Source organism: Heterocephalus glaber, unplaced genomic scaffold (assembly GCF_053883595.1).
Source record: "Heterocephalus glaber isolate CG9 unplaced genomic scaffold, H.glaber_assembly_v1.0 deba00001600, whole genome shotgun sequence".
Classification (NCBI taxonomy): Eukaryota; Metazoa; Chordata; class Mammalia; order Rodentia; family Bathyergidae; genus Heterocephalus; species Heterocephalus glaber.
The window spans coordinates 21,685,394-21,742,409 of NW_028258372.1; the positions used below are offsets into that span (position 1 = coordinate 21,685,394).

Sequence of the window (57,016 nt, forward strand, 5' to 3'; positions counted from 1 at the left end):
GGGACTCATCCCAGGGATCCAGGGATGGTTCGACATATGCAAATCAATAAATGTAATACACTATATCAATAGAGCCAAGGACAAAAACCATATGATCATCTCAATAGATGCAGAAAAAGCATTCGACAAAATCCAACACGCATTTATGAAAAAACCCTACAAAAAATTGGAATAGACGTTCTCTACCTCAATCTGATAAAAGCCATCTATGAAAAACCAACAGCTAATATCATACTAAATGGTCAAACACTGAAATCCTTCACACTAAAATTAGGAACAAGACAAGGATGTCCACCATCACGACTCCTGTTCAATATAGTCTTGGAAACATTAGCCACAGCAATTAGACCACAGAAAGAAATAAAAGGAATAAAGATATGAAACGAAGAAGTCAAATTGTCATTATGACATGATACTCTATATAGAAGACCCCAAGAACTCCACCAAGAGCCTTCTAGACTTAATAACCAAATTCAGTAAAGTACCAGGATACAAGGTCAATACACAAAAATCAATAGCTTTCCTCTACATGAACAACAGAATCACTGAGACAGAAATAGGGCAAAAAATTCCTCTCACAAGAGCATCCAAGAAACTGAAATACCTAGGAATCAACCTAAGAAAAGAAATCAAAGACCTCTTCTCTGAAAACCATAGCACTCTGAAAAGAGAGATTGAAGACGATATGGGAAAATAGAAAGACATCCCTTGCTCCTGGGTGGGAAGGATCAACATAGTGAAAATGGCCATACTTCCAAAACTGCTATATAGATTCAATGCAATCCCAATTTAAATGCCAGCAATATACTTCGTGGACCTTGAGAAAACAATCCAAAAATTCATTTGGAACGAGAGACCTAGAATATCAAAAGCAATTCTAGGCAACACAAACTTGGCAGGGGGTATCACAACCCCCAACTTAAAACTATACTACAAAGCTACTGTGATAAAAATAGCTTGTTATTGGCAAAGAATCAGACCCGAGGACAAGTGGAACAGATTAGAAGATGCAGAAACAACTCCAGACACACTCAGCTACCTCTTCTTCAACAAAGGAGCCAAACACCCTCACTGGAGGAAAGATAGCCTCTTTAATAAATGGTGCTGGAAAAATTGGGTTTCAATTTGCCAAAAATTAAAACTAGACCTATATCTTTCACCATGCACTAAATTAAATTTGAAATGGATTAAAGATGTAAATATTTAAACAGAAACACTGAACCAGTTGGAACAGAGGTTAGGTAGAACTCTTGAAGACATTGGTGTAAGAAAAGCTTATATGAACAAAACCTCAGTTGCCCGTGAACTAGCACAAACCATCAACACATGTGATCTTTTATTAAAAAGCTTCTGCACAGGAAGAGAAACCATCAACAGTGTGAAGAGACAATCCATAATGAGGGAAAAAATTTTCACCTGATGTTCCTCAGACAAAGGTCTACTATCTCGAATCTATAAAGAACTTTAAAAAATCAGACCTCCCACATTTAAAGACCCAATCCAAAAATGGGCGCTTGAAATGAACAGACATTCCTCAGACAAAGAAGTAGAAATAGCAAATAAACATGTGAAAAAGTGTTCAATATCACTGGTCCTTCCAGAGATGCAAATGAAAACAACGCTGAGATTCCACCTCACCCCAGAAAGAATGGCTGCTATCATGAAATCAACCAATAGCAAATGCTGGCGGGGCTGTGGGGTAAGAGGAACCCTGCTCCACTGCTGATGGGAGTGTAGACTGGTGCAACCGCTGTGGAAATGAGTATGGAGATACCTCAAAGAACTAGGATTGGAAGTCCCATTTGACCCAGCTCTTGCCCTGCTGGGTATCTTCCCCAAAGAATTAAAAGAATCTTAACCACATGCACTGGATATTTAGTTCAGTGGTTCTGCCACCTGCCTCACAAGCACAAAGTCCCAAGTTCGATCCCCTGTTAAAAAAAAAAAATCAACAAATGAAGTTTCATCAAATTAAAGAATCATACCACAATGATACATGTGCACCCTTGTTCATAGCAGCACAGTTTGTTATAGCTAAAACTTGGAAGAAGCCCAATTGCCCATCAACTGGAGACTGGATAAAGAAAATGTGGTTTTTAAAAATAAATTGGAGTACTACTCAGCCATATAAAATGAGAAATTAGAGATATTTATAGCTAAATGGATGCACATTGGGAGATACTCTTTAAATGAAATAGACAGGACACACATGTGTAAACACCGAATAGTTTCTCTAGTGTGAGAAACTTAAAGTGTAAATAAGGACTAAAAGGTGTAATACATAATGTGAAATAGGAAGAAAAGGGGCAAAGGGGAAGGGGTAGGGGAAAGGAAAGAAGAGAATGGAATTAATGTGAGAAAATGAAAATAGGAAACAATGTCTTTGTAAATAGGGAGGGATGGAGGGGTTGAAGGGAGGGCAGGGGAATGGGGAAATAATAAGAACCAAGAGAGTATGTAAAGGTGCAAATTTCCAATGATGAATGTCATTATATTGTATACCTAAAATGTTCCAATAAAGTTAATTATTTAAAAAAGGAAAAAAAAAAGACATAGGAGCAAATAAATGTAAAAATAGAAGAACCTCCATATTTAACTTTAAGCCAAAATAGCAGATTGGTTGATTAGTATTCATATTGAAATGATGAACAGTGGATTGTTTTCCATAGACCTGCACTCATTATCAAATAAAATGTCATTCTTGTCTTTGCTACCTTAATGTCAAATATCTGAAAATGATATTGTAAGTGTTCTTATTATATGTGAATGTTTCCATCATGAACAAAATTGCAATATCTTGACAATTTAAGTAAATTTCTTGCCTTTTCATTAAAAAAAGAATTTCTACTGTAATGTTCAAATGGAGAGGGTGGATGGCCCTGGGTCTGGTTGCTTTTCATAGACCTACAATGGTCATGGTAACTGATGCCCTGCATTTGGATCTCAGTGTGCTGGGTTCATTTGGTGCCCAACCTTTTATAGGGCTGGTACTTCCATCCTACAGGGGCTATACGCTAACAGCTCACAGCTTCTTCCTTCTTTGGGAATTTAACCTTACAATTGATAAGAGTGACCTCTGCTTGGAAGTTATACCCCAGTCACTCCTTGCCCCCAACACATACACACACACACACACACACACACACATGCGCGCGTGCACACACACACCCCTTGTATCACATGTACACACTGTAGAAAATCTATGATATCATTTGTGCTCTGGGGTTCTTTGCAGATCCTTGGCCCATTCTTTCACTTTATTTTCCTGCTGCTCTTCCTTCCTTCCAAGTTCTTCCTGAATAAATCAATAGATCATGTGTCTTCAAAACTCTGTCTCAGAAAAGAAACCCCAAAAAAACCTCTGTCTCAGGTTCTGCTTCCAAAGCACCGACCTAAATTGCCCTGGCTCCTGAAGTTCAAAGTTCTTGGATTTTGAAGGTGCCTAGCCTGCACGAAGACCAGCACTAAGACAAAAGTTTGAGAAAATGTCTCTGACATACCTGGGACAGTCCCTTCTAGGTATAGGGTTGATTACATCCAAAGGAGCTTGTTTATTTGCACAAATAGGGTGGTAATTTTGTGCATGATTTTAAAGACTTAGTGTTATCAGAGTTTTTGGCTGAAGGCCCCAACTTCAGGGGTCCCAGCAGACCAAGACCAGCCACCCATTCCCTAATGCAAATCAAAAAGAGCAGTGGTGACAGACAGGACAGGAGCTTTAATCAACATGGCTGGGGGCGGGGGGGCAAAGGCAGGAGATGGGGGGTTTGCATAATCGGAGGTTGGCATAGCTGGCAGCTTAGGTAGCCATGGTCTAGATGTGGTCTTGTTGATCAGTATCTCAGGGATGGTTCTATGAGCTTCTTAAAGAGCCATCATCACCAAAGGGGACAATTTAGTTCTCATGGTGGATGATGGCTCCTGATTAGGAGGGCAGACTCTGTTCCTTTCTTAGGATAATTGCTCTTGCTTGGGGGTGGGGGCATCATGTGGTGGTCTTTGAGGCTCTGCTTTTCCTGAAATCGGAGGTGACTGCAGGTTTAGGACAATGACTGGAGTCTTCTAGGTATTGCTCCAGGGAGTCTGGAACTGGACATTGTAAAAGCTAGCAATTGGATGTGTCCTTGAAAATTTCTTTAGTTACTCTTATCTTGGTGTCCTCAGTCTTGAAAGGGAATGAGATAAGTGAGAGAAATTCGGGGCTAATAAACTGTTCTCCAGACACTCATTCCTAAAGTGATTAACATGCCTATGTTTGGAGCTAAGCAGGGATCCGGCTCAAAGTTTTAAGGTAATAAAGGAAACTAAGAAATGAAGGGAGCGATGTCAAGCTTCATTCTGCTTTGAGTTAATCATTGTGCATCTGCAGGCCCAGCTTCTGCTTCCCTGTTACAATAGGTTGTGGGAAGGGACAAGAGGTGAAAACTAAGAATTACAAACTGAGAATTGCAAACTCTTTGAGGGTATGGACTGTGTCCACCTTGTTCACTGCCATGTACTGGCCATGTGTGACTGGCAGCGAGCTGAGTAAGAGAATAGAGGGAAACAATGGGAGGCGAGGTCTCTGTGAGTCACATAAGCTCCTCTAAACCCTTCCAAGCTCTCCTGGAATAGCCTTGCTTCCGGAATGGTCCCAGGAGTCTGACCCCACAGGGCTTCTTCCTCCAGAATAGTGGCACTTCCAGTTTGGGCTTCCTCCTCCTACACCCAGAAGAGATTCCAGCAGCCTTCTCCTAAACCAGAGCACATCCTGCCTTTTAGGGCCTGGTGGACCCTTAGGTTAGACTTATTTTTATTAATATATTGCTTAAATTTGTACAGTTTAAAACCAGGTACTAATTCATTTGACTTCAGTGCTTATATATAACAAATTTATGACTAAAATATCAAAAAGTCACAAAAGCAGTAAAATTAAAGGTAATAACATTAATAAAATGTGACATCATATTGTTTTACTAAAATGAAATCTCTACTCACAAAATATGGTACTGATAGCGAGCCTAGTCTTAAAAGCCAGCTCATCCATATTCTCATGTCTGATACAGACATCCTTTCTTCCTTCTCAGTTTTTCTCTATTTGAACTACTTCTAAACCTTCTTTTGTATGAAATGCACCCTGCTGTGTTTTAGCTTTCAACTGATGTAAACACATTTATATGTTAAGTCCATCTCTCTTCTTGCTCCATTAGCCTGATAAATAAAGTAGCTATACTTAGCATTAATGTGATCATAAAACAAACATGGAAGCTGGAATCCTGTGGTCCCTGGGCCATAAATTGCACATTCAGATAATTTAGAATATACGAGCTTTAAGAATATAATATATACATACATATGAAATAATTACCAAATTATAATTTTAAGGTGGCAAATTAAAACATTCTTGTAGAAAACTCACAGACCTTTGAAGACTACTGCTTTTAGCAATCCTTCCACTGGAAGGCCAACTTCATACAGCTATATTTCTCCTTTTACCATGCCCATGAGTTCCATTCTCATTCAACTTGGTTTGTGACCAGAATCATGGAAAGAGTCAAGTTCGTGAACTGAGGTACCACTGTACTATTTGGTGCCTATCTTAACTACCTTTTAACTTCACAAGCACTTTGAAAAGAGTGTTATTAACGTGATCAGTATTGTGATTTGAATTTTTAAAATGAGAAATCTGGAGCTCACAGAGGTGAGGAGATTTGCCTACTGTCACAGTCCTATTTTAGGCAGGGTTTGAACTCCGGTTTGTCTGTTCTCAGATCCTATATCCTTGCTGTCTCCCTGGGGTACTGAAAGGTGCACAGCACGAGGTAGGTTCTTCATAGGTATTTCTGAATGAGTACAAGAACAATGAACTGTTTCCAGGACACCAGTCAGTCTCCACTCACAGCCTGTCAGAACTGGTCTCCCTCCTAGATAGTAAAGCCCAGGAAAGTAAAAACTAAGAGTTATCTCACCTTCAGATCCTGCCGCCTTCCTGGAATACGGTAGGTGCCCAAATGGATATTAATCTGAATTGACTTGAACTCTTTCTCTGGGTGCCCTAGGAACATTTTTTTAAGACTAAGTTAGAGTGAGCAAAAAGACCTTGAGGAAGAGAGTGTGTCTTGAGGACAGGAGCCACCAGCTAGCCTGGGTAACTGCATAGGAAGCTTTGGGTCCCTGTCCGGAAGCCCAGGGCACACACCCTGCTAGGTAATGCAGGCAAAAGCATGTGATCCGACAGCAGCAAAACCATGGAGCAGAGTGGCAAACCAAGTTCAGGGTCACTGAAGCAAGTAGTGTAAATGACAAAATGTAAGAGACAGAGACCTTTTAAGAGAAAGTCAGGATACCCAGAAGCGACAGCAATGAGATCTGAGTCTAGTTGGAAATGACAGAAGCCTTCTCCTCCCCCTCACAGGAGGTCCTTGCTAAGTGGTTTATAAAATGCACTTTGGAATTATTGAAGGAGCAGCTCAGTAGATTGGGGAAGGTTGGGAAGTTTTTCATGAGCTTCTGTAATATAATTGAGGTTCCCACATTCTTGGGGCAAGGCTGCTCCTCAAGTCACACAAAGCCCAGCGGCTCCACAGTTTATCTGTGTTGACTTTTCCCCCTTTTCACTGCCTTTAATAGTTGTTCTTCCAGAATTAACAGGCTCATGCTTTTTCTCTCCTTCCACCCTAAAATTTCTTTCCTCTCAGACTGTTTATAGCTTCCTTTCCAGACAGGGAAAGTCCTGCCTCTTACTGGGTGCCGGGGACACTGACCAGCATAACTGGGTGACAGAGGGCACCCATGCCTACATGGTCTCTAAAAGTCTGCTAAATGGCCAGGTGTAACAGAGAGTCCTGCCTCTTCCCAAAGCCCCCTCTGGACTGGCTCCCTCCCTCTCCATGGACAGTGCCTATTTTGTAACATTGAGTCATTTCCTCTCAGGGACTTTCTCATTAAAACCTTCCTGATTACTTTAGCTCTGGTCCTGTCTGAGTTCCTGCGTCCATCCTGTCCCATTCCCACTGAACTCTAGGTACTTAATGGCTCAGTACCTTCCAACACTTTCGTTCCCACAGAAGTTTTCCTTTTCACTCTCAACTCCTGGCTGGAGCCTCTACATTCTGTACACGTTTTTTACAAAGCCCCAGATTTTTAAAAATTTGAGGGAAATGAGGATGCTACTTCTCTGCAGCTAAGCATTGCTTAAAGGGCAAACTATAAAGAGAAGTTCTAGAAACAGGCACCAGAGAAAAAGCCCTCTGACCAATAGCTTGTCTCAAGCAGCTGGGGACAGTAATCCCAGAAATAGGGGGCACTCACCTTTGATCCATGCTCTGGCCTGCTCAACCCTGAGTGTGTGGGGGTCTCTTTGAAGCCTGCTATGGTCTCCTCAAAGCCCTATGTGCACATCTGAGACTTGCTGGCTCCAGAAACAGAGTCATCATTAGCACCAAGGCAGACCTCCAAGGGTATAAAGAAGCCAGAAGACACTGGGCTTTCTTGGCTTAGTAATGGAGTAAAGAGAAGAGAACACAGAAAGAGAAGAAATGACCACAGTTAGCACTGTACCTAACTTTTCGATTGGGCATCATTTTTTAGGAGGAAGTTCTCAGTTCCAGGCACACAGAGAACTGTGTAGGTACAAACCTCGAATATTCTAGCCCCTTCCCTGTTAGATTCTTGATCAAATAATAATGTAGGCTGTCCTGAGAAAAGTACCCTTTTAACCCTGTATATATTTGGTAAATGTTCACTGAAGCAAGTCAAACTGAAGTTCAACAGTATTCTGGTCATGCAGATGAACTGCAAACTCATCTGCCAACTCAAAACTTTGCATTGTCAATTTACGTCATCACACTGCTTGTCGTTATGAAAACCTCTCCCCTGGGTGACAAGGGTCTCTGACCACCCTTCAAATCCCATCCTCTTGGCAGACCCCTGCCCCAGTGAAGTGTGTGGCCCACATCATCCAAACACTGCTAATGTGGCTTTGCAGTAATCACCAAACAGCACCTTGTCTCTGGAAAGTTGTTTCAAAGCATATTTACAATTGCTAATCACCACTGAACCCGGTGCATTCCACAGAAAGAGTGATTTGCAGGGTTTGATTATTTCCCCTCTGATCCAGAGGATGACAATCCTCCACAAGGGCTATGCTGCCTCCTGTGCTTTCCATTTAGTCTGTCCTCTGTGAATTCCTGGAGCTTGGGCCATAAAGAATCCCCTTCCTCTGAGATTTTCAATCTCTCCATTCCCATCATCCTTTCTCAATTAGTCCACAGATTCCTTAAATGTTTCCAGTTTCCAACAAATTTCCTCTGCCAGCTTCTCTTTATGTCCTCCAGGGAGTGCCACATGCACTTTATTCCAAGTAAGGGGGCAGTGTTCAGGGGTGCTCTTTATGCAGACTACAACAGTAATGACAGTTCCTTCCGTGTGCAAAGAAGGGCACCACAGCTGCTTCACTTACCTACCGCCTGTGGCTCTCAGCCCCTTCCATTACCTCCTCACCCAGCCACGAACAAGTCTATGTGCACTTCCCAGGGTGGTGCCATGCTGATTGGCTCTCTGTAGGGCCTGGTGCACCCGACTCTCCCCTCCTTCCGGAAACACCATCCTCTGGCTTTTCTGCTTCTTCTGTTTCCTCACGGATCCTCAAGCTTTGACCAACTTTGCTTCCATATCTCTCTGAAGTCTAGATGCTTCTAAAATGTGTTTCCTCAGTTTTCTTTTCTTCATGTGGCCTTTCCTGGGAAATCTCATTTGCACTCATGGGTTCAGTTACAACTGACAGATGATTTTCTTTTTCTCCTTACTAAGACCAAAAATATCTTAAAATTACAAAGTAGCACATAAATGAGCAAAAATAAGGAAAAACCCCACAACTCTCACCATCCAGAGATTACCACTATTAATATCCTATTGTATATACTTCTAGAAATGTTTGCATCTATATACACAGACATGTTATTTTACGCTACAAACACAATACTTTTAAAAAAATTGTTACACACTGTTTAGAAGCTTTCCATATCAATGCATGTAAATATATTTTAGTTAATAATCAATCTATATCTAATAGCATAAGTCATCCTCAAAAGATTTGTCCAATTAGAAACCACTTTGGGCCTATACATCACATGGGTATTTCTTAAGCACTTCTACCAAGCAGATAGGACATTATGCATGTGAAGTATATTTGCCTTAAATGGATTTGGTCATTTAGCCTATACAACATCTTGTTGTCTAGATTTAACTAGTTGCTTCCCTTTGGTGTCATTTTGCTTGTTTTCCTAAATCCTATTATTTCTCTTAAGCTGGAAGTAAAATGCAAAGGCATAATGGCTTCAATTTGAGCTTTGTTGGCCAGATTATACAATAGAAAATTTGGACTTCATACTGTATTTGGGCAGAAGACGGATATTTTCTGGTTGATCCACCTTGGGGATCCCGCCTGACCAAGAAGACAGCAGTAGGAGTTATTTGGGCAGTATACAAATGTTTAGCTCCCTGTCAGTAGTATGCTAATGCTTTTAAACATCGGTTTAAAGCTGTGCTTCAATTCATAATTCCATGATAGATTTGGAGTGATTATCAGTTGGGGTTCCTGTTTTAAGACTGTTTTGATGAAGGAGTTTTTGTTCCAGTGTGGACAAGTTTGAAGGAACCAGCCAGGGATGGTGAGGCTCCCGGGATCACATGGCCATTCCCACACCTGAAGAGGTAAAGGTGCTAGGAAGGAGCAGTCCTGCTAGCACACAGGGTAGGGTGGGGGGCACCCGAGAGACTTGGTCTCATACTTCCTTCCAGAAGTACATTTGCAGGACAGGGGAGGTAAAATGTCAGATATTGGAGATGACTGTGCTTTTTTAATATCTGGCTGTGCTACTGGCATTTGAAGACAGTGAGAACAAACAAGGGAAGCCAGGTGGCATCACTGTCAGAGAAAACTAGGCTCTGGTTGCAAAGCACACAATGTGGGCAGTGTGATGGTGTTTGCAATGGACAACTGCATTTGTTAACATGTTTGGGCCAAAGCTGTTTCATCTCCTTGTACGAGGTAATGCGAAATGCTGTTCATCTCAAGCAAATATATCATCACCCCTGAACTATTATTTGCTTTGACACCTTGCATTTAAAGGTGCAAAAGCACCGAGGAGGAGAAATTAATGATCACTCATGCTTTACCTTCCTGGGGGTGTGCCTCCTCCTGGTGCTAAAGACTATGAAATTTCTGCACAAGAAAGTACCTGGTGCCCTTAACTCCGATCATTTTCTTGAGCATGGAAAGAAAACACTTCTGCTTTTCACTCACTACAGGGTAAATGAAATAGAAATGATAACACATATTATGTAATTCAAAGCCTCAAAGCCCGAAGACATGCTGCTCCCCTCTGTGTCTGTGGAATGATTCATTGCTAAGTTTTCCTCATGCCAACAAGCAATTTGGGAGTGTCCCTCGATTACATGGGATGCCAATAGTGTGGGACAAAGAAGGCAAAGATTACACTGAAGGTTGCCCTATCACTTACTAACTGGGTGGTCTCCATAAAGTGGTGTTTGCATCCATACAGTGATCATCATCATTCCACTGGTCACAAAAGAACTAGCATTGATGGGGCATAGCAGATAAAAAATGAGATTTTGGATCAGAAAGACCAATGTTCAATATCCAGGGTGTGTTTATTTTTTTCTTTTTCTTTTTCTTTTTCTTTCTTTCTTTCTTTCTTTCTTTCTTTCTTTCTTTCTTTCTTTCCTTCTTTCTTTCTTTCTTTTTTCTTCTTTTTTTTTCCCAGTATGGGGGAATGAACTCAGGACCTTGTGCTTGGAAGGCAGGTACCACTGAGCTAAATCCCTGGCCCTCAGGGTGTGTTCCTTAGGGCAAAGTCACCTGGCCTCCTAGCTTCAGTTTTTTCTCCTATAAAACAAAGAAAGTAATACAGCTTATCTCTTAGATTATTTTAAAGATTAAATGGTAAAAAACACTTAACACAGTGCTGGCAATAAAAATACTCACTCAATACTTTATCTTCTATTATGATGAGCTATCCTGTGGTAGGCAGGATTCTCAAAAAAAAAAAAAAGGCCCAATATTTCTAACTCCTTGGTGCCTAGGCTCTGCATGGTTCCCTGGGGTGTGACTAGAATCTGGGAATAGGATGAGCTATCATGCTGGTGATGTTATGCAGCAAAGGAAGATTATCCTGACTAGGCCTGACTACTGGGTGAGCCTTTGAAAGCAAGAGCTTTCTCTGGTTGGTGTAGTGGAGAGGAGGCAGAGAGGAGCTCCTGCCAGCACGGAGGAAGCAGACGTTCATGCTGGGCACAGGTATGGGGATCATGTGACAAGGAACATTAGTGGCTTCGAGGAGATGAGTGTGATGCCCACCTGGCAACTAGCAAGGTAATGAGGAACTCACTTCACTACCACGAGGAACTGAATTCTGCCAGCATCCTAAATGAGCTTGAAGAGCACCCCAGGTCTAGATGAGAACCTCAGCATGGCAAATGCCTTGGCTATGGCCTCAGGAGACCCAAACAGAGGGCCCGGCTAAACTGTGCATGAAAACTGTATGGTCATAATTTGTCTTGTTTTAATGCACTGTTTGTGCTAATCTGTTCACAGCAGTAGAACACTAACACACTATCTAGAGTTAATCAGCACTATTTCTGTTGCTCGTGCTGTGTCTGATTCTGCTCCTAATTGCTACTGTCTAATGCAATTCTTGATTGCATAAATCATGATGGTGTGAGAATGACAGGCGCATATTCTTGCCATAACCCCCTAGAATCTAAGTGTTCCCTCTCACTGTCTTCTGCTAATGGACTAGAAATGGTCCTGGAGTGCTTTATAGACCTTGCGGCTTTAGAAGGGAATAAAAATATCTTTCCCAGAAGACAACATGTTATGAAAAAGCTCCTTTCTGAATGTGGCTTCCCGTTTGACACTGCAAATCTTTCAACTACAAATGGCTTATCTGAACCTAAGGGCAGATTTAGTCAAATAATTACTGGAGGATTTCAGGTTTTCATTGAGTTTACAGTGTGTTGGGAACAGCAGACATTAAACAAATAATTATACAAGCATAGAAGCATAAACTGCATTGTGTATTTTTAAAAGAAAAAGGTACAGACTATCCAAGAATTTGAGTGTGAGGATTCAGGGAAGGGTTTCCTGAAGAAATAATCTTTGTGACAGGACTAGGAAAATAAGTAGGATTTGACTGCTCCTCTGAGGAAGAGGGAACAGCTTGTGAAAAGGCCCTGAGGCAGGAAGGGTCATGGTTATTTTCAGAAACCTGAAATCTAGTGAAGGAACAAACAGAATGAGGAGAAGCACATGTGTGAGTTGAAGATGGAAGGTGGGGGCCTGTTGTTCCCATCACCTTTGCTCTGTGCAGAATTCACATCCTCTCACAGACTTATTCAACACTCCATTCTGTGCATCTTATGCACCAGGCACCATCTCAAGCCTGGGGATATAGTAGTGAATAAAACAAACAAAAATCCCTGCTCTCAAGGAGCTCACAGCAAGTTAGATAATTAACAAGGAAAATAAGAAAAATATAAAATATTTGACAGCAATAACTGTTGAGAAGAAAGTTAAAAGCCAAGAGGGGAAATAGAAAGTATGAAAAAAAGGGTTACTGCTGGGGGGAGTGTAGGCTGGTGCAACCACTGTGGAAATCAGTATGGAGATACCTCAGAGAACTAGGACTGGAAGTCCCATTTGACCCCGCTATTCCACTGCTGGGGATCTTCCCCAAAGAATTAAAAGAATCATACCACAGTGATATATGTGCGCCCATGTTCATAGCAGCACAGTTTGTAATAGCTAAACTTGGAAACAGCCCAAATGCCCATCAACTGGGGACTGGATAAAGAAAATGTGGTTGTTTTATAAAATGGAGTACTACTCAGCCATAAAAAATGAGAAATTAGAGACATTTATGGCTAAGTGGATGCACATTGAGGCGATACTCTTAAGTGAAATAAATAGGACACACATGTATAAATACCTAATAGTTTCTCTGGTGTGAGAAACTGAAAGTGTAAATAAGGACTAAATGTATAATAGGTAATGTGAAATAGGAAGAAAGGGGGAAAAGGGAAAGAAAGTGGGAGGGGCAGGGGAAAGGAAAGAAGGGAATGGGATTAATATGAGAAAATGGAAAAATAGGAACAAAATCTTTGTAAATAGGGAGAAATGGAGGGTTGAAGGGAGGGCTGGGCAAGGGTGAAAAATAAGAACCAAGAGAGACTATGTAAAGGTGCAAATTTCCAATGATAGATGTCATTATATTGTATACCTAAAATGTACCAATGATTAGAATGAATAATCGAAAATGCAAAATAAGAAAAAAAGGTCCAAAGGGTAGTAGTAGTGGGAGGGGCAGGGGAAAGGAAAGAAGGGAAAGGAAAAATGCTGAGAAATGGAAAAAATGGAACTAAAGTCTTTGTATATAGGGAAGGGTGGAGGGGGTGAAGGGAGGGCTAGGAACGGGGAAAAAAAAGAACCAAGATGCATCATGTAAAGGTACAATTCCCAAAGAGGAATGTAAATGTGTTGTATACCTACAATGTACCAATAAAAGAATTTAAGAAAAAAAAAAAGGGTTGCACTATATGTTATATTCAGATCAGATCTCACTGGGAAGGTGAAATTTGAAAAAAGACTTGCAGTAGGTCGAGGATCAAGGCACAAAACTATTGGATGGAGGGTGGGTTGGGAGGAATATTCCTGTCGTAGGGGACAAGAGAAAAGACAAGACCAACAGGAGCTCCTTCCCGCCTTCTCTCCCTACACCAACTGGAGAAAGCTCTCTGCTTTTAAAGGCTCACTTGAGGGCCAGGAATTTAGCTCAGTGGTTCTGTTGCCTGCCTCACAAGTGCAAGGTCCTGAGTTTGATCCTCAGTATCAAAATGCCCCCAAAACTCACTTGAGTAGGTCAGGGCCACTCAGATGTAAGGATGAGACTAGTGTTTTCCAGGATGCTGAAAAATAATGGGCAAGGGGGAGTGTAACAGTTATCTACTTCACAACAATACTGAATAACAAGCAACATCAAAACCTCAGAGGTATTCAATATTAAATATTCAATTTTATTCACGAGGATAAAGATCACCTGAGTGGTCCTGCTGATGTGAGCTTGTCTAGGTGGGACTTATTCATGGCTCTGCAGGCAGCTGCAAGCCAGAACTGTTTTGCTGATCTTGGCTAGGTTCTCCTGTATCTTGGACTTTGGATAAGTCCTCTGGGTTGATTCAGCTTTACTTGTCTCCTTGTCTCATATCCTCTTGTAGCTGTATATTCTCTCATTGCTTTCATGACATTTCAAGGAGGGAGGGAGAGATGAAGAAAGAGAGGAAGGGAGGAAGGGAAAGAAGGAGAAGTGAGGAGGAGGAGGAGAGAAGAGGAGTAGGAGCAGAAGGAAGAGGAAGAAAAAGGAGGAGAAAGAGAAGGAAAAGAAGGAGAGGAGAAAGAAAAGAGAAGAGGAGAAAGGAGAAGAGAGAAAGGAGAGAAGAAAGAGAAGATCTCTTGAGGCCTAGGTTTAGAATAAAACAACATTGCTTCTGCCACATTCTATTGGCCAAGCAATTTTAAGACCAGACTAGTTTGGTTTCAAGGAAAAAGGAAACGACTTCCATTTCTTCACGGGAAGAGCTCCAAAAAAACATTGCAGTGTGTGAATGGAGTGAAAAGTGGAAAATGAAGAGCAGTTTTTGCCATTAGTATACCACACTGAGTTGGTAGGAAGTAAGGTCAGAAAGATAATGACTGATGATCTAGCTGGTCTAGGGCCTTGTAGGACAGTGAAGGTTCTTGGGCTTTTACTCTGAGATGAGAAGCCATTGGAACGTTTCCAGGCAAAGAGGAAGGCAATCAGACTTCTTTTGATGGGAGCCTTTGGCTATCAAGTTGTAAACAGAAGGAAAAGGGACAGGAGACCAGTGAGGAGGCTACTGCACAAATCCAGGCATGAAGTGACAAAGGGTTGGCAAGCAAAGCAGTAATGGAAGTTCTGAGAAGCATCCAGATTCTGGACATATTTGCAAGGTGGTATGGCCAGAATTTGCATACAGTGCAAATGTGGAATGTGAGCGTAAAATAAGAGAAATCATGACTCCCAAGTGTTTGTCCAGATTAACTAGAAAAACTAGGTCACACGAAGGTGTTAGATAGGCCAGGCCAGGGTTTCAAGGTCACCAAGGGACCATATGTGAGGCTAGCTAAGAGCTCTACTGGATGTTCCTGCACCTACGCTGCTGACTCCTAGTGCAGCCACGAAGAACAGAAGAGACCTTTCCTCCTACATTGTCCATGCAGCCCCTTCTCTACTGAGAAGCTCAACATGGTGCATACTCTATAGGGAGAAATCTTTAGTGGAATTCTGTCCATTATTGCAGAACGTGTACTGAGGGTGTATTTGGATCTGGGAGGTAATAGTTTACTAATGGACACAACTCCCAGGAGTAACTTGGTAAAAATGACTAATTCCTAAAATAATCAAATCCATAAAGAAAGAAAATAGAATAGGGACTGAGGGCTAGAGGAAAGAAAAGCTACTGTTTAATGAATACGAAGTTTTAATTTTGAAAAACGAAGATATTTGGGAGATGCATTGAGGTGATGGTTGCACAATAATCAGAATATTTTTACTGCCACTAAATTGTGCACTCAAAAAGGGGTAGAATGATACACTTTATTTTGGACATATTTTGCCACAATAAAAAATGATGATTAATTCGTAATCACCCTGTTAATCTCTCACTTCTCCCTGTCTATTCACTTCTTTTTGACATTTCTGTTTCTCTGTCCACACACTAAAAATATAGCACTAATGTTTTCTGGATCTGCCTCTCCTTTACTCAAGAATGCCAAGCAGACTGAGTTTGGGCTCTCATAATTCCATCTCCCAGATTCTCCTGAAAGTTCTGCCATAGCTTTGGTCATTGTTATGGTTTGGATCTAAAATGTCCCTTAAAAAGCCTCGTGTGTTCAGAGGTGGGGCTTTCAGAAAGTGTTTGGATCAAGATGAAATGATAATTTGATGGAATTAATGCAAGATGATGGAACCCAGGAAGCGAGGACTAGTTGAAAAGAGTCAGCAATGGGAACATGATCTTGGGGCCTGTATCTTGTCCCCGGCCCCTTTCTTTCTGGCTCTCTCACCACTTTTTGCTCCTGGCTGCCACAAAGTGGGCATTTTTTTCTCCTTCCTCCAAGATGTTTCTGCCACAGGCCTAACACCAATGGAGCCAGCTGACCATGGACGGCAAACTCTGAATCTTTCCTGAGTCAAAGTAAACCTTTTCTCCTTTAAGTTGTTTTTCTCAGGAATATTGTCACAGCAGTAGAAAGCTCACACACTCACTTCCTGAGGAGTGCCTATACTTTGACCCACCACTCTCTTTGGCCATTTGAGCTAGTATCATCTGATACAGACTTGTTTTCAAAAGTGTTTTTGTGGAGCTTGGGGAGTAGGATAGAAGGGGAAGGAAATTATACTGACAAAACGGGGGAAATATCTTACAATCATTTAATGACCACTCCTCCCTCCAATCTTCTAAGTAAGAAAGCTGAGCCAAAGAAATAAAAAAATGTATATTAAAAGTGAGACCAATAGTAAAATGATGCCAGATCAGTTAAATACGTATTTTCTTCTTTCCACCTGTGCTAGTAGTCTGAATTAATAAGAGAGGCATATGGCAGAGTAATCAGAATTGTTTATCAAGCCAGTTAACCATAGATTTATCTCTTAAGTGGCCACAAAGTAGCAGAAATCTCTGTACATACAATGCAGCATAGTATTTGTTTAAGAGACTAAATTGTGGTTGTTACAGTGATTATCTTCACAGGAACAACTTCTCAACCTGAGATATATTTTTATCAGGTGCTTCAGAGAAGCACTGGTCTTTTCCTTGACAGGCAATGTGCATTTTGGCACCAGATTATTGGATGGAAAAATACAGACATTTTCCAAGCCCTAAACACTAAGTGTGCAATCTATTAGTTTGGATTTCTTTCTTAACTCTCTTCATACCAATATGTGGTAGTTTTTCTAAGGAGAAGTTGGTTCAAATTTGTCTTTGGACTCAGAATCCAGGAAGCCTGGGTTTTATCCCTAGCTTGGTCACAGATGTACTGAAAATGGTCAAGTCACTTCCGTCTTTGTCTGGATTTCTCCATCTGGCAAATGTAGATTCTGACACTCACCATCAGACAATGTTTGCAAAATGTTTGATGGTCCTTGCAGTATGTAATTGCAAACTGTTGGATCATATTTTTTCTGTCCTAAAAATTCTTCTTTTTCTCTAGAAAGTGTTTTTAAATTAAAACACCACTTTTAAAATGTGGGCACATGGCAATAAAAATTCAGCTGGTACTCGGGAGTAATTTTTTAAAAATAAAGTTCTTTTTCCAAGGCATTCCTGGGAGGTAACAGCTTAAAGTTTTTCTATTTTGAATCCTTTTTCAGGCCAACCCTAACAATAATAATTTTTTTTGAACATGGTAATTTATTTTATGCAGTTTAAATCCATTGTTTAAAAATTTTCAAAAGGCACTTTTAAAATCATTTAAAAGTACATTTTTCTGACTTAATGGTGATCACTTAAAATAAGAAAGTCACCAAACATTTTAAAATCATTCATGACACTATTACTTTAAATAATTCTTAAATTTCAAAACACATTCACTATACAGTACAACACACTGCTTAGCAGTAAGATTAGTTTCCCTCTGATAACATACTTCATGCAGATTATTCACTGTAGGGCCCTGCAAAGTCATTCAAACTTAAATACAAACTGAAAGCTAGAGAAGGAAGTTTAAACACAGCACACTTCAACTCTAAAGCTGCTTTTAGGGCTGGTTTCTGTATGGAGAACTTGTAGAAGTCCTTACTTCAATTTGTTAATTTCTATTTCAACTCTGATATATAAACATGAATCATTTTTAACCAAGAGATTATATTTAGCATACAATGCACCACAGGCTGTCTCCCAGATTTCTTAAGCAGGTTTCTGTCAGACCTATTATAAAGAGGCAGGGAAATGAAGCAAATGATCCAAATAACTTTACTTCCTTTAGTAATTACAGATGTAGAATTAGTTTAAAATTGTGTATTTTTAAGTAGGACAAGTACCCTGAGAACCAGCAGGCATTATTCTTAAACTTTTTATCTCACAGGAAAACCTAAAGTTAGTAGGCATAAAATGATCAGCAAGTAATACAAATTCTCATCACTAATACAACCAAATTAACATTATGAAGGCAGCATAAAGAGTAGCTAGAAAGTGGAGGTTAGTTATTAAGGAAACAAAGAAGGGCAATAAATACAAAGAAGCAAAAATAGTGAAAGACAGAATGATCTACTAAATTGAAAATTTAAGTGAATAAAAGTCCAGAATGACCTGATCAATCAAATGAGGGAGTCTTTCAAGTACAATAGTGCCTCAAAAACAGGTGATACAGTTTGATGGGCTCAAGGAAATGAAAAGCCAATGTTCAAGAAACAATTACGAAAATAACTAGCTAGCAACTTTAATGCATAGGTCCAATTACTACATTCAAAAACATTAAAAATTGGTCAGTGATTTACTTTCTAATCTTAGTACGATGACCGAAAGTCCTCTGAAATTTAAGGTATTTGAAAATAACCAAATCTTGGAACAAAAATTTTTCTATGAACTTCCAACCAGAAAATACAAGCCTGGTATTATTAAAGACATCAAAAGCCTTATATGGGTACCATACTGAAATAATTTATCTAAAAGATAGTGAATAAATCACTGTTATGAAATGTGATTGCATGTGTTCTGCTGAATACTTGGGAGAATGTTTCTGTTTCATTAGATCATATAGGATAGTCAAACATTTTATATTAAAAAATAGCATTTTGCTATCTAAAATTTATTACTAATACATCTGTGGCCATCTGATGACATTCATTTATGTATGCTTTCAATGAATATGCCCTTACTAGTAATGGAGAATTAAAGATTTTACAAGTTTATTATCGGTTCCCTGATTATTAGTCAGTCTGGAGAAGTTAAAGAATTTTGCCAAAATCAATGACCCACTGAACCTTTAAATTTTCTTTATTTTACCTTTAATATAGTGTGATCCTGGGCTGAATTGATTTAAAACATACTTTGTCTAAGTTTTTGAAAAATGTCTTATTTGTGGGGGCATCCTGAGTGTGTTCCAAAGACTATTTGCACCATAATCATGTAAGCAGTTGGGCAATGGTTCTCACAGTAGGAGGAATTAAGACTCACCTGTACGCCTTGTTTATTCATGGGTGGTGGACCCAGCCTGGTTTCTGCTTTAGTTCTTTGGAGCGAGGGTGTTTCCAACAAGTTCCCAGCTGAGACTGATACTGCTTGTTGGGACCACTGTTTGACAACTACTGTGTGGTATCTGCTAAGAATGTATAGTCCTGGGCCCAAGCTACAATCAGAATTCCTGGGGCTGAGGTCTTGATCTCTATTTAAAAACCCTCCCAGGAAAGAGTATAAGAACCACAATTTAAGTATCAGTATGACAATTTGGCTGGTTAATTTGATTATTACTAGCCAATGTACTACATGTCACCTATCGTATACGTGAAAATGAGAATAATGCCTAATGACCCCGAGGCTGGCTGACAAAACACATAGGGTTTGAATATGAATCCTAGCTCTGTTACTTACTAGCTTTGTGACAGTGCAAAAGTTACTTTAATTCCCTGAGCCTCAGTTTCCTTATTTATGATATGGGAAAAGTGAAGATTAACACTCCTGTATACAGAATAAGCACAGTACCTGATATACAGTAGACACTAAATATTATTTATTGTTTAAGAAACATACAAAAATCTTTTGCTATCTGATTTGATCATTCTACTCATTTAAATATTTATGCTTCACAACAGAATAATAAAAACTCCCTATGCTGGCCTAGACAATGTTTTAAGAGTCTTATATATATTCATTTATTAATCCTCATAAAAATCCTATGAGGTAGTTAAGATTATTACCCCTACTTTATAGATGAGGAAATTGAGGCACAGAGAGACTAACTGCTCAAGGTTACAAAAATTTAAAACCCGGGCAGTCTGATTCTAAAGTCCAGGATTCAACACAGCATTCATTTCCTATGAGTCAATTTTAAAAGTTTTTTTTTAATGTTTATGATAAACTATTTACACTTCTAATAAAGAATAGTATCTATGGACCACAGATAAACTCATATATCCACACAATAGTAAAGAAGTGTTCAAAGAACAGAATGAATGCCTTGCAATTTTGGTAGATATCATTAAAATAATAGGTAAAAGTTGGTGTGTGTTTTCAGTATGTGAAAAAGTAATCCACAATTAGTCACTGAAATTACATTCTCTCAAATATACCATACAAAGAGGTCATGTTTTGGTACAATAAATATAAATTATTTAGCCAAGCAACAGAATCGATGGAATGACAACTAGATAAAATTAGCACAATCAAAATCATATGTAACATTAAAAATAATCTTACAGAAAGTCTGTAAAATATTGTTATACACCCAGTATTGCTAAAGACCAAAAAAGTTTAAGATTTTCTTTCTTTGCAAAAACTCTTCAGAGTGACTAAGTTAGAATGAGACATTTACAAACATGTTTTGATGGTAGTCTTCAATGGGTACTCTGCTGTCAGAATTATCCACTGGTGAGACATTATTCCAAAATAAGAAGTCAACATCAAACTTCAGGTTGTTGTTCATATATTATTTGGTCTTTTAACATATTTTAGTTTAAACATTCTATTTTCTAATGCATTTAATTAACTCTGGCCAAAACTCAATTCAAAATATCTTGCCAGTATAACAGCCACCTCAAACCTAAATATGAATTTTAAAACAGTTTTAACCAAGTTATAAAAGGCACAAGCAAGTTCTCATTTCTCAAAAGGATAAGAATGAAAATTTAATTATATAGCTGGAAAAAAATAACCAACTAAAAATATCTGTAAAGAAAAGCATGCCAAAATAGCATTAAATTTACTATTAAATTTACTATATCGTTAACAATGGGTAAATTTTGGAACAAAATATTTTAAAATGCTTGTTTACAGAACATTAATGCTTTAATAAATATGAATAGTGGAAAATGGTATTCAAGAGTGGTTAAACATTAAGAAGAGACAACAGAGGGCCAGGGATTTAGTTCAGAGGTGCCTTGCCTGCCTTGCAAGCACAAGGTCCTGAGTTAAATCCCCAGCACCAAAAAAAAAAAAAAAAAAGACAACAGATTCAGTAAAAGATTAATTAGAACCAAATATATTGAGGCCCATGATAATTTTAAAATGCAGTTTTATTAATGCACTTTACGGTAAGTGCCATTCCTATTCTACCTTCTTTAAGAAATACTAATTATTAATAATCACAGCAAACTTTTCATTAGACAACTGTGTGGAGGAGTGGTTCATTTATATCATACTGCAAATAAATTTATAAACAATACTGAGCAACAGTACTTCCTTCTAAAATTTTAAGGCAGATCTGTTTAGCATTGTGTGTAACTAATGTGGTTCACAGCAGTTTTAGTAAATTTAACCGTTTTAGTTTCTCAGTGACAATGATACACATGGTGGAGAACAGGTGACAAAATCTCTTTTCTAGTTCTTCTACTTGCCACCACTTTAGAAAACACAACTTCTTATATAGATTTATATATTACCGTATCAAAAAACATTTAACAGCTTATTTAAAGCTTTAGTTTGCAGACATTCATTTGAAAGAGTTCTATACCTCACTGGGATTTCAAGGTTCTGTGTCAGAAATGCAGAAGTCTTTCTTTAGTGCAATGTCAGACTTTTTACCTTGGCTCATTTGTGCTCCTTTCAAGGGTTCCCTAATTTTACTCTTGGATCTTCATTTTTGTTTACTTGACTTACTTCCTTTAGTATGTTCTCAGGTAAGGCAGGTTGATATCTATACAAATAACCATATGCACGAAGATGATAAACGAGGTATTCTAATTCATACATGGTTGTAGAATGAATCAACATAGTGAAAAGAAACTGTAAGATCAGAACAGCAACCAGGGCCCTGTACAGGAGGATAATAGTTATAATTCCAGTACCAAAAGGTTCTGGATAGATAACTTTTGATTAAGTGGTGTTCTGGTACAAAGGGATGAAAAGTTTCTTTTTCTGTGGTATCGCTGGAATCCCCAGCTTCTACATTCATAACTTCCATGCATTTTCCCAGTGCTAGGTCTTCAATGGAAGAACTATGTGTACATTTTTCTGTTTTAAATGCATCAATAAATCTCTTCAAGGCTTCTTTGCTTAGTACATATCCTGCTCCTCCACTCATGTAACCCTGCTTTACAAAGGGCTTAAATCTTCTCCCAAAATAAATGGGTTTTTCAGGGCTATATTTTGAAAGAAGCCATCTCAAATTGTCTAGTATGACATATGTATCGTCATCTGCTTTCATAAACCAATCCGCATCTTCTAAATAATGGTCATGAACACACTGAAAAGCTTTAATTGTTTTCCAGTACAGTTGATCTCTACCTTCTTTGGTTTTTAATCCCACACTAGGGAAGTCTTTATTTTCTTCTAAACTCATAAATAACACTTTATTACAACGTTGGGCCCATGTAGCTTTGACACGTTTGGCCTTTTTCTCTAGATTTTGAGGGCTCGTCGTAACCCAACAAAGAATTTTAACTTTCTGGTACAGGTTTTCAGCGATGTCTGTGTTCTCATCTTTATGTTGGCTAGAATCTGCATTGAAGTTCATTTGTCCTTCTGGATGATTCTGTCCATTATCATCTGAATGTCTCGCATGAGGATCATTATGAAGAATATTAGGCTGGGTGTCACCTTGTTCTCCCAACAAAATACTAAACAGCTGAGAACATAAAAAAAAATCCTATTGCTGATCCACAGAGGAAGGTTAAAAAATTCAGCCAAGATTTAGAGGCCATTTCCTGAAAGTGTATTTCTTGATCTATCATTTCATGATCGGAAACTTATCTTGGGGACACAATCATAAAGTCTTCCAAAATGTTCTTGACAACAACACGTTTGGAAATCCCAGCGCACTATCTCCAGGCCAAGGAGGGGAGAAGCAACATAGAACTTCTTTCCTCTTCCACGCAGAAGTGCCCCAACACACACCCGGCTTGTCCATCCAGCAACAGGGAAACTGACATCAGCTGTGCTCCCTCTCGCCCCTCCCGGGGGCAGAGAGGGGCCGACGCGTGGCTGGCGACCTTTGCTCCTCTGGGCAGCCACAGAAGTAGCTCGTGGCCGCTAGCCCAGACCGCCGAGGCCGCTCAGACATCCTCCGACAGCGGCGGCGGCCGAGGCGGGCCCAGAGCCAACAATAATAATTTTTTTATTTCTCTTTTTTTAATGTATCAACTTCAAAGTACAGTAAAACCTTGGATTGCAAGTAACTTGTTCTGTGAGTGTTCTGCAAGATGACCAAACATTTCTAATAAATTTTAATTCAATAAATAAGTGATATCTTGTAATAAAAGTATATGATAACAAACATCACATGATCACAACTGAGCCAATGATCTCCCCCCGCCCCACAACAGGGTTATAGGTGATTGTTTCCCAACAGCAAGAGGTTATGGAGATCTCGTCTGCAGAGGAGGAAGAAAAAGAGGCAGAGGAATCCCTCACTTCCCATGAGATGAGAGAGATGTGTAAAATGTGGGAAACAGTGCAAAATTGTGTAGAAAACACCTCCCAAATAAGGCTGTAGCAGTATGAGCGATGAGTCTGTTTAACAACAACGAACATTATATTTCTGTGAAATCATCAAAAGGGGGCAAAAGCAAGCATCATTGGATAAGGTTGCTTGTTAAAGCTGCATGAAAAGAAAAAGATTCTATTGAGCCAACAGCAATGATTCCGTTAGTGATAGTGAAAGTTGTCCTACACAATAACGCTTCTCTCTCTTGTACCCCTCACACCAGTCACAAAGGTTAGTACAGGTTAATTTGTTTATTTTTCTCTATATTTTGTATTTTCTTTATTATTTTGAGTTATATTACATTATTGTAGTCATTTTTATGTGACTATTTTTGGCTTGTGGAATGAATCATCTGAGTTTCCATTGTTTCTTATGGGGAATTCACTTTGATACACTAGTGTTTTGGATTATAAGTATGCATCCTGAATGAATTATGCTCACAAACCAAGGTTTACTGTATATCTATAGTGCCCCTTTTTCAAAACTGAGACTTGGCTCATTTATGCTTAACCTTTAACAATGACTGGCATAGATTTTAAAAATTGAGATAATTCTGTAACTTTATATAACACATTGAGCCTTCCATTTATTGATTCATCAATTTAGGTAGCATGTCTTGCCTTCCTTCTAAGATAATATGGGATCTAACAGTCCCAACTTCCTGCCCTCCCTCCCTCCCCTCATGGTCACCCCCATATCACAATTTCAATTTATCAGAGAATTAATTTAACATTGTCAAAATTTGTAAAATTTATACTTTCCTATATACTATGTCTTTCTGTCTTTTAAGTCTAAAAATAGACAGAATTTATAATATTTTTGGTTGAAAGAATATTACTTATTATATGATTAATTTCATTCAATTCAAATAAAAATAGAAATTATATTGTGAGTACCAGGCACTATGCTAAGTGCAGGGATAAATAATGAACCCAACACAAAATATCCCTGCCTTCATAGAACTTACATCTCAGTGTATATGAGGTTACAATGAAAAGAAAGTCATCAGGGAGAAACCTCACCAGAAACAAAATCTATAAGCACCTTGATCCTTAACTTCTAGCCTCCATACTACAAGAAATAAATTTCCTTCACAAGCTCAAGGTCCTGAGTTTGATCCCCGGTACCAAAAAAAAAAAAAAAGTTATAAATTTCTTCTTTATAAGCCACCTACTTTATGGCATTCTGTACTAGCACTAAACAGACTGAAGATAGCATAAGGATATTAAAAGGCAAACCACAGAATGAGACAAAATATTTGCAAATCAAATATAGCAAGGGATTTGTATCAGGAATATCAAAAGAACCCTTACAACTTAATAATGAAAAGAAAATCATTGTAGTTTAAAACAGGGCAAGACATTCATACAGACATTTCTCTAAAGAAAGAAGAAAAACGCTAACAAGCATATGAAAAGATACTCAACATCATTAGTCAATAGGAAAATGCATATCAAAACCACAATGAGATGTCACTTCATATACTATTACGGTAGAATAAAAAAGACAGACAATAACAAGAGTTGGTGAGGTTGTATAGATATTGGACCCCTCATACATTGCTGGTGGAAATATAAATGGTGCAGCCACTTCGGACAATAATCCAGTGGTTCCTCAGAATGTTAATCCGGAAATTTTACACATAGGTATATACCCAAGATAAATCGAAGCATATATTTGCACAAAAACTTCCATATAAATGTGCATAGAAGCTTCCAGCATAATACTCAAAAGGTGGAAGGATTGCAAAGCCCCATTAACTGATGAATGGATAAATACAATGTCATATAATCATGCAATAGAATATTATCAACAATACAAGGGAACGACACTAATGCATGCTACAATATGGATGAACCTCGAAAATATCCTAAATGAAAGAAGCCGATCACAAAAGAACAATATTGTATGATTTCACTTATATAAAATGTTCAGAATAAGCAAATCTATAGACAGCGAGTAAATTAGTGCTTGCCTCGGGCCTGGGGGGGGGCGGGGTAGGCTTAGAAGGTGATAGGTAAGAAGCACAAAATTTCCATTTGGTAATGAAAATCTAAAAATGCAGCAATGGTTGCACAAATCTTAAATATACTAAAAGGCACTGAGTTATATGATTTAAAAACATAATATTGAATCAGGAGGCATCGGTGAGTATGTTTAAGAATACAGACTTTAATATTAGGCTAGCCTGAGTACAATTCCTGGCTTTACTACTTGCTGGTTACATGATTTTACTAAGGCACAAATTCTGCCTCCACCTCAGTGCCCACATCTGGAAAATATAAATAAAGATATCATCACACACACACACACACACACACACACACACACACACATCCATCAAAGAGGCTGACGAGCTGAGTGTTTTGGGAGCCAGCACAGTGGAGGCCAGTTGAAAGCTGCCCCTCCTTCTCTGTTGTGGCCTGCACAGTGACTGAGTGTCTGGAGAAGGAGTTGTGTAGCTCTGTCCTGGCTCCATCTCGCCACGTTTGCCTCAGGAGACAGAAGGTCTCAGATACAATGAGAGACACTTGATTGTCATGTTCTTTTGGCCCTTTCCTTCCCTCTGAGTTTCTCAACCCTGATCTCATATCCATAAAGTCCTTCCTCAAATCTGAAGAATGGATAGAAGATTAAAAAGACAGCCACAAATTAACTTTTAAAAAAACTCATTATTTTGATGTTCTACTCAAGGTTGCAGGTACATCACAGACAAGGACTGGACATTTATCAAGTACAGACTCTAGGCTAGGACAAATTACTTCAGTGGATGTGGAAATTACAAGTGGTTCTTAGAGGCTAGTAGGATTTGGCAAAGACTGAGTGGATTAATCATTATGGCATAATATAAAGTTCAGATGAAATGAAGCCAGCTAGAGATTTTAGCTGCAGAGAGCAATGTAAACACTTCAAGAACAACCAGATAAAGAAATGTAGGCTAAAGAGAGCAGCCATTTCCAAAGCTATTACAAACTCAAGGATCAGTTTCTAAGAGAATATTCTACCTCAAGTCAAGATATCTAAGGTTAAAGCCCTAAGATTATAGCCTGTTGTATCTACTAATCCATGGTTACCAATGAACTACCATGCACCCAAGGAAAGAGTATTCCCAACTCTTTTCTGTACCTACTTTACTCTGATCTAATATCAATTATGAGAAAACAAAAAAGCTATGCCTAATATTTGGACAGGGAAAAAATTTGCCCTTCTGTGGCAGTATAAGACTGGAATTGTATACAATATGTGCTCGCTTTGGCAGCACATATACTAGAATTGTATAGAATATGATGACATTCATCATTGGGAATTTGCACCTTTACATGACATATATTGGTTCTTATTTTTTTCTCCAATCCTCTGCCCTCCAACTCTTCCACCCCTCCCTATTTTCAAAGACTTTGTTTCCATTTTTTCCTTTTCTCGTATTTATTCCTTTCCCTTCTTTCCTTTCCCCTATGCCTCCCACTTTCCCTTCTCCTTTCGACCCTTTTTTCCTATTTCACATTATCTATTATACATTTTGATCCTTATTTACATTTTAAGTTTCTTACATCAGAGAAACTATTCAATATTTACATGTGTGTCCTATTTATTTCATTTAAGAGTAGTTCTTAAGCAAAATGGTCATGACATACAGTTATGAAGTTTCCAAGCTAAAAAGAAGACAAGAATATTGAGTACAATGATCATAACAAATATTTACTATGAATTTACTATATTCAGAAATTCAGAAAGTATTACAAATACTTTATACACTTCAGCTCATTGAATTCAAAGTGTAACCCTATTATTAATATTCCTCTTATTCAGAAGGGAATACGTAGGTCAGAAATCAATCTCTCATTTGTCAGTTTCAGTACCAAGGAAGTGAAGGATATAGCATGCAAGAATTGAGGTTTATTTTATTTCCCCCAGACTTCCTTTATAAATTCTTCACCTTCTTCCTCTTCGCTGCCTTTCAAGTTCTCAATTCCCTTAATTTATAAAGAAACCTATTTTCAGGAAAAGAGCCTATGTTGGTCACATATCTCTTACTTGTCAAGGTCACTAACAACCAAGGGATGTTGATGTTAAACCCAGTGTTCAATTATCCATCTTCCTCTTGCCTGTCGTACCAGCTGTTCTGACATAACAGATCACTTTATTCCTTGACTGCTGATACATTGTTCTCTGTTCCATTTCCTTACACCTCAGTGGCTGTTAGGGAACAACAACTATGGATTTCCCTTCCATAAGTACACTCACTCTCTTGGCAATTCCTTCTAGTGAAATAGCTTTAAATATGATTTCTAGTTTATATTTCCCATCAGAACTTTATTCCAGAACTCCAGACACATATATGTTCATTTGCCTACTTGATCTCTCCTCTTGGACATCTATCTTCATTTGTTTGGAATGCTTTAACAAAATATATAGGCCTGGGTAATTTATAGATAACAGAAATTCATTGCTCACAATTGTAGAGGCAGGGAAGTCTGAGATTAAGGAGCCAATGAATTTGGTATCTGTTGAAAGCCTGCTTCCTATAGATGGGAACTTCTCTGTCCTCACAGGGAAACATGAGCAAGCTCCCTCAGGCCTCTGTCATAAGAGCACTCATAGTCTGGATATGATTAGAATGTGTCCCCTACGGGTTCATGTGTTAGAAGCTTGGTCTCCATGGTGGTGATGTTGAGAGACAATGTGGAATCAGTAAAAGCTGGGGTCTAGTCTGTGGCAATTAAGTCACTAAAGGTGCTATGTTGGAAGAAATTAAGGTAATTCTTGTAAAACAAAGTTGTTATAAAGGAGCAAGACCTTTCCCTCTCTCTGGTTTCCTGCCTCATTATTTAATCTCTCTCACTTGCACGTGCTCCCACCACGATGCCATCTGCCATGATGTGATGGATTCTTGGGTCCCTCACTAGAGCTGATGCTGCACTGTTTGGACATCTGCTTTTGAGATGAGGAAATAGAAGGAGAGCAGATTAGGATCACAGGGCTGAGTAAACAAACCAAGTAGATTAAGTAATGAAACCTAGTAAATTGAAGGCCAGTACTTAATGAGCTAAGGATAAACCTTGGGAAATTATAATACAAAAGACAAATGACAAGTTCCCCAGTAAACTGAAAAAAAAAGCTTAAAAAGGCTGGAAGCAAAGAAATACTACAGAGTACTTTCCAGACCTCAAAAGCCAAGCAACCCAAACAGCAACAAATGCCTTCTCTCACATTTCCCTGCACTGTTTTCACACCAACGACTATGCATAAGTCCTTGGATTTAAATATCTATGATTTCCATCCTTTGGAGATCCTCCTGACAGTGGAAGCTTTCCTTTTTGTTCTTTCTAATAAACCACAGCCAGGCATTCCCCACTGCTTGCTGTGTCCCGTTGTCCTGTTGCCTCAATCTTCAACACCCTCAGGACAAGAACCCAACAAAAAGGAGGGAGCTAGTTACACTTTCAAAACTGTGAACTAAGTAAACTTTTCTTTATAAAATATCTAGCCTCATGTCTTTTATAGCAACTGAAAATGAAATGATACATTGTCTAACTACCTCCTAAAGGCCTTATATTCTTGATACAACTGCATTGGTGATTAGGTTTCAACACATACATTTTTCAGGAATACAATTCTTCAGACTACAGCAATATCTAAGAGACATCTCAAACTTACTATAACCAAAACCAAAGCTATGATTTCTCCTATCAAATCAGTTTCTCTTACAGTCTTCCCATGTCAGTAAATGGCACTTCCACTCTTCCAGTTGTTTAGGTCAAGAGTCTTGAGGTCATCCTTGATTCTTCCTCCCTTTATCCTGTATCCATAAGAATAAATCCTGTGTCATTAGTATAAACATATATCCTGATTCATTGCCTTCTCATCATCTCTACAACTATCGTTCTGATCTGTTCCAAGTACCTGCAATCATGCATTGATCATAGTAACAGCATCTTAACTGCTTTGTTCCTCCATCCCTGCTCAACATTAGCAAACAGAGTGATCCTTTTAAATCAAAGTCAAAATCCTCCAGTGGGTTCCAATGTCTCTTGATCACTAGCTAAGTTTCTTCAATAGTCAAGCTCCAAGTACTTTGCAGATTTCCTAATATCTAACTATCCTTCTTCTTATTTATTTATTTATTTTTGGTGCTGGGGATTAAACTCGGGACCTTGTGCTTTTGAGGCAGGTGGCAGAACCACTGAGCTAAATTCCCAGCCCTATCCTTCTTTTTTTTAAACAAAGAATGCAATTTATTAAGAACTTAATAGCAGAAGAGACAGAAAGCTGTCGTGGCTAGCAGCAACAAAGGATTCCTAGACTCTGGGACAAGAGGAAAGGACTTACATACTATACTAGATGAAGGTAAGTATGTGGGTTTTGTCAAAGACTATTCACATATCAGAAGTCTTCTCACTATCTCACATCTCACTCCTACAGTTTCTCTTCATTTTCCCTTGTTCTCCTGTTGTTCTCTAGCTTATGAGTCATGTTCCTTCATTAGAGTCTTTGCACATGGAATCACTCAGTCTGGAATGTGTTTTCCCAGGTAGATGCATGGCTGACATCCTCTTTTACTTTAGGACAGTAGTCAAAAATCACTTTTCGAGAGAGGCCACCTAATAAAAATAGCAATTAATCACTTTCACATTCTTAATCCCATTGATCTTCATTTATTGTGAGCTTTAGAAATTACAACCACTCCCCCAGTTCTGAGGAGCAGAGCTGCCCCAGAGGAGAGCAGGTGAACCTTCCCGGCCACCATACCACCACCCCCAGAGCCAAGGAGGTGAGCCTCAAGGCTGCCAATAGCACACATCATCACTCCCCACCACCACCACTGTCAAAAGGAGATGACATGTAATCAAGCCTCAAAACCATACTTCCAGATCACCTACAGCAACCCCAAAGGGAAAAAGATGGGACACTCTAATACTCAACCACCTGGACTCCCTGAACTGGAAACAAAACAGGATCTGGAAAAAATGAAATCAGTAATAATTTCTCAGATAATAGCAGAGACTGTACCCATAGTGCAAGACATGATTAAGAAATCTAGAGAGGACACAGGTTTAAAAAAAAAAGGAGCTGAGGAAAATGATGGAATCCCAACATAGGAAACAAATGGAATCCATAAAACAGATGCAAACAGATTTCCAGGAGATCAAAAACTCCATTGAAAGTTTATGCAGCAGAATGAGACAATGTGAGGACAGAATTTCAGACATAGAAGATAAGATTGCAATTAGTGACCAGGAAAAGAAAAATTTCTTAAAAATTGTAAGGGACCATGAGAAATCAATCCAGCAGCTGCTAGATGATGTAAAGAAGAATAACATAAGACTGACTGGCATCAATGAACGAACAGGAGAGAGTGCAGATGACATAAAAAAAACTATTCACAGAAATGATAGCAGAAAACTTCCCAAGCAGGGGAAAAGAAGTTGACATACAGATAAGTAAGGCATATAGGACTCCAACTAGCCTTGATCAAAAGAAAATCTACAAATAGGCATATAATAGTAAAGATTCCAGAAACCCAAGAGAAGAACAAAATTCTACAAGCAGTTAGAAAAAAGAAACAAATCAAGTACAAAGGAAAGACCATCAGAATCACAGTAGACTTCTCAATACAAACCATCGAGGCAAGAAGGGTTTGGAGTGATATATTTCAAGCCCTAAAGGAAAACAGTCTCCAACCCAGATTGATGTACCTTGAAATATTATCTTTCAAAATTGATGGAGAAATAAGATATTTCCATGACAAAGAGCACCTTAGGAACTTCATGAATACCAAACCAGCACTCCAAAAACTTTTAGGCAATATCCTAGGAAAAGACAATGAGGATCACAACCCCAGGAAGCCCCGCAAAATGAAACCACCGGGCACAACAAGAAATTAAAAGCAAAGGGGGAGAATCCAACAAAAAGAAAAAGTCATGACAATGATAAGTCAATACATATCAGTTATAACCATCAATGTTAATGGTCATAATTCACAAATCAAAAGAAATAGATTGGCAGAATGGGTCAAGAAGGAAGATCCAACAATATGCTGCATACAAAAACACACTTAATTCAAAAAGAAACTCATAGACTGAAAGTTAAAGGGTGGAAAACAATACTCGATGCGACAGGAACCCAAAAAAAAGCAGGGGTAGCTATCCTCTTTGCAGATCAAGTGGGTTTCAAACCAACACTGATGAAGAGAGACAAAGAAGGACACTATATCCTTGTAAAGGGAACAATCCAAGAGAAAGAGATGACAATCATAAATATATATGCACCAAAGACTAGTGCACCCAACTATATAAAACAAATACTAATGGACATGAAAAATCAAATAAACACTAATACAATAGTAGTGGGGGACCTCAATTCCCCACTGCCACTAACAGATAGATCAAATAGACAAAAAGTAAGCAACAAAGTACTAGAACACAATCAAACTCTTGAACAAATGAACTTAACAGATGTTTACAGAGTGTTCCACACCACAAAATCAGAATACACATTCTTTTCAGCTGCACATGGGTTGTTCTCCAAAATAGACCACATACTCGCTCATAGAACATGTTTAAGTAAGTGCAAAGGAATTGAAGTTATCCCCTGTATATTATCAGACCATAGTGTGATGAAATTGGAGTTCAATAGCAAAAGAAACTGCAAGAATTTCATAAACACATGGAAATTGAACAACACACTTCTGAATAACCAATGGGTCACAGAGGAAATTAAAGAAGAAATCAGACATTTCCTACAATTAAATGACAATGACAATACAAGATATCAAATCTATGGGACACAATGAAAGCAGTCTTGTGAGGGAAATTCACAACAGTGAATATTCATATTAGAAAAACAGAGCAAACCCAATTAAACAACCTGATGCTGAACCTCAAGCTTCTAGAAAAATAAGAGCAGGAGAAACCCAAAGCTCATACAAGGGAGGAAATTATAAAGATCAGAGCAGAAATCAATGCAATGGAGACTTAAGAGAATGATACAAAACTATCAATGAAGCTAAGAGTTGGTTCTTCGAAAGAATCAACAAAATTGACAAACCCTTAGCTAACCTTATCAGAAAAAGGAAAGAAAAGGCCCAAATCCATGCAACTGTGAATGAAAAGGTTGAAATTACAATGCACTCAGCAGAAATCAACAGGATCATCAATATCTACTTTGAGAACCAAATTCCACTAAGGTGGAAAACACAGAAGAAATGGACAGATTCCTAGACACATATGAATTACCAAAATTGAACAAAGATGACCTAAAAATTCTAAACAATCCAATATCAATGAAATTGAAAATATGTTTAAAAACTTACCAACTACAAAAAGCCTGAGTCCTGATGACTTCACTGCTGAATTCTACAAGACATTTAGAGAGGAACTACTGACACTACTGTTTAAACTCTTCAGTGAAATTCAAAGGCAAGCAATACTCCTGAATTCATTCCTGGAAGCAAGCATCATCACCTTGATCCCCAAAGCAGAGAAAGACCCAACTGAAAAAGAGAACTATAGGCCAATCTCACTAATGAACATAGGTGCAAAATTCCTTAATAAGATACTGGCAAATAGAATGCAGAAGATCATCAAGAAGATCTTACACCCTGACCAAGTGGGATTCATCCCAGGGATCCAGGGATGGTTCAACATATGCAAATCAATGAATGTTATACAGTATATCAATAGAGCCAAGGACAAAAACCGCATGATCATCTCAATAGATGCAGAAAAAGCATTTGACAAAATCCAACATGCATTTATGATAAAAACCCTACAAAAAATTGGAATAGACATTCTCTACCTCAATCTGATAAAAGCCATCTATGAAAAACCAACAGCCAATATCATACTAAATGGTCAAACACTGAAATCCTTCACACTAAAATCAGGAACAAGACAAGGATGTCCACTATCACCACTACTGTTCAACGTAGTCTTGGAAACATTAGCCACAGCAGTTAGACAAGAGAAAGAAATAAAAGGAATAAAGATAGGAAATGAAGAAGTCAGACTGTCATTATTTGCAGATGACATGATACTCTATATAGAAGACACCAAGATCTCCACCAAAAGTCTTCCAGACTTAATAACCAAATTCAGTAAAGTAGCTGGATACAAGGCCAACACACAAAACTCAATAGCTTTCCTCTACATGAACAACAGACTCACTGAGACAGAAATAGGGCAAAGAATTACCTTCACAATAGCATCCAAAAAACTGTAATATCTAGGAATCAACCTAACAAAAGAAATCAAAGACCTCTTCTCTGAAAACTATAGCATTCTGAAAAGAGAGATTGAAGACAATATGGAAAAATGGAAAGACATCCCTTGCTCCTGGGTAGGAAGAATCAACATAGTGAAAATGGGCACACTTCCAAAACTGATATATAGATTCAATGCAATCCCAATTGAAATCCCAGCAGCACACTTCACAGACCTTGAGAAAATAATCCAACAATTCATTTGGAACAAGAAGAGACCTACAATAGCAAAAGCAATCCTAGGGAACAGACACATGGCAGAGAGATATCACAACCTCCAACTTCAATCTATACTACAAAGCTACTGTGATAAAAACAGCATGGTACTGACAAAGAAACAGACCTGAGAACCCCATGGAACAGATTAGAAGATGCAGAAACAACTCCAGACACACTCAGCCACCTCATCTTTCACAAAGGAGTCGAACACCCTCATTGAAGGAATGATAGCCTCTTTAATAAATGGTGATGGAAAAATTGGGTTTCAACTTGCCAAAGATTAAAACTAGAACTATATCTCTCACCATGCATGAAACTAAAATCAAAATGGATTAAAGATCTAAATATTAAACAGGAACGCTGAACCAGCTGGAACAGAGGTTAGGTAGAACCCTTGAAGACATTGGTGTCAGAAAAGATTTTATGAACAAAACCTCAGTTGCCCATGAACTAGCACAAACAATCAACAAGTGGGATCTCTTCTTATTAAAAAGCTTCTGCACAGCAAGAGAAACCACCAACAGTGTGAAGTGACAACCCACAATGTGGGAAAAATTTTCACCTGTTGTTCCTCAGACAAAGGTCTACTGTGTAGAACCTATAAAGAACTTAAAAAATCAGACCTCCCAAATTTAAAGACCCAATCCAAACAAGGGCTTCTGAAATGAACAGACATTTCTCAGACAAAGAAGTAGAAATAGCAAATAAACATATGAAAAAATGTTCAACATCACTGGTCATTCGAGAGATGCAAATGAAAACAATGCTGAGATTCCACTTCACTCCAGAAAGAATGGCTGCTATCATGAAATCAGCCAATAACAAATGCTGGCAGGGCTGTGGGGAAAGAGGAACCCTGCTCCACTGCTGGTGGGAGTGTAGACTGGTGCAACCACTGTGGAAATCAAATACTTCAAAGAACTAGGACTGGAGTCCCATTTGACCCAGCTATTGCCCTGCTGGGTATCTTCCCCAAAGAATTAAAAGAATCATACCACAGTGATATATGTGCACCCATGTTCATAGCAGCACAGTTTGGAATAACTAAAAGTTAGAAGCAGCCCAATTGCCCATCAAATGGAGACTGGATAAAGAAAATGTGGGTTTAAAAAAAAATAAAATGGAGTAGTACTCAGCCATAAAAAATGAGAAATTAGAGACATTTATAGCTAAATGCACATTGAGGCGATACTCTTTAAGTGAAATGAATAGGACAAACGTGTAAATACTGAATGGTTCTCTAGTATGAGAAACCGAAGATGAAAACAAGGGGTAAAAGGTACAATATATAATGTGAAATAGAAAGAAAAGGGGCAAAGGTTAAGGGGAAGTGGAAGGGGTAGGGGAAAGTAAAGAAGAGAATGGAATTAATATGAGAAAATGAAAAAATGGAAAGAAAATCTTTGTAAGTAGGGAGGGATGGAGGAGTTGAAGGGAGGGCAGGGGAATGGGGAAAAAATAATAACCAAGAGAGATTATCTAAAGGTGCAAATTTCCAATGATGAATGTCATTATATTGTATACCTAAAATGTACCAATAAAATTAAATTAATTTTTAAAAAAGAACCAAGAGAGATTATGTAAAGGTGCAAATTTCCAATGATGAATGTCATTATTTTGTATACCTGAAATGTAGCAATAAAATTAATTTAAGAAAAAATAAATAATATTTAATAATAAAAAAGAACTTTTTAAAATGGGGCTATAAGGAGAAAGTGTTTCTTAGCCACATCTGATTTTTGATGATGAGAGATCATGAGAGAACTAAATTGAACAAGAGTCATTCTTATATTAAGATTCATATATTGATTCCAGGGTATGTGTGAACCTTGATAGCTATGAAAAATTGCATGAATATGCATAAAGTATCAGAAAAATATTATATTTGCAAAATATTCATTTTTTTAACTTATAATTGGTGATAGTATCAGCATTGCTTTGTGTGACTGTTACATATGTCATAGAAGATAAAGCAAATGAATAATTGTGGGATGTTCTAACTGTATGATATTTTCCCCTGAGAATCTATGTCTTTGAGAATTAGGATGCTTAGTGTCAAAGAAAAGAGGTTAAAAGATTACATATAAGAAACTGAACAAAATTTTCACATTTCTTTTATTTGTTGGCTCCTCCTGCCTTAGCCTCCCAGAATATCAGGATTACAGCCATGCACACCATACCCATACCCAGCATTGTGTCACCATTCCCAGTTTATTGCCTGCTTTTTTGATTCCAGCCATTCTTGTGCATATAAAGTGATACCTCACTGCAGTTTTGATTTGAATTTCCATGATGGCTAATGATGTCCAGCATTCTTTCACGTGCTTATTGGCCATTTGTATGTATTTTTTTGAAAAATATCTGTTCAGATCATTTGCCTGTTTTTAAATTGGGTTGTCTTTTTTAAATTAATTTTTTATTATGGAGTTCTTTATATATTTTGAGTAAAGGTCTTATTAGGTATATGATTTGCAAGTATATTTCCTATGCTATAGGTTGTTTTTTCATATTATTCATGATGTTCTTTAAAGAAAAAAGATTTATTTTTGATGACACATGATTTATCTATTTTTACTTTTGTCATATGTCATCCCTTATATCATATTCCTTTTAATATGTGTGGGCCCTTACTTGTGAGCTATCCTTTAAAGAAATCTAAAACTAAGGAAATAATTTTTTGTTTGCATCTACATATTTATTATTTCTGGTGCTCTTAATTTCTCTAAGTAAAAACACATTTCCATCTTGACTCATTATCTCCTACCTGAAGAACTTCTTTGTATATTTCTTGTACCCTCAGTATCTTGTACATTAATTATCCTGGTTTTCTTTTTTTTTTTTTTTTTCAATCTCCAGAAAGGTGTAAAGTTTATTAACATCTTGAAAAATGGGTGGGGGGGACATAGCTACTGAATTCTGGGTACTTATTTACAAGTTTTATGACAGGCAAATTTTAACCATCTCAAATAATCAAAAGGAATTTTTAAAAAAAATACCAGTACTTCACTCTCCAGGAAAGAATGATGAAAACATTTAAGTGACTGGTCCTGTTAGAAGCAGACAGACTATGGGCTGGAGCTATAGCTCAAAGGGCATTTGCCTAATGTGTGTGAGGCCCTGGGTGCTATTCTTGGCATTGGAAAAGCAAAAGAAAACAAATACATTAAAAAAGGTGGTTTTTTTGTTTGTTTTTTGTACCGGAGATCAAACTCTGGTCCTTGCACTTGTGAGGCAAGCAGCAGAACCACTGAGCTAAATCCCTGGCCCAAAAAATTATCTTAAGAAAGGTAACTGCTAAACATGAAGTTTCACAAAATTATTCTTATGGCTAATCAGACAATATTTTTGCTTAGAAAAGTTGGCTTAAAAAACCCCAGCAACATACATATGAGTATGTCTTCATTTAAGTACATGCTTTCAGCTTTTTCTTTTTCTAAAAGAAAAGTTGAATTAGGGTTTCCAGAGCTTTAAGAGTCCATCTTCACTGTAGGTAGCAATGAGGTTCTGATGAGGATGATGTGCAATACCAATCACATCCTTTTCGTGAACTGTCAAAGTTCTCTCTAGCTTGCCAGTGACTGTGCTGAAACAGTAGAGCACAAAGTCCTCTCCCACACAGTAGATCCATCCACCACGGGGAGACAGGGCACAGCACACAAAGTCACCACCTTCTCTTTTACCAGATCTAAAGCTTCTGACAATCTGCCCCTGCATGTTCATGATGACCACTGTGTTCGATCTGTTGCACACCACAAAGTGCTCTGGGTTTTTAGGAAGCAAAATCACACTGTTGACAATAATGTCGGTACCTGCAGTGCTGCCCAGGGATTTAAAGGTATTTGAACATTCTGTAGTCTTCATATTCCAGATCTTTACAGTGCCATCAGAGGATGCACTAATAATATAATGTTCATCTTGCGTAAATGTTGCTTCATTAAGAAAGGAGGAATGACCACGAAATTCCTTCAGGGTTTTCCCAGATTTTAAACCATGAATTCTAATTATCTGGTCAAAGGAAGCACTAAGGATCTGACTGCTGTCCTTAGAAAAGCTCAGACAGGTGACACCTTTACTGTGTGCCCTTTCAAATCTCCTTAAACACTGTCCACTCTGAATTTTCCAGAACTTGATTTTTCCATCTTGGGCACCAGTTGCTAACATTTCTGTATCTCTGCTGAAACACATGCAGAGAACAGCATCATCCATCATCATGAAGTTGTCCTGGGCCTGGTACTTAAGATCCTTCCTGATTTTTCCAGTAGTAAAGTTCCATACTTCAATGAATCCATCAACAGACCCAGTGACCAGATATTGACCATCTGGAGAAAATCGTGCACACTCCACATGGGATTTCTGACCAAATTTAATATGCCTGCTCAGCTGTGTAGGAAACTTTTCTTCTTCCACATCTTTGACAGCAACTTTGCCTCGAAACAAATCTATGGTCATACCAGGAGGAAGCAACCCCTGATGCTGTTGCCACTTCAGTGCCTGTCCCAGCAATGCCATGAGACGAGATGGAGGCACTACACTGACTTCCCCAGCTAAGGCCTGGGCAATTGCTGCTCTTCCTTTCTCTTTGCTACTTCCATCTGGGTATGCCTCACGAGGATCAAAATAAGACCTCGCCAGGAGGTTCTCCAGATGAATATACCGCTCTGGTTGTGTTTGTTTTAACAGGATCATGGGGTGGGTCTGTCTCAGAAGTGACCTGGCAGCACCCAATTCACGGAGCTCGATCAACTCCAAAACAACCTGTTCATAGAAATCAATAAGGATTTTGTCTGGCAATTTCAGTGATTGTATAGCCTGTAAAACAGTATCCCAATGGCCACTATTAATGTCAGCCACAAAACTTTCAATACTATCCACAGTATTCAGAGACACAGTAGTTTCTTCCTGTAAGGTAGCCAATGTCCGATGTAAACTGTTCTCCTTCAGGTACTGCATAATAAGACGGATCACATCTGAAGACTCGATTTCGATTGACATAGCAGCAAATCTCTGGACGCAGGCCCCACACCACCTATCCTGGTTTTCATTTGTCTGAAAAAAGTATTTTATCATATTTCTGAAGGATGTTTTAATTTCATATAGAATTCTAAGTTGATAGTTTTTCCCTTTCGGTATTTTGAAGATGATCATCCACTGTAATTTGGTTTACATAGTTTTTGACTAGAAGAATGCATTAATTCTGATGGGTCTTCCTCTACATGTCTTGAGCTCATGGCAGTCAAGATATTTTACTTTGCCATTACTTTGGAACACTTTGATAATATGTGCCTATGTCACTTTGTGTGCTTTCCCTTGTTTGTGATACCTTCTTTAAGATTCATTGAGCTTTTCAAATCTGAGGATTTATAATTTTCATCCAATTTGGAAATATTTCATTCTTCCACACTTCAGTATATTTGTTTTCCCCTTCTCCCTCTCTTCTTTTTCTGAAATTCCAACTGTGTGTATTGTGAACCTCTTGATATCATCACATGGGCCAGTGAGGCTTTATTCCTTTTTAAAATGTGACTCTTCTCTCTATGGTTCATTTTGGAGAGATTCTGTTGCTATATATTTAAAGTTATTAGCATTTTTTTCCTGCAACATCTAGTCCATTAGTCATATCCATTGAATTTTTATTTTAAATATTAAATTTTTTCATTTCAAAAGTTCTATTTGATTTTTTTTCAATGTCTTCCATTTCTCCCTCCCATTAAAGTGTGTTAATGTCTTTCTGTACTTGAACGTTATACTAATAGCTGTTCTATGGTCCTTTTACTTCCACAATCTCTTTAGTTTCTGGGTCTGTTTCTATTGACTGTCTTTTCTTTTGGCCACATATTTATTTTCCTGTCATATCTAGTAAAAGAAAAACATATTGATTCTAGACATTGTAAACTTTACATTATTGAGCGTCTAGATTTTGATATATTCTTTAAAAAATGGTTGGACTTAGTAATGGTAGACAGTTGAGTCACTCTCAGATCAAAGTGACTTCTTGAGGATGACCTCTAAGCTTTTCTATGTGGTGGCTAAAGTCTCCAAGGATAGTTTATTACTCCTTGTAAGGTGTGATGTTTAAAGGAATCTCCACAAATGCTCCAGGTGATCTCCAAAGATTCTCCACCATGGCTAATCAGTTTCAATACTCCCACCTCTTCGTAGGCTTACAACTTCCCACTTCCTTTGAACAGCTCTGGGCAGTTTCAGTGTATGTACAGTATAGCTGAGTGTTTGTTATCATAAAGACTCAACGTGACTCTCAGTTAGATTTCTGGAATTTTTGTTCATTTTGGTATTTGAGTTCCCTTGATTACAGAACTCCTTGAATATATTTATAAAATTCAATAAATTAAATGCATAAATGATCATTATTTCTTAAAAGTACCCTATGACAACCAATATTATTATAATCCAAACAATAGTGTGCATTACTCTATTCCTATCCATAAATTTTGCTATCAATAAGATATTGAAGAAGTATTAGTTCCTTGGCACTTACTAACCAGTAAGTGATTTTATTTGTTATCCAAGTAATAAAAGACATTATCTGACATATCACTTCATGCAGCTCAGAGGCAATTTCTAGGTAACAACAGAGACTTCTAGTTTAGACATTCTGTAGCTCCAAGTACCTGCTCTCTGTATGAGAAGCCTAGACCCAGGCCACTTCAAGTAGCAACATACTCCCCTGTCAGCTTAGGTTCCCCAAAATCTGAGAAAAGAATTTCAGTACAAGTAGTTTATTTGAGAGAGGCACTTCCAGGAAAGATATTGGAACATTAGGAAAATAAAGCATAAAAGGCAGGAAAAACCAATACATTGTGAGTTAATGAATAGGTTACTTTCAAGAGTAAGTGGGACTTAATACTTCTGAGGCTGTTCTAAGAAAATAGATGCAAGCTAAGTGTCCCTCTAAAGGAACAGAAAGCTAAATTATTTGTTCATCAGCTCCCATCCCTCACTGGTAAAGGGCTGCTCTTTGAGCACTGGCTGTTGGGCATACAGGAGCAAGGGCAAAGTTAGTTTTGCAGATAGGCAATGCCCTCAGCAAAAAGTCACAGGAAGCCATCATGGTGAGTGGGAGCCACTGGCAGGTGACTTCCAGGGTAAGTGGAGGGGATATGGGTGTGGTGTCAATAGTGTCCCCTTTTCCTTGGAAACAGGAACTCACAGAAATCTCCTGTTTTGTTTATCCTAATCAAGTACACTCTCATTAGTGTCAAAAGAGGACAAGGGTAATATAAATCAAGTGCTAGTGAATGCAAGCTTGACCTTGCACACTCCTATGGAATGAGAATAGCGACAACAGAGTTACTGGCAGTTGCTGACTGGGTGAAGGTTAAACAACACAGTCTGTAAGCAAACCAGACTTTTGGCGTCTTCAGCAAATTCCTTCACTTCATTGTCTGCTCATCTGGCATGAGGTCCGGGACATAGTTTACCTCTACAGCAGTTAGACTCATGGCTATATACTAATATTAGAAGTGGGTATGCACAGTGGGTGTTTTACAGGATGATAGATCTTAAGTCTAGTCCAAGGGAATAATTGTGGCCACTTCTTTAGGTTTTCCTAAGGGTTTGAGAGAGAGAGAGAGAGAGAGAGAGAGAGAAAGAGAGAGAGAGAGATCTCATGAAAGGTGGCACAAGGTTTCTTATCAGGCCAATAAACAGTTATATGGCCACAAAGATTGATTTAATGCCTAAAAGAACCTTCCCCAAAGCAAATCAATGTTATTACTTCTTTTATTATAATTTTAATTATAAAGTGAATCCTTGTTGGAATGATTGTCAGGATAAATCAATATGAAGGCAGGTTCAGGGACCCCATGAAGAATAATTTCATGGATATATTCACTCTTACAATATCTGAGTTCTAAACTTCCCAAATAGAGATGCCTTTATTTCTGCAAGGAAAGTCTTATTACAAGTGGCCCTGTGAGGTAACAGTATGATTTAACTTCATTCATTCATTTATTCAATATTATCAGGCAGCGTATGAGGTTCTGGGGACATTTTAGTGACAAAATTAACAGAGTTCTTGAATTCACGTGGATTAGAGTTAGTAGGGAGAGACCAAAAATAAGGAAATATGATAATTTAGTGGTTGTAATTTCTTTTTTAAAAAATTAATTTTATCGGTACATTTTAGGTATACAATATAATGACATTCATCATTGGAAATGTGCACCTTTACATAGTCTCTCTTGGTTCTTATTTTTCCCCCTTCCCCTGCCCTCCCTTCAACCCCTCCATCCCTCCCTATTTAGAAAGACTTTGTTTCCATTTTTCCATTTTCTCATATTAATTCCATTCCCTTCTTTCCTCTCCCCCGCCGCTCCCACTTCCCCTTTCCCTTTGCCCCTTTTCTTCCTATTTCACATTATCTATTATACCTTTTAGTCCTTATTTACACTTTCAGTTTCTCACACTAGAGAAACTATTTGGTACTTACACGTGTGCCCTATTTATTTCACTTAAGAGTATGGCCTCAATGTGCATCCATTTAGCTATAAATGTCTCTAATTACTCATTTTTTATGGCTGACCAGTACTCCATTTTATTTTTTTTAAATCCCACATTTTCTTGATCCAGTCTCCATTTGATGGGCAATTGGGCTGCTTCCAAGTTTTAGCTGTTCCAAACTGTGCTGCTATGAACATGGGTGCACATATATCACTGTGGTATGATTCTTTTAATTCTTTGGGGAAGATCCCCAGTACTGGAATAGCAGGGTCAAATGAGACTTCCAGTCCTAGTTCTTTGAGGTATCTCCATTCTGATTTCCACAGTGGTTGCACCAGTCTACACTCCCACAAGCAGTGGAGCAGGATTCCTCTTTCCCCACAGCCCCGACAGCATTTGTTGTTGGTTAATTTCATGAGAGCAGCCATTCTTTCTGTGGTGAGGTGGAATCTCAGTGTTGGTTCCATTTGCATCTCTGGAAGGACCAGTGATGTTAAACATTCTTTCATATGTTGATTTGCTATTTCTACTTCTTTGTCTGAGAAATCTCTGTTCATTTCAGATGCCCATTTTTGGATGGGTCTTTAAATTTGGGAGGTCTGATTTTTTTAAGTTCTTTATAGGTTCTACACAGTAGACCTTTGTCTGAGGAACAGCAGGTGAAAACTTTTTCCCACATTGTGGGTTGTCACTTCACACTGTTGGTGGTTTCTCTTGCTGTGCAGAAGCTTTTTAATAAGAAGAGATCCCACTTGTTGATTGTGCTAGTTCATGGCCAACTGAGGTTTTGTTCATAAAATCTTTTCTTACACCAATCTCTTCAAGAGTTCTTTTTTTTTTTACTTTATTAAATTCTTTTATTGGTACATTGTAGGTATACAACACAATTACATTTCTCATTGGGAATTGTACCTTTACATAATGCATCTTGGTTCTTATTTTTTCCCCATTCCTAGCCCTCCCTTCACCCCCTCCACCCTTCCCTATTTACAAAGACTTTATTTCCATTTTTTCCATTTCTCATCATTTTTCCTTTCCCTTCTTTCCTTTCCCCTGTGCCTCCCACTACCCCTACCACTTTGGACCTTTTCTTCCTATTTTGCATTATCGATTATTCATTCTAATCATTGGTACATTTTAGGTATACAATATAATGACATTCATCATTGGAAATTTGCACCTTTACATAGTCTCTCTTGGTTCTTATTTTTCACCTTTGCCCAGCCCTCCCTTCCACCCTTATTTATTCCTCCCTATTTACAAAGCTTTTGTTCCTATTTTTCCATTTTCTCATATTAATCCCATTCCCTTCTATCCTTTCCCCTAGCCCTCCCACTTCCTTTCCCTTTGCCCCTTTTCTTCCTATTTCACATTACCTATTATATATTTTAGTCCTTATTTACACTTTCAGTTTCTCACACCAGAGAAACTATTAGGTATTTATACATGTGTGTCCTACTTATTTCACTTAAGAGTATTGCCTCAATGTGCATCCACTTAGCTATAAATGTCTCTAATTTCTCAGTTTTTATGGCTGAGTAGTACTCCATTTTATTAAAAAACCACATTTTCTTGATCCAGTCTCCAGTTGATGGGCATTTGGGCTGTTTCCAAGTTTTAGCTATCACAAACTGTGCTGCTATGAACATGGGTGCACATATATCACTGTGGTATGATTCTTTCAATTCTTTGGGGAAGATCCCCAGCAGTGGAATAGCGGGGTCAAATGGGACTTCCAGTCCTAGTTCTTTGAGGTATCTCCATCCTGATTTCCACAGTGGTTGCACCAGTCTACACTCCCACCAGCAGTGGATCAGGGTTCCTCTTTCCCCACAGCCCTGCCAGTATCTGTTATTGGTTGATTTCATGATAGCAGCCTTTCTTTCTGGAGTGAGGTGGAATCTCAGTGTTGGTTTCATTTGCATCTCTTGAATGACCAGTGATGTTGAACATTTTTTCATGTATTTATTTGCTATTTCTACTTCTTTGTCTGAGAAATGTCTGTTCATTTCAGATGCCCATTTTCGGATTGGGTCTTTAAATTTGGGAGGTCTGATCTTTTTAAGTTCTTTATAGATTCGAGGTAGTAGACCTTTGTCTGAGGAAGATTTTTTCCCACATTGTGGGTTGTCTCTTCACACTGCTGGTGGTTTCTCTTGCTGTGCAGAAGCTTTTTAGTAAGAAGAGAACTCACTTGTTGATTGTTTGTGCTAGTTCACGGGCAACTGAGGTTTTGTTCATAAGATCTTTTCCTACACCGATGTCTTCAAGAGTTCTACCTAACCTCTGTTCCAGCTGGTTCAGAGTTTCTATTTTAATATTTAGATCTTTGATCCATTTTGATTTTAGTTTAATACATGGTGAGAGATATAGGTCTAGTTTTCATCTTTGGCAAGTTGAAGCCCAATTTTTCCAGCACCATTTATTAAAGAGGCTATCTTTCCTCCAGTGAGGGTGTTTGGCTCCCTTATCGAAGATGAGATGGCTGAGTGTGTCTGGTGTTGTTTCTGCATCTTCTAATCTGTTCCACTGGTCCTCAGGTCTGTTTCTTTGCCCGTACCATGGTGTTTTTATCACAGTAGCTTTGTAGTAGAGTTGCAAGTTGGGGATTGTGATACCCCCTGCCATGTCTCTGTTACCTAGAATTGCTTTTGCTATTCTGGGTCTCTTCTTGTTCCAAATGAATTTTTGGATCGTTTTCTCAAGGTCCATGAAGTATGCTGCTGGGATCTCAATTGGAATTGCATTAAATCTATAAGTATGGCCATTTTCACTATATTAATCCTTCCTACCCAGGAGCAGGGGATGTCTGTCCATTTTCTGATATCATCTTCAATCTCTCTTTTCAGAGTGCCAAAGTTTTCAGAGAAGAGGTCTTTGATTTCTTTTGTTAGGTTGATTCCTAGGTATTTCAGTTGTTTGGATGCTATTGTGAAAGGAATTATTTGCTCTATTTCTCTCTCAGTGAGTCTGTCATTGGTGTAGAGGAAACCTCTTGATTTTTGTGTGTTGACCTTGTAACCAGCTACTTGACTGAATTTGGTTATTAAGTCTAGAAGACTTTTGGTGGAGTTCTTGGGGTCTTCTATATAGAGTATCATGTCATCTGCAAATAATGATAATTTGACTTCTTCATTTCCTACCTTTATTCCTTTTATTTCTTTCTCTTGTCTAATTGCTGTGGCTAATGTTTCCAGAACTATATTGAACAGGAGAGGTGATAGTGGACATCCTTGTCTTGTTCCTGATTTTAGTGTGAAGGATTTCAGTGTTTGACCATTGAGTATGATATTGGCTGTCGGTTTTTCATAGATGGGTTCTATCAGTTTGAGGTAGAGACCATCTATTCCAATTTTTTTTAAGGTTTTTATCATAAATGCATGTTGGATTTTGTCGAATGCTTTTTCTGCATCTATTGAGATAATCATATGGTTTTTGTCCTTGGCTCTATTGATATAGTGCATTACATTGATTGATTTGCATATGTTGAACCATCCCTGGATCCCTGGATTGAATCCCACTTGGTCAGGGCGTTTGATCTTCTTGATGCATTATTTATTGAATAGACCACCAATGTCTACAGTGCTACCTCTACCATGCATTTGCTTTCATATATGTGAACATCTGTTCAAGAGTTCTATTTTTCTATTTCTGTACCACATGGTCTTCACTATAACTCTATAGCATTGTCTACCAGAGCAAGCGTTCCCATCCAGTAGAAACAAATGCAAATCTTTGCTGTAGCAGCCTTTCCAATCTAACCTTAAAGAATTCCCACATTAAAGTTTCACCCTGCATATACTCACATACCCTTAGGGGAAGCTCACAGCCATGAAAGAGCAAACCACAGAGTTAGATCTACTGATTTGGGTAATTCAAATTATCAAATATGAAGTAAACAACATAATATTTAAATATATAAATTAATTTAATCAATGTGTCTAAAGGAACAAATCTGTGAAAGGAGTCCTGGAAAGAATGCCCAAAAATGGAAGTTATATATAATTGAGGCAGAATCTAAATGGATTGGCTTATCATTTTATAAAAAACATAGTTAAAGAAACAATTAATGACTTGGAAACTAAAGTTGAGGAAGTCATATACAATGTGGGACACAGACAAGAAAAATATGAAAAAAAGATCAAGAAACATAGAGGGCAGAATGGGTGAGCCCAACATACATATAATCTTAGTTCTAAGGAGAAATAGCAAGAATATAGGTGATCCAATATTAAAAGATATAACTAAATGCTTTCTAGAAGAGCCTAGACCACTAAGAATGCCAGTTCACAAATTAAAGAATTTCCCCAAAGTGCCAAAACCATACGTGAAAAGAAATAAGGAACAAAGGAACAAATTCAGGACAATAAAAACACGGAAAAGACAATAGACACAACCAAACAGAAAACCAAACAATAAACAAACCCCCAAAATAAAAACCATATGCAATGACAAATTACTGACTCTTCAGCAACCAAAATGGAATTGAGAAAAATAGAAAATAAACTTTCAAAGTACTGAAAAAATAATTTTCAATCCAGAATTCTATATTTAGCAAATTTGATTTTTCAAAAATAAAGCAAAATAGAGAAATGTTCAAACACAAACCCGAGAGATTTACTATCAAGTAATGGTACTTGCTTCTGAGGTAAGAAGGAAGATTTGCAATACTTGAAAATTGAAAGCATAAATGTTGACTATGACAAAATTAATGTCTAATTTATGAGAATAAAATATCAAGAAAAGATAACATAATTTAGGGTAGGTGGTGATTGACAGCAGTCTTTTGTTGTTGTTGTTTTTGCTTCATTTTGTTGTTTTGAGACAGGGTCTCCTTAAGTAGCCAGGCTGGCTTAGAGTCAATCTTCCTGCCTCAGCCGCCCAAGTGCTGAGATTATAGGTATGTACCACCACACCTGGCTAGTATGACAGCATTTTAAGATTCTTATATGGTTCAGACAAAGATTCAAACTAGCAATACTAATCTGTATTAATTGTATATGTAAAACTTTCTGAGATAATCACTAAAAAAATAGCAATAACTATGCATATGAGCTCTCATTATTGTTATACTTAGAATTACGATTATATTCCAGGGATCTTTTAGAAAGAAAAAGGAGGAGGAAATTCTGTAGTCAAATCCGTTTTGAAATAAACATTTCCTGCTTGATTTCTTTAAATTTTATTCTCAACTAATGTGCATTTTAAATCCCTACATAGAGACTTAGAGGGTCTGCAGCATTTCCTATGCTTATTTGACCCTAGAACCTTATCTCATGGCATGTTTATTAATATTTTGAGAAACTTGAAAGTTTTGAGAACACCTTTAAATTGAATCTGAATCCATGAGAGTGAAAGATAGAACCATGAAAACTCAGAGTTAATCTCAGAAAGACCTTGGGTTCAGGAACATGAGGCATTTAGGGAGACATTAATGCTATTGTCCAGTGATACCAGGAAGGATGGGACATATTGCAATCTGTTACACTGGAAGAAGAAAATGAAAGATCCACCTAACAAATAGATTGGAAGGCTTGTGCTGCAAGTCTGTTGGAACATCTGGGAACACTGCCAAGCAATTTGGGGAACAGACTTGGCACTAATTGTGGCCTTGTGTTCTTTATGAAAGAAAAAAGATTAATTTATTTTATAAGTCATAATACACTACCTAGAAGCCAAATTGCCAGTTAAAATTCTATTTGCAAGCTGGAGTAGGCTTTCAATCAACTTTCATCTAAATTATAGAATGCTGCCTTTTCATAACCAAATGTGAAAAAAAAGTCTTTTCAGCTATATTTTCAGTGTTGAAAAATTTTCCCCCCAAATGACAGGTTTGTAATGTCTTTCCTTATATTGGAATCTTATGCATCTGTCCTAATGCAGCTATTTGGTTTATATAATATAGAGGAAATAAATAATCACATCTGGAAAGGAGTATTTGCTTATCTGTCCAACTAATTATTTCCTCCATTTTATATCCAAACAAAGAGAAGGGAGAAAGGAACTCAGTAGACAGTTTTTCTAACTTTATACTGTTTAGAATATAGGGCGTTATTTTTCTAAAAATCCATAATACTTAAATTGCAATTGATGTCATTTAATGTTACTGAAGTTTTACATAACTACACATATAACACTGTTGTTGTCTATGGAGTCTCAAGGAAACTTGCAGGCATTCATCTTTGCAGGCCTCCTGGTGCAAAATGGAAAGGGTGAGCCAGATCTGAGGTCTTGTCTGAGATTTTGATAAGTGGAAAGAAGCCCTTAACTCTTCTCTCCTGGAACACCCTCAGTACATCTTTCTCTGGCTCTCTAAACCCTAAAACATTCAAAGCCTCCTTTTTCCATAAAGCTTCCACTGATACTGCCAGGCCACCTTCCTGTTCTGATCCTCCACAGGCCTTCTTTCTAGTTATCCTCAAGGTAGCTGGAGTTGTCTGATCTCCTCTAAACAATGAGCTTCTTGAAGGCCAATCCAGGTTTTCCATTTCTGGTTCCTGCTCAAGTCAATGATGAGTTTATATATATAGCCCATAAAAGCTTGTTGATAAAGCAACTAATGCAAGAATCAGAGAGTCCAGTTGTTTTGGAACTGATTATTCAGGCTGATCCCTGGGAGTTGGGAGGTTGAGGTTACCCGTGGTTTGGAGGTTACTTACATATCGTCATTTTTGTTACCCATTTTCAAAATCCCAAGTAGACATCAGTATCTCATAATCTTTGTTTCTTATCTGTGTTTGTTACTTGATTAGACAGAAAGTACAAATAAAGACCTTTTCCCAGGATCCATACTGTTTATGATACAAGGAACTGCATGAAAGGATGGAGGGGAAAGGAGGGGAAGATTAGGGACATCCCTGCTTTTTCAGTTCTCCAGCCCCACCTTTAAGAGCTTGCTCTATAGCTCTTGCTTTTTCCTTCACAGCCTCCTACACATTTATATCTTAAAGGGCTGCTTCGAAGATGAGGGTTTGGAGATGTATGTTTAGCACTGGTAAGCTCCTCCTCAAGGTTTCTGCAAAGTCAATGAGAGTCATTTTGATTATAGCTATTTGTTCTGAACACACAGTGAGTTCAGAAAATAGAGATCTGATCTCTCCTCTTCTTGCAAATCAGGACAATCCCACGCAGCAAGCCTGGATGGAGTGTACTAGGCATTAGTGCATGGCCTGAAGGTGAACCTGGCCCAGGACAGGGACACAGCCTTCACTGTCCCTCTCCTCCACAGAGTGGGATTGTAGACTGTGGAGACTCCGGGACAGAAGGTGCTGGTGCTGACTAAGGCGGAGGATGTCACAGTGCCAGCAGCTGTGTGATTTATTCAAGGACTGTGTTTCCACGGGAATGGGAAATTATTTAGTCTGGTATCCTTAGCTGGTTTCCTTTTACATAACTTGTGTGACTTTCAATGTTTTACACATTTCAGGAACCCTAGAGCCCTCCTAGATCACACAGGTGTGTAATTTTAATAAAATGCAGTTCATAAAAATCCAAGTTTACAAAATTGGTAAATTATGGGGATGGATTTTTTTTAACCAGGAAAGAATTTTGTGATCAAATTCAAGATCCCTTTTATTAGCCAGTCTCTAATCCATATAACATTGTGTTTATGGATTTCTTTTTCCTGACTTTGGAAGTAATCCCTCTTCCTAGCTACAGAAGACCATAGTACTTAAAACTGCATACTTTGACTTCAGGCAAGACTTAGATTTGGGACTAGGCTCTGTTACTTACTTGCTATGTGTTTGAAAGCATTTTTAGTTTTCTCTTAAATACAAATTAAAACTTCTGCATGGATTAAACAACATACCTAAGGCACTCAGGGCATAGTTAAGAACTTAATACAGTAATGAGCAATTTCCATTCTGTTATTAGAGGATTTGTATATAAAGGTTATTTTATCCCCACTTGATTTAAATGCAGCTAGTTTTGTGCCTCTTGTTAAATGTGAGATATAACTTCATTGCTCTGTGGTCCATCCCTTTAATCACTATGCTCCTTATCTCTCCTGCACAGTGGTTTTGGTTCTATCACTCCTGGGCTCCTCCATAACCCCCAAATCCTTATCTGGTCCACCCCTTTCAAAATAGAATAGAAAATGGGTTCTTCCCAGATCTCACTATCTCTAGGTGGAAAATCTGAGATGAAATGGAATTTCTCCAAAATAATGTTTCTCAAAGTGTAGCCCATGGATCTGTCTATCAGAATCACTTTGTCCAAATGCAGATTCCCAGGGTCCCACTCCTGGGCTTTTGAAGCAGACTCTTTGGGCAGAGGATAAGATTGTACAGTGGTACCTCAGTTCATGAACTTAATTCTTTCCATTATTCTGGTCCCAAACTGAATTGGGCAAGAACAGAATCAAATTCAATGGTTAGGTTCAGTGTTGACCTTATGGGGAAACTTGATTCAGTTCTTGTCCAATTTGGTTTGTGACCAGAATTGTGAAAAGAATTAAATTTGTGAAATGAGGTACAATTATTTATAATGTGCACCTAAATTATCTAACGCTAACTAAATAGAGTTTTAGAATTGCTCCAGTGCAGTTTCCAAGCTTATCCAATTATAGACTGGCCTGGAGAAGTTTATTAAAGATAGGGCTTCCTAGATCCACTCCAGAATATGCACTGGGGGAGCTTGAGAATGTGTAGTTTTAAGATGTATTAACAGATCCCTCTGATTTTCAGCAAGTCTGGATATTCTGTGGTAGAATGACTGGTCAGTGATTTGATCAATGGTGGTGGTGGTGATGGTGGTGGAAGCAGGTATTGAGATTAGAGGGGGGGATGGTGGTGAATGATTCAGATCATGACTTGGGTCAAGAGTGGGGCTCCCATCAGCCATTTCCAGTGTGGAAAGAGCAAAGCTAATCTGGACAAAAATAAAATCTAAGAATAAATAGTGAAGCTCTTGGGCAGATCATAGGACCCTGGATAAATGGGAAGAATAACCTTTTACTGTACCGTCCATATCTGGTTCTCTTTTATTATCTAGTTTGAAATTCCTATCTATATCTTTACCTAAATTGGCTCCCAGTGTGGGTAGATTTGTAACCCAAATGGCTTTAACTAAAACAATCCCCTGTCACCAGGTTCTGCCATTTGGTGACTGTGTCTGAGTTACACATCACAAACCCTCCTTCTGTGCCTCTGTGCCAGCGCCCCACCCCCCACCCCGCCGCCGCCACAAGGGATTTGTTCCTTAAAAGCTCTTCCTGCATCCAGCTTCCCTGGAACTACAGCTGCCCAGGGATAAAGAGCCATCAGGCTTGGGGCCCAAAGTGATATGGCAAATAGGACAGTAATGCTTCAGTCTCATATTTTACTGACAGACATGGCTACCAGGTTGAAAAAAACTAGTTGTGTAAAGTTGTTCTCTTGGGACATCATCTCCTCTCCTTCCAGTGAAGCTGGCCAATACTCCTCCTAGTCTTCTGTCCACCCAGTGATAAAAAGGCAGCTCATGACCAGAGCGAGTCTGCCACTTTCTCTCTGCCACCAAAGGCCACAGATTGCCTGGTTCTGTAGTTTGCCCTCAACTATTCTTGGGCTCAGCTGCCCCTCAAAACAACAGTTTGTTCTTTTTCTTTCTACAGGCATAAGCTATGATCCCAAAGAGTGAAACGTATGTATTTTATCACATTCCACCACCAGACGGTTAGTGATGAGGACCTCCTCCAGGATCAGAGGAGGCACAGAGGGCCATTCAAAGATGTATAAGATAAAGACCAAGACACAAAGAAATTCAAATGAGGACTCCAGTGGCATTCCAGGGATTGACACAACTAAGGGTCAGTTGTGCTATGAGAATAAGAGAGTCAGAAAGAAGCCAAACTCCCTCACTGGAGGAAAGATAGCCTCTTTGATAAATGGTGATGGAAAAATTGGGTTTCAACTTGCCAAAGATTAAAATTAGACCTATATCTCTCACCGTGGACTAAACTAAAATCAAAATGGATGAAAGATCTAAATATTAAAACAGAAACTCTGAACCAGCTGGAACAGAGGTTAGGTAGAACTCTTGAAGACATTGGTATAGGAAAAGATTTTATGAACAAAACCTCAGTTGCCCATGAACTAGCACAAACAATCAACAAGTGGGATCTCTTCTTATTAAAAAGCTTCTGCACAGCAAGAGAAACCATCAACAGTGTGAAGAGACAACCCACAATGTGGGAAAAAAAATTTCACCTGCTGTTCCTCAGACAACGATCTACTATCTAGAACCTATAAAGAACTAAAAAATATCAGACCTCCCAAATTTAAAGACCCAGTCCAAAAATGGGCATCTGAAATGAACAGACATTTCTCAGACAAAGAAGTAGAAATAGTAAATAAACACATGAAAAGGTGTTCAACATCACTGGTCATTTGAGAGAGGCAGATGAAAGCAATGCTGAGATTCCACTTCACCCCAGAAAGAATGGCTGCTCTCATGAAATTAACCAACAACAAATGCTGGCAGGGCTGTGGGAAAAGAGGAACACTGCTCCACTGCTGGTGGGAGTGTCAACTGGTGCAACCACTGTGGAAATCAGTATGGAGATACCTCAAAGAACTAGGACTAGAGGTTCCATTTGACCCAGCTATTCCCCTGCTGGGTATCTTCCCCAAAGAATTAAAAGAATCATACCACATTGATATATGTGCACCCATGTTCATAGCAGCGCAGTTCGTAATAGCGAAAACTTGGAAGCAGCCCAATTGCCCATCAACTGGAGACTGAATAAAGAAAATGTGTGGTTTTTTTAATGAAATGGAGTACTACTCAGCCATAAAAAATGAGAAATTAGAGACATTTATAGCTAAGTGGATGCCCATTGAGGCCATACTCTTAAGTGAAATAAATAGGACACACATGTATAAATACCGAATAGTTTCTCTCATGTGAGAAACTGAAAGTGTAAATAAGGACTAAAAGGTGTAATAGATAATGTGAAATAGGAAGAAAACAGGCAAATGGGAAGGGGAAGTGGGAGGGGTAGGGGAAAGGAAAGAAGGGAATGGAATTAATATGAGAAAATGGAAAAATGGAAACAAAGTCTTTGTAAATAGGCAGGGATGGAGGGGTTGAAGGGAGGGCAGGGGAAGCAGGAAAAATAAGAACCAAGATAGATTATTTACAGGTGCAAATTTCCAAAGACGAATGTCATTATATTGTATATCTAAAACGTACCAATAAAATGAATTTAAAAAAAAGAAAATAAGAGAGTCAGGATATTAAGCAGAGAAATAACGTAGGAAAATTTGGTTTTGATATATGTATGTGTACCTATATCTATGAAAACTGAAATATTATTAGGAGAAATCATTGGTTATGTGCATTACATTAAATTCTGTGCTTCCAACTAACCTAAATAAACTCAATCATTCATAACTGAGTTCTTTTGGTAAATAACAGTAAGTTTTAATGACTAAGGTTAGCTAACAGGAATGCTCTATGTCTCCTTCCTGACAAACTTGCTACCAGGTGGTATATTACAAGAAAAACAAATTTCAGACCAAATCCTGAAACACACCCACACATATATTAGCACACAAATACAGACAGTCACACAATATGCTTCTACTGGCTCCCTCCCTTGGTCCCCTGGCAGACACTGCTCATACGAGTTTCACTTGTGGCAAGTACAGCAGTATTCTCTTGGGAGGATCAGCTAGCCATCTAGTCAGAGTCAAGCATTAAATTGTCTGATAGGAGATGGACACATAACCAAATAGGACTTCCAGGCCTGGTGTGTAGCACTGGCAGGTGTTAGGCTGCTGGGCAGAATCCTCAACAGGTACTCATTCACCTGTACATTTCTAAAGATACATCCATATAATTCTATCATTTCACATCTGTTGACACTACTCAACTTGTCTTTGAAAAATTGTTTCTAAGTCTACTTATGCTACTGAAATACCTACACCTCAACTACAGATGGATCTGGAGATAGTTGGCTGGAAATTTAAAACTTCTAAGTACCTGCAGACATTTTATTCTTTTATTTTATTCTTAAGTTCTTTTATTGGTACATTTTAGGAATACAATACATTTACATTCATCATTGGGTGCTTGTACCTGTACATGATGTATCTTGGTTCTTATTTTGTCCCCATTACCTGTGCGCCCTTCCTCCCTACAACCTTTGCTATTTACATAGACTTCATTTCCATTTTTTTTCTTTTCTCATATTTTTTCCTCTCCCTTCTTTCCTTTCCCCTTCCCCTCCCAGCACTCCTACCCCTTTGGACTTTTCATCCTATTTCAAATTATCAACTATTCATTTTAATCATTTTAACCCTTATTTACACTTTCAGTTTCTCGTACTAGAGAAACTATTCTGTATTTACACACGTGTGTCCTATTTATTTCACTTAAGAATATGCCCTCAATATGCACCCATTTAGCTATAAATGACTCTAGTTTCTCATTCTTTATAGCTGAGCAGTACTCCATTTTACAAAAATGCCCCACATCTTCTTTATCCAGTCTCCAGTTAATGGGCACTTGGGCTGTTTCCAAGCTTTAGCTATTACAAACTGTGCCGGTATAAACATGGGTGCACATATATCGGTGTAGTATGATTTTTTAAATTATTTTGGGAAGATACCCAGCAGGGGAATAGCTGGGTCAAATGGGACCTCTGGTCCTAGTTCTTTGAGGTATCTCCATACTGATTTCCATAGTGGTTGCACCAGTCTACACTCCCACCAAGAGTGAAGAAGGGTGCCTTTCTCCCCACAGCCCCGCCAGCATTTGTTATTGGTTGATTGCTTGATAGCAGCCATTCTTTCTGGGGTGAGGTGGAATCTCAGTGTTGTTTTTATCTGCATCTTTCGAATAACCAGTGATGTTGAACATTTTTTCATGTATTTATTTGCTGCTTTTACTTCTTTGAGAAGTGTCTGTTCATTTCAGATGCCCATTTTTGAATTGGATGTTTGAATTTGGGGGGTCTGATTTTTTTTCAGTTCTTTATATATTCTAGATAGTAGTCCATTGTCTGAGGTACAGCTGCTAAAAATTTTTCCCACATTGTAGGTTGTCTCTTAGCCCTGTTGGTGGTTTCTTTTGCAGTGCAGAGGCTTTTTAATAAGATGAGATCCCAGTTGTTCCTGTGCTGCTGAGGTTTTGTTCATAAAGTCTTTTCCTATCCCAATGTCTTCAAGAGTTCTGCCGAACTTATCTTCCAGCCAGTTTAGTGTTTCTGTTTTAATATTTAGATCTTTAATCCACTTTGATCTTAATTTAGTGCATGGTGATAGGTATGGGTCTAGTTTTAATCTTCGGCAGGTTGAAATCCAGTTTTTCCATTTATTAAATAGGGTATCTTTCCTCCAATGATGGTGGTTGGCTCCTTTGTCAAAGATGAGGTGGCTGAGTATGTCTGGAGTTGTTTCTGCAGCTTCTAATCTATTCTACTGATCCTCAGTTCTGTTCTTTTGCCAGTACCATGCTGTTTTTAATCACAGTAGCTTTGTAGTACAGTTTCAAGTTGGGGATTGTGATAACCCCTGCCATGTCTCTGTTGCCTAGAATTTCTTTTACTATTATAGGTCTCTTTTGGTTCCAAATGAATTTTTGGATTGTTTTCTCTTGTTCTGTGATGTATATTGTTGAAATTTCAATCAGCATTGCATTAAATCTATATAGTAGTTTTGGAAGTATGGCCATTTTCACTATATTGATTCTTCCTACCCAGGAGCAAGGGATGTCTTCCCATTTTCTTATATCCTCTTGAATCTCTTTTTTCAGAGTGCTGGAGTTTTCTTTGTAGAGGGCTTTTGCTTCCTTAGTTAGATTGATTCCTAGATATTTCATTTTTTGGATGCTACTGTGAAAGGAATTGTTTCCCTAATTTCTGTCTCAGTGAGTCTGCTATTTGTGTACAAGAAGGCTATTGTTTTTTGAGTGTTGACCTTGTTTCCAGCTACTTGACTGACTCTGTCAATTAAGCCTAGAAGTCTTTTGGCAGAGTTTTTTGGGTCTTCTATGTAAAGTATCATACCATCACCAAATAAGGACAGGTTAACTTCTTCCTTTCCTATCTTTATTCCTTTAATTTCTTTCTCTTTTCTAATTGCTGTGGCTAATGTTTCCAGAACAATATTGAACAGGAGTGGTGATAGTGGGCATCCTTGTCTTGTTCCTGACTTTAGCATGAAAGTTTTCAGTTTTTGACCATTTAGTATGATGTTGGCTGTTGGTTTTTCATAGATAGCTTTAATCAGATTGCGATAAAGACCTTCTATTTCAATTTTCTCTAGGGTTTTTATCATGACTAGGTGTTAGATTTCATTGAATGCCTTTTCTGCATCTATTGAAATGATCATATGGTTTTTGTCCTTGACTCTGTTAATATAATGTATTACATT

The 57,016-nt window shown here is 38.3% G+C and overlaps 2 pseudogenes; both read right to left on the minus strand.

Annotated features, from left to right (window-relative positions):
* Positions 1-21,732: 21,732 nt before the first annotated feature.
* Positions 21,733-23,032, minus strand: LOC101713059 (glycoprotein-N-acetylgalactosamine 3-beta-galactosyltransferase 1 pseudogene; annotated as a pseudogene).
* A 14,550-nt stretch (positions 23,033-37,582) lies between these two features.
* Positions 37,583-39,234, minus strand: LOC101712691 (WD40 repeat-containing protein SMU1 pseudogene; annotated as a pseudogene).
* Positions 39,235-57,016: the final 17,782 nt, after the last annotated feature.